Raw genomic sequence first — 72,089 nt, 5'->3', positions numbered from 1 at the left:
ATCATCCAATGATTATGACATCAACAAATGATTATGACATCAACAAAATGATTATGACATCATCCAATGATTATGACATCAACAAAATGATTATGGCATCATCAAATGATTATGACATCAACAAAATGATTATGGCATCATCAAATGATTATGACATCAACAAAATGATTATGACATCATCAAATGATTATGACATCATCCAATGATTATCACATCAAATGATTATGACATCATCAAATGATTATGACATCAACAAAATTATTATGACATCATCCAATGATTATGACATCATCCAATGATTATGACATCATCAAATCATTATGACATCAACAAAATGATTATGACATCAACAAAATGATTGACATCATCAAATGATTATGACATCAACAAAATGATTATGACATCATCCAATGATTATGACATCAAATGATTATGACATTATCAAATCAATATGACATCAACAAAATGATTATGACATCAACAAAATGATTATGACATCATCCAATGATTATGACATCAAATGATTATGACATCATCAAATGATTATGACATCAACAAAATGATTATGACATCATCAAATGATTATGACATCAACAAAATGATTATGACATCAACTAATGATTATGACATCATCAAATGATTATGACATCAACAAAATGATTATGACATGATCCAATGATTATGACATCATCCAATGATTATGACATCAAATGATTATGACATCATCAAATCATTATGACATCAACAAAATGATTATGATATCATAAAATGATTATGACATCAACAAAATGATTATGGCATCATCAAATGATTATGACATCAACAAAATGATTATGACATCATCCAATGAATATGACATCATCCAATGATTATGACATCATCAAATCATTGTGACATCAACAAAATGATTATGACATCAACAAAATGATTATGACATCATCAAATGATTATGACATCAACAAAATGATTATGACATCATCCAATGATTATGACATCAAATGATTATGACATCATCAAATGATTATGACATCAACAAAATGATTATGACATCATCCAATGATTATGATATCATCCAATGATTATGACATCATCAAATCATTATGACATCAACAAAATGATTATGACATCAACAAAATGATTATGACATCATCAAATGATTATGACATCAACAAAATGATTATGACATCATCAAATGATTATGACATCAACAAAATGATTATGACATCATCAAATGATTATGACATCATCCAATGATTATGACATCAAATGATTGTGACATCATCAAATGATTATGACATCAACAAAATGATTATGACATCATCCAATGATTATGACATCAAATGATTATGACATCATCAAATGATTATGCCATCAACAAAATGATTATGGCATCATCAAATGATTATGACATCAACAAAATGATTATGACATCATCCAATGATTTATGACATCAAAAAAATGATTATGACATCATCAAATGATTATGACATCAACAAAATGATTATGACATCATCTAATGATTATGACATCAACAAAATGATTATGACATCATCCAGTGATTATGACATCAAATGATTATGACATCATCAAATGATTATGACATCAACAAAATGAATATGACATCATCCAATGATTATGACATCATCAAATGATTATGACATCAACAAAATGATTATGACATCATCCAATGATTATGACATCAACAAAATGATTATGGCATCATCAAATGATTATGACATCAACAAAATGATTATGGCATCATCAAATGATTATGACATCAACAAAATGATTATGACATCATCAAATGATTATGACATCATCCAATGATTATCACATCAAATGATTATGACATCATCAAATGATTATGACATCAACAAAATTATTATGACATCATCCAATGATTATGACATCATCCAATGATTATGACATCATCAAATCATTATGACATCAACAAAATGATTATGACATCAACAAAATGATTGACATCATCAAATGATTATGACATCAACAAAATGATTATGCCATCATCCAATGATTATGACATCAAATGATTATGACATTATCAAATCAATATGACATCAACAAAATGATTATGACATCAACAAAATGATTATGACATCATCCAATGATTATGACATCAAATGATTATGACATCATCAAATGATTATGACATCAACAAAATGATTATGACATCATCAAATGATTATGACATCAACAAAATGATTATGACATCAACTAATGATTATGACATCATCAAATGATTATGACATCAACAAAATGATTATGACATGATCCAATGATTATGACATCATCCAATGATTATGACATCAAATGATTATGACATCATCAAATCATTATGACATCAACAAAATGATTATGACATCAACAAAATGATTATGATATCATAAAATGATTATGACATCAACAAAATGATTATGGCATCATCAAATGATTATGACATCAACAAAATGATTATGACATCATCCAATGAATATGACATCATCCAATGATTATGACATCAAATGATTATGACATCATCAAATGATTATGACATCAACAAAATGATTATGACATCATCCAATGATTATGACATCATCCAATCATTATGACATCAACAAAATGATTATGACATCAACAAAATGATTATGACATCATCAAATGATTATGACATCAACAAAATGATTATGACATCATCAAATGATTATGACATCAACAAAATGATTATGACATCATCAAATGATTATGACATCATCCAATGATTATGACATCAAATGATTATGACATTATCAAAATATTATGACATCAACAAAATGATGATGACATCATCCAATGATTATGACATCATCCAATGATTATGACATCATCAAATCATTATGACATCAACAAAATGATTATGACATCATCTAATGATTATGACATCATCAAATGATTATGACATCAACAAAATGATTATTACATCATCCAATGATTATGACATCAAATGATTATGACATCATCAAATGATTACGACATCAACAAAATGATTATGGCATCATCAAATGATTATGACATCAACAAAATGATTATGACATCATCCAGTGATTATGACATCAAATGATTATGACATCATCAAATCATTATGACATCAACAAAATGATTATGACATCATAAAATGATTATGACATAAACAAAATGATAATGGCATCATCAAATGATTATGACATCAACAAATTGATTATGACATCAACAAAATGATTATGACATCATCAAATGATTATGACATCAACAAAATGATTATGACATCATCCAATGATTATGATATCATCAAATCATTATGACATCAACAAAATGATTATGATATCATCTAATGATTATGACATCATCAAATGATTATGACATCAAATGATTATGACATCATCAAATGATTATGACATCACCAAAATGATTATGACATCATCAAATGATTATGACATCAACAAAATGATTATGACATCATCTAATGATTATGACATTATCAAATGATTATGACATCAACAAAATGATTATGACATCATCCAATGATTATGACATCACAAAATGATTATGACATCATCTAATGATTATGACATCATCAAATGATTATGACATCAACAAAATGATTATGACATCATCAAATGATTATGACATCAACAAAATGATTATGACATCATCCAATGATTATGACATCAAATGATTATGACTTCATCAAATGATTATGACATCAACAAAATGATTATGACATCATCTAATGATTATGATATCATCAAATGATTATGACATCAACAAAATGATTATGACATCATCCAATGATTATGACATCAAATGATTATGACATCAACAAAATGATTATGACATCATCCAATGATTTTGACATCATCAAATCATTATGACATCAACAAAATGATTATGACATCAACAAAATGATTATGACATCATCAAATGATTATGACATCAAATGATTATGACATCATCAAATGATTATGACATCAACAAAATGATTATGACATCATCCAATGATTATGACATCAAATGATTATGACATCATCAAATGATTATGACATCAACAAAATGATTATGACATCATCTAATGATTATGACATCAAAAAAATGATTATGACATCAATAAAATGTTTATGACATCATCTAATGATTATGACATTATCAAATGATTATGACATCAACAAAATGATTATGACATCATCCGATGATTATGACATCAAATGATTATGACATCATCAAATGATTATGACATCAACAAAATGATTATGACATCATCTAATGATTATGACATTATCAAATGATTATGACATCAACAAAATGATTATGACATCATCTAATGATTATGACATCATCAAATGATTATGACATCAACAAAATGATTATGACATCATCCAATGATTATGACATCAAATGATTATGACATCAACAAAATGATTATGACATCATCCAATGATTATGACATCAAATGTTTATGACATCATCAAATGATTATGACATCAACAAAATGATTATGACATCATCCAATGATTATGACATCAAATGATTATGACATCATCAAATGATTACGACATCAACAAAATGATTATGACATCATCTGATGATTATGACATCAACAAAATGATTATGACATCATCCAATGATTATGACATCATCCAATGATTATGACATCATCAAATCATTATGACATCAACAAAATGATTATGACATCAACAAAATGATTATGACATCATCAAATGATTATGACATCAACAAAATGATTATGACATCATCCAATGTTTATGACATCAAATGATTATGACATCATCAAATGATTATGACATCAACAAAATGATTATGACATCATCCAATGATTATGACATCATCCAATGATTATGACATCATCAAATCATTATGACATCAACAAAATGATTATGACATCAACAAAATGATTATGACATCATCAAATGATTATGACATCAAGAAAATGATTATGACATCATCAAATGATTATGACATCAACAAAATGATTATGACATCATCAAATGATTATGACATCATCCAATGATTATGACATCAAATGATTATGACATCCTCAAATGATTATGACATCAACAAAATGATTATGACATCATCTAATGATTATGACATCAAAAAAATGATTATGACATCAACAAAATGATTATGACATCATCCGATGATTATGACATCAAATGATTATGACATCATCAAATGATTATGACATCAACAAAATGATTATGACATCATCTAATGATTATTACATTATCAAATGATTGTGAAATCAACAAAATGATTATGACATCATCTAATGATTATGACATCATCAAATGATTATGACATCAACAAAATGATTATGACATCATCCAATGATTATGACATCAAATGATTATGACATCAACAAAATGATTACGACATCATCCAATGATTATGACATCAAATGTTTATGACATCATCAAATGATTATGACATCAACAAAATGATTATGACATCATCCAATGATTATGACATCAAATGATTATGACATCATCAAATCATTATGACATCATCAAAATGATTATGACATCATCTAATGATTATGACATCATCAAATGATTATGACATCAACAAAATGATTATGACATCATCCAATGATTATGACATCAAATGATTATGACATCATCAAATGATTACGACATCAATAAAATGATTATGACATCATCTGATGATTATGACATCAACAAAATGATTATGACATCATCCAATGATTATGACATCATCCAATGATTGTGACATCATCAAATCATTATGACATCAACAAAATGATTATGACATCAACAAAATGATTATGACATCATCAAATGATTATGACATCAACAAAATGATTATGACATCATCCAATGTTTATGACATCAAATGATTATGACATCATCACATGATTATGACATCAACAAAATGATTATGACATCATCCAATGATTATGACATCATCAAATGATTATGACATCATCAAATCATTATGACATCACAAAATGATTATGACATCAACAAAATGATTATGACATCATCAAATGATTATGACATCAACAAAATGATTATGACATCATCAAATGATTATGACATCAACAAAATGATTATGACATCATCAAATGATTATGACATCATCCAATGATTATGACATCAAATGATTATGACATCATCAAATGATTATGACATCAACAAAATGATTATGACGTCATCCAATGATTATGACATCATCCAATGATTATGACATCATCAAATCATTATGACATCAACAAAATGATTATGACATCAACAAAATGATTATGACATCATCAGATGATTATGACATCAACAAATCATTATGACATCAACAAAATGATTATGACATCAACAAATGATTATGACATCAACAAAATGATTATGACATCATCAAATGATTATGACATCATCCAATGATTTTGACATCAACAAAATGATTATGACATCAACAAAATGATTATGACATCATCCAATGATTATGACATCAAATGATTATGACATCATCAAATGATTATGACATCAACAAAATGATTAAGGCATCATCAAATGATTATGACATCAACAAAATGATTATGACATCATCCAATGATTATGACATCATCCAATGATATGACATCATCAAATCATTATGACATCAACAAAATGATTATGACATCAACAAAATGATTATGACATCATCAAATGATTATGACATCAACAAAATGATTATGACATCATCCAATGATTATGACATCATCAAATGATTATGACATCAACAAAATGATTATGACATCATCCAATGATTATGACATCATCCAATGACTATGACATCATCAAATCATTATGACATCAACAAAATGATTATGACATCAACAAAATGATTATGACATCATCAAATGATTATGACATCAACAAAATGATTATGACATCATCAAATGATTATGACATCAACAAAATGATTATGACATCATCAAATGATTATGACATCATCCAATGATTATGACATCAAATGATTATGACATCATCAAATGATTATGACATCAACAAAATGATTATGACATCATCCAATGATTATGACATCAAATGATTATGACATCATCAAATGATTATGACATCATCAAAATGATTTTGACATCATCCAATGATTATGACATCAACAAAATGATTATGACATCATCAAATGATTATGACATCAACAAAATGATTTTGACATCATCCAATGATTATGACATCAACAAAATGATTATGACATCATCAAATGATTATGACATCAACAAAATGATTATGACATCATCTAATGATTATGACATCATCTAATGATTATGACATCAACAAAATGATTATGACATCATCCAATGATTATGACATCAAATGATTATGACATCATCAAATGATTATGCCATCAAAAAAATGATTATGACATCATCCAATGATTATGACATCAAATGATTATGACATCATCAAATGATTATGACATCAACAAAATGATTATGACATCATCTAATGATTATGACATCATCAAATGATTATGACATCAAAAAATGGTTATGACATCATCCAATAATTATGACATCAAATGATTATGACATCATCTAATGATTATGACATCATCAAATGATTATGACATCAACAAAATGATTATGACATCAAATGATTATGACATCATCTAATGATTATGACATCATCAAATGATTATGACATCAACAAAATGATTATGACATCAAATGATTATGACATCATCTAATGATTATGACATCATCAAATGATTATGACATCAACAAAATGATTATGACATCATCAAATGATTATGACATCAACAAAATGATTATGACATCATCCAATGATTATGACATCAACAAAATGATTATGTCATCAACAAAATGATTATGGCATCATCAAATGATTATGACATCATCAAAATGATTATGACATCATCAAATGATTATGACATCATCCAATGATTATGACATCAAATGATTATGACATCATCAAATCATTATGACATCAACAAAATGATTATGGCATCATCAAATGATTATGACATCATCCAATGATTATGACATCAAATGATTATGACATCATCAAATCAATATGACATCAACAAAATGATTATGACATCATCCAATGATTATGACATCAAATGATTATGACATCATCAAATGATTATGACATCAACAAAATGATTATGACATCATCAAATGATTATGACATCAACAAAATGATTATGACATCATCTAATGATTATGACATCATCAAATGATTATGACATCAACAAAATGATTATGACATCATCCAATGATTATGACATCATCCAATGATTACGACATCAAAGATTATGACATCATCAAATCATTGTGACATCAACAAAATGATTATGACATCAACAAAATGATTATGACATCATAAAATGATTATGACATCAACAAAATGATTATGGCATCATCAAATGATTATGACATCAACAAAATCATTATGACATCATCAAATGATTATGACATCATCCAATGAATATGACATCATCCAATGATTATGACATCAAATGATTATGACATCATCAAATCATTATGACATCAACAAAATGATTATGACATCAACAAAATGATTATGACATCACAAAATGATTATGACATCAACAAAATGATTATAGCATCATCAAATGATTATGACATCAACAAAATGATTATGACATCATCCAATCATTTTGACATCAACAAAATGATTATTACATCAACAAAATGATTATGACATCATCAAATGATTATGACATTAACAAAATGATTATGACATCATCCAATGATTATGACATCAAATGAATATGACATCATCAAATGATTACGACATCAACAAAATGATGATGACATCATCCAATGATTATGACATCATCAAATCATTATGACATCAACAAAATGATTATGACATCATCTAATGATTATGACATCATCAAATGATTATGACATCAACAAAATGATTATGACAACATCCCATGATTATGACATCAAATGATTATGACATCATCAAATGATTATGACATCAACAAAATGATTATGACATCATCCAATCATTTTGACATCAACAAAATGATTATTACATCAACAAAATGATTATGACATCATCAAATGATTATGACATTAACAAAATGATTATGACATCATCCAATGATTATGACATCAAATGAATATGACATCATCAAATGATTACGACATCAACAAAATGATGATGACATCATCCAATGATTATGACATCATCAAATCATTATGACATCAACAAAATGATTATGACATCATCTAATGATTATGACATCATCAAATGATTATGACATCAACAAAATGATTATGACAACATCCCATGATTATGACATCAAATGATTATGACATCATCAAATGATTATGACATCAACAAAATGATTATGACATCATCAAATGATTATGACATCAACAAAATGATTATGACATCATCAAATGATTATGACATCAACAAAATGTTTATGGCATCATCCAATGATTATGACATCAAATGATTATGACATCATCAAATGATTATGACATCAACAAAATGATTATGACATCATCTAATGATTATGACATCATCAAATGATTATGACATCAACAAAATGATTATGACATCATCCAATTATTATGACATCATCAAATGATTATGACATCATCAAATGATTATGACATCAACAAAATGATGATGACATCATCCGATGATTATGACATCAACAAAATGATTATGGCATCATCAAATGATTATGACATCAACAAAATGATTATGGCATCATCAAATGATTATGACATCAACAAAATGATTATGACATCATCAAATGATTATGACATCATCCAATGATTATCACATCAAATGATTATGACATCAACAAAATTATTATGACATCATCCAATGATGATGACATCATCAAATCATTATGACATCAACAAAATTATTATGACATCAACAAAATGATTGACATCATCAAATGATTATGACATCAACAAAATGATTATGACATCATCCTAGGATTATGACATCAAATGATTATGACATCATCAAATCATTATGACATCAACAAAATGATTATGACATCAACAAAATGATTATGACATCATCTAATGATTATGACATCATCAAATGATTATGACATCAACAAAATGATTATGACATCATCCAATGATTATGACATCAAATGATTATGACATCATCAAATGATTATGACATCAACAAAATGATTATGACATCATCTAATGATTATTACATCATCAAATGATTATGACATCAACAAAATGATTATGACATCATCCAATGATTATGACATCATCCAATGATTATGACATCAAATGATTATGACATCATCAAAATGATTATGACATCAACAAAATGATTATGACATCATAAAATGATTATGACATCAACAAAATGATTATGGCATCATCAAATGATTATGACATCAACAAAATCATTATGACATCATCAAATGATTATGACATCATCCAATGATTATGACATCATCCAATGATTATGACATAAAATGATTATGACATCATCAAATCATTATGACATCAACAAAATGATTATGACATCAACAAAATGATTATGACATCATCAAATCATTATGACATCAACAAAATGATTATTACATCAACAAAATGATTATGACATCATCAAATGATTATGACATTAACAAAATGATTATGACATCATCCAATGTTTATGACATCAAATGATTATGACATCATCAAATGATTATGACATCATCAAATGATTACGACATCAATAAAATGATTATGACATCATCTGATGATTATGACATCAACAAAATGATTATGACATCATCCAATGATTATGACATCATCCAATGATTGTGACATCAACAAAATGATTATGACATCAACAAAATGATTATGACATCATCAAATGATTATGACATCAACAAAATGATTATGACATCATCCAATGTTTATGACATCAAATGATTATGACATCATCAAATGATTATGACATCAACAAAATGATTATGACATCATCCAATGATTATGACATCATCCAATGATTATGACATCATCAAATCATTATGACATCAACAAAATGATTATGAGATCAACAAAATGATTATGACATCATCAAATGATTATGACATCAACAAAATGATTATGACATCATCAAATGATTATGACATCAACAAAATGATTATGACATCATCAAATGATTATGACATCATCCAATGATTATGACATCAAATGATTATGACATCATCAAATGATTATGACATCAACAAAATGATTATGACATCATCCAATGATTATGACATCAAATGATTATGACATCATCAAATGATTATGACATCAACAAAATGATTTTGACATCATCCAATGATTATGACATCAACAAAATGATTATGACATCATCAAATGATTATGACATCAACAAAATGATTTTGACATCATCCAATGATTATGACATCAACAAAATGATTATGACATCATCAAATGATTATGACATCAACAAAATGATTATGACATCATCTAATGATTATGACATCATCTAATGATTATGACATCAACAAAATGATTATGACATCATCCAATGATTATGACATCAAATGATTATGACATCATCAAATGATTATGCCATCAAAAAAATGATTATGACATCATCCAATGATTATGACATCAAATGATTATGACATCATCAAATGATTATGACATCAACAAAATGATTATGACATCATCTAATGATTATGACATCATCAAATGATTATGACATCAAAAAATGGTTATGACATCATCCAATAATTATGACATCAAATGATTATGACATCATCTAATGATTATGACATCATCAAATGATTATGACATCAACAAAATGATTATGACATCAAATGATTATGACATCATCTAATGATTATGACATCATCAAATGATTATGACATCAACAAAATGATTATGACATCAAATGATTATGACATCATCTAATGATTATGACATCATCAAATGATTATGACATCAACAAAATGATTATGACATCATCAAATGATTATGACATCAACAAAATGATTATGACATCATCCAATGATTATGACATCAACAAAATGATTATGTCATCAACAAAATGATTATGGCATCATCAAATGATTATGACATCATCAAAATGATTATGACATCATCAAATGATTATGACATCATCCAATGATTATGACATCAAATGATTATGACATCATCAAATCATTATGACATCAACAAAATGATTATGGCATCATCAAATGATTATGACATCATCCAATGATTATGACATCAAATGATTATGACATCATCAAATCAATATGACATCAACAAAATGATTATGACATCATCCAATGATTATGACATCAAATGATTATGACATCATCAAATGATTATGACATCAACAAAATGATTATGACATCATCAAATGATTATGACATCAACAAAATGATTATGACATCATCTAATGATTATGACATCATCAAATGATTATGACATCAACAAAATGATTATGACATCATCCAATGATTATGACATCATCCAATGATTACGACATCAAAGATTATGACATCATCAAATCATTGTGACATCAACAAAATGATTATGACATCAACAAAATGATTATGACATCATAAAATGATTATGACATCAACAAAATGATTATGGCATCATCAAATGATTATGACATCAACAAAATCATTATGACATCATCAAATGATTATGACATCATCCAATGAATATGACATCATCCAATGATTATGACATCAAATGATTATGACATCATCAAATCATTATGACATCAACAAAATGATTATGACATCAACAAAATGATTATGACATCACAAAATGATTATGACATCAACAAAATGATTATAGCATCATCAAATGATTATGACATCAACAAAATGATTATGACATCATCCAATCATTTTGACATCAACAAAATGATTATTACATCAACAAAATGATTATGACATCATCAAATGATTATGACATTAACAAAATGATTATGACATCATCCAATGATTATGACATCAAATGAATATGACATCATCAAATGATTACGACATCAACAAAATGATGATGACATCATCCAATGATTATGACATCATCAAATCATTATGACATCAACAAAATGATTATGACATCATCTAATGATTATGACATCATCAAATGATTATGACATCAACAAAATGATTATGACAACATCCCATGATTATGACATCAAATGATTATGACATCATCAAATGATTATGACATCAACAAAATGATTATGACATCATCAAATGATTATGACATCAACAAAATGATTATGACATCATCAAATGATTATGACATCAACAAAATGTTTATGGCATCATCCAATGATTATGACATCAAATGATTATGACATCATCAAATGATTATGACATCAACAAAATGATTATGACATCATCTAATGATTATGACATCATCAAATGATTATGACATCAACAAAATGATTATGACATCATCCAATTATTATGACATCATCAAATGATTATGACATCATCAAATGATTATGACATCAACAAAATGATGATGACATCATCCAATGATTATGACATCAACAAAATGATTATGGCATCATCAAATGATTATGACATCAACAAAATGATTATGGCATCATCAAATGATTATGACATCAACAAAATGATTATGACATCATCAAATGATTATGACATCATCCAATGATTATCACATCAAATGATTATGACATCAACAAAATTATTATGACATCATCCAATGATGATGACATCATCAAATCATTATGACATCAACAAAATTATTATGACATCAACAAAATGATTGACATCATCAAATGATTATGACATCAACAAAATGATTATGACATCATCCTAGGATTATGACATCAAATGATTATGACATCATCAAATCATTATGACATCAACAAAATGATTATGACATCAACAAAATGATTATGACATCATCTAATGATTATGACATCATCAAATGATTATGACATCAACAAAATGATTATGACATCATCCAATGATTATGACATCAAATGATTATGACATCATCAAATGATTATGACATCAACAAAATGATTATGACATCATCTAATGATTATTACATCATCAAATGATTATGACATCAACAAAATGATTATGACATCATCCAATGATTATGACATCATCCAATGATTATGACATCAAATGATTATGACATCATCAAAATGATTATGACATCAACAAAATGATTATGACATCATAAAATGATTATGACATCAACAAAATGATTATGGCATCATCAAATGATTATGACATCAACAAAATCATTATGACATCATCAAATGATTATGACATCATCCAATGATTATGACATCATCCAATGATTATGACATAAAATGATTATGACATCATCAAATCATTATGACATCAACAAAATGATTATGACATCAACAAAATGATTATGACATCATCAAATCATTATGACATCAACAAAATGATTATTACATCAACAAAATGATTATGACATCATCCAATGATTATGACATCATCCAATGATTATGACATCAAATGATTATGACATCATCAAAATGATTATGACATCAACAAAATGATTATGACATCATAAAATGATTATGACATCAACAAAATGATTATGGCATCATCAAATGATTATGACATCAACAAAATCATTATGACATCATCAAATGATTATGACATCATCCAATGATTATGACATCATCCAATGATTATGACATAAAATGATTATGACATCATCAAATCATTATGACATCAACAAAATGATTATGACATCAACAAAATGATTATGACATCATCAAATCATTATGACATCAACAAAATGATTATTACATCAACAAAATGATTATGACATCATCAAATGATTATGACATTAACAAAATGATTATGACATCATCCAATGTTTATGACATCAAATGATTATGACATCATCAAATGATTATGACATCATCAAATGATTACAACATCAATAAAATGATTATGACATCATCTGATGATTATGACATCAACAAAATGATTATGACATCATCCAATGATTATGACATCATCAAATGATAATGACATTAACAAAATGATTATGACATCATCCAATGTTTATGACATCAAATGATTATGACATCATCAAATGATTATGACATCATCAAATGATTACGACATCAATAAAATGATTATGACATCATCTGATGATTATGACATCAACAAAATGATTATGACATCATCCAATGATTATGACATCATCCAATGACTGTGACATCATCAAATCATTATGACATCAACAAAATGATTATGACATCAACAAAATGATTATGACATCATCAAATGATTATGACATCAACAAAATGATTATGACATCATCCAATGTTTATGACATCAAATGATTATGACATCATCAAATGATTATGACATCAACAAAATGATTATGACATCATCCAATGATTATGACATCATCCAATGATTATGACATCATCAAATCATTATGACATCAACAAAATGATTATGAGATCAACAAAATGATTATGACATCATCAAATGATTATGACATCAACAAAATGATTATGACATCATCAAATGATTATGACATCAACAAAATGATTATGACATCATCAAATGATTATGACATCATCCAATGATTATGACATCAAATGATTATGACATCATCAAATGATTATGACATCAACAAAATGATTATGACGTCATCCAATGATTATGACATCATCCAATGATTATGACATCATCAAATCATTATGACATCAACAAAATGATTATGACATCAACAAAATGATTATGACATCATCAGATGATTATGACATCAACAAAATGATTATGACATCATCCAATGATTATGACATCAAATGATTTTGACATCATCAAATGATTATGACATCAACAAAATGATTATGACATCATCCAATGATTATGACATCAACAAATCATTATGACATCAACAAAATGATTATGACATCATCTAATGATTATGACATCATCAAATGATTATGACATCAACAAAATGATTATGACATCAAATGATTATGACATCATCTAATGATTATGACATCATCAAATGATTATGACATCAACAAAATGATTATGACATCATCAAATGATTATGACATCAACAAAATGATTATGACATCATCCAATGATTATGACATCAACAAAATGATTATGTCATCAACAAAATGATTATGGCATCATCAAATGATTATGACATCATCAAAATGATTATGACATCATCAAATGATTATGACATCATCCAATGATTATGACATCAAATGATTATGACATCATCAAATCATTATGACATCAACAAAATGATTATGGCATCATCAAATGATTATGACATCATCCAATGATTATGACATCAAATGATTATGACATCATCAAATCAATATGACATCAACAAAATGATTATGACATCATCCAATGATTATGACATCAAATGATTATGACATCATCAAATGATTATGACATCAACAAAATGATTATGACATCATCAAATGATTATGACATCAACAAAATGATTATGACATCATCTAATGATTATGACATCATCAAATGATTATGACATCAACAAAATGATTATGACATCATCCAATGATTATGACATCATCCAATGATTACGACATCAAAGATTATGACATCATCAAATCATTGTGACATCAACAAAATGATTATGACATCAACAAAATGATTATGACATCATAAAATGATTATGACATCAACAAAATGATTATGGCATCATCAAATGATTATGACATCAACAAAATCATTATGACATCATCAAATGATTATGACATCATCCAATGAATATGACATCATCCAATGATTATGACATCAAATGATTATGACATCATCAAATCATTATGACATCAACAAAATGATTATGACATCAACAAAATGATTATGACATCACAAAATGATTATGACATCAACAAAATGATTATAGCATCATCAAATGATTATGACATCAACAAAATGATTATGACATCATCCAATCATTTTGACATCAACAAAATGATTATTACATCAACAAAATGATTATGACATCATCAAATGATTATGACATTAACAAAATGATTATGACATCATCCAATGATTATGACATCAAATGAATATGACATCATCAAATGATTACGACATCAACAAAATGATGATGACATCATCCAATGATTATGACATCATCAAATCATTATGACATCAACAAAATGATTATGACATCATCTAATGATTATGACATCATCAAATGATTATGACATCAACAAAATGATTATGACAACATCCCATGATTATGACATCAAATGATTATGACATCATCAAATGATTATGACATCAACAAAATGATTATGACATCATCAAATGATTATGACATCAACAAAATGATTATGACATCATCAAATGATTATGACATCAACAAAATGTTTATGGCATCATCCAATGATTATGACATCAAATGATTATGAGATCATCAAATGATTATGACATCAACAAAATGATTATGACATCATCTAATGATTATGACATCATCAAATGATTATGACATCAACAAAATGATTATGACATCATCCAATTATTATGACATCATCAAATGATTATGACATCATCAAATGATTATGACATCAACAAAATGATGATGACATCATCCAATGATTATGACATCAACAAAATGATTATGGCATCATCAAATGATTATGACATCAACAAAATGATTATGGCATCATCAAATGATTATGACATCAACAAAATGATTATGACATCATCAAATGATTATGACATCATCCAATGATTATCACATCAAATGATTATGACATCAACAAAATTATTATGACATCATCCAATGATGATGACATCATCAAATCATTATGACATCAACAAAATTATTATGACATCAACAAAATGATTGACATCATCAAATGATTATGACATCAACAAAATGATTATGACATCATCCTAGGATTATGACATCAAATGATTATGACATCATCAAATCATTATGACATCAACAAAATGATTATGACATCAACAAAATGATTATGACATCATCTAATGATTATGACATCATCAAATGATTATGACATCAACAAAATGATTATGACATCATCCAATGATTATGACATCAAATGATTATGACATCATCAAATGATTATGACATCAACAAAATGATTATGACATCATCTAATGATTATTACATCATCAAATGATTATGACATCAACAAAATGATTATGACATCATCCAATGATTATGACATCATCCAATGATTATGACATCAAATGATTATGACATCATCAAAATGATTATGACATCAACAAAATGATTATGACATCATAAAATGATTATGACATCAACAAAATGATTATGGCATCATCAAATGATTATGACATCAACAAAATCATTATGACATCATCAAATGATTATGACATCATCCAATGATTATGACATCATCCAATGATTATGACATAAAATGATTATGACATCATCAAATCATTATGACATCAACAAAATGATTATGACATCAACAAAATGATTATGACATCATCAAATCATTATGACATCAACAAAATGATTATTACATCAACAAAATGATTATGACATCATCAAATGATTATGACATTAACAAAATGATTATGACATCATCCAATGTTTATGACATCAAATGATTATGACATCATCAAATGATTATGACATCATCAAATGATTACAACATCAATAAAATGATTATGACATCATCTGATGATTATGACATCAACAAAATGATTATGACATCATCCAATGATTATGACATCATCAAATGATAATGACATTAACAAAATGATTATGACATCATCCAATGTTTATGACATCAAATGATTATGACATCATCAAATGATTATGACATCATCAAATGATTACGACATCAATAAAATGATTATGACATCATCTGATGATTATGACATCAACAAAATGATTATGACATCATCCAATGATTATGACATCATCCAATGATTGTGACATCATCAAATCATTATGACATCAACAAAATGATTATGACATCAACAAAATGATTATGACATCATCAAATGATTATGACATCAACAAAATGATTATGACATCATCCAATGTTTATGACATCAAATGATTATGACATCATCAAATGATTATGACATCAACAAAATGATTATGACATCATCCAATGATTATGACATCATCCAATGATTATGACATCATCAAATCATTATGACATCAACAAAATGATTATGAGATCAACAAAATGATTATGACATCATCAAATGATTATGACATCAACAAAATGATTATGACATCATCAAATGATTATGACATCAACAAAATGATTATGACATCATCAAATGATTATGACATCATCCAATGATTATGACATCAAATGATTATGACATCATCAAATGATTATGACATCAACAAAATGATTATGACATCATCCAATGATTATGACATCAAATGATTATGACATCATCAAATGATTATGACATCAACAAAATGATTTTGACATCATCCAATGATTATGACATCAACAAAATGATTATGACATCATCAAATGATTATGACATCAACAAAATGATTTTGACATCATCCAATGATTATGACATCAACAAAATGATTATGACATCATCAAATGATTATGACATCAACAAAATGATTATGACATCATCTAATGATTATGACATCATCTAATGATTATGACATCAACAAAATGATTATGACATCATCCAATGATTATGACATCAAATGATTATGACATCATCAAATGATTATGCCATCAAAAAAATGATTATGACATCATCCAATGATTATGACATCAAATGATTATGACATCATCAAATGATTATGACATCAACAAAATGATTATGACATCATCTAATGATTATGACATCATCAAATGATTATGACATCAAAAAATGGTTATGACATCATCCAATAATTATGACATCAAATGATTATGACATCATCTAATGATTATGACATCATCAAATGATTATGACATCAACAAAATGATTATGACATCAAATGATTATGACATCATCTAATGATTATGACATCATCAAATGATTATGACATCAACAAAATGATTATGACATCAAATGATTATGACATCATCTAATGATTATGACATCATCAAATGATTATGACATCAACAAAATGATTATGACATCATCAAATGATTATGACATCAACAAAATGATTATGACATCATCCAATGATTATGACATCAACAAAATGATTATGTCATCAACAAAATGATTATGGCATCATCAAATGATTATGACATCATCAAAATGATTATGACATCATCAAATGATTATGACATCATCCAATGATTATGACATCAAATGATTATGACATCATCAAATCATTATGACATCAACAAAATGATTATGGCATCATCAAATGATTATGACATCATCCAATGATTATGACATCAAATGATTATGACATCATCAAATCAATATGACATCAACAAAATGATTATGACATCATCCAATGATTATGACATCAAATGATTATGACATCATCAAATGATTATGACATCAACAAAATGATTATGACATCATCAAATGATTATGACATCAACAAAATGATTATGACATCATCTAATGATTATGACATCATCAAATGATTATGACATCAACAAAATGATTATGACATCATCCAATGATTATGACATCATCCAATGATTACGACATCAAAGATTATGACATCATCAAATCATTGTGACATCAACAAAATGATTATGACATCAACAAAATGATTATGACATCATAAAATGATTATGACATCAACAAAATGATTATGGCATCATCAAATGATTATGACATCAACAAAATCATTATGACATCATCAAATGATTATGACATCATCCAATGAATATGACATCATCCAATGATTATGACATCAAATGATTATGACATCATCAAATCATTATGACATCAACAAAATGATTATGACATCAACAAAATGATTATGACATCACAAAATGATTATGACATCAACAAAATGATTATAGCATCATCAAATGATTATGACATCAACAAAATGATTATGACATCATCCAATCATTTTGACATCAACAAAATGATTATTACATCAACAAAATGATTATGACATCATCAAATGATTATGACATTAACAAAATGATTATGACATCATCCAATGATTATGACATCAAATGAATATGACATCATCAAATGATTACGACATCAACAAAATGATGATGACATCATCCAATGATTATGACATCATCAAATCATTATGACATCAACAAAATGATTATGACATCATCTAATGATTATGACATCATCAAATGATTATGACATCAACAAAATGATTATGACAACATCCCATGATTATGACATCAAATGATTATGACATCATCAAATGATTATGACATCAACAAAATGATTATGACATCATCAAATGATTATGACATCAACAAAATGATTATGACATCATCAAATGATTATGACATCAACAAAATGTTTATGGCATCATCCAATGATTATGACATCAAATGATTATGACATCATCAAATGATTATGACATCAACAAAATGATTATGACATCATCTAATGATTATGACATCATCAAATGATTATGACATCAACAAAATGATTATGACATCATCCAATTATTATGACATCATCAAATGATTATGACATCATCAAATGATTATGACATCAACAAAATGATGATGACATCATCCAATGATTATGACATCAACAAAATGATTATGGCATCATCAAATGATTATGACATCAACAAAATGATTATGGCATCATCAAATGATTATGACATCAACAAAATGATTATGACATCATCAAATGATTATGACATCATCCAATGATTATCACATCAAATGATTATGACATCAACAAAATTATTATGACATCATCCAATGATGATGACATCATCAAATCATTATGACATCAACAAAATTATTATGACATCAACAAAATGATTGACATCATCAAATGATTATGACATCAACAAAATGATTATGACATCATCCTAGGATTATGACATCAAATGATTATGACATCATCAAATCATTATGACATCAACAAAATGATTATGACATCAACAAAATGATTATGACATCATCTAATGATTATGACATCATCAAATGATTATGACATCAACAAAATGATTATGACATCATCCAATGATTATGACATCAAATGATTATGACATCATCAAATGATTATGACATCAACAAAATGATTATGACATCATCTAATGATTATTACATCATCAAATGATTATGACATCAACAAAATGATTATGACATCATCCAATGATTATGACATCATCCAATGATTATGACATCAAATGATTATGACATCATCAAAATGATTATGACATCAACAAAATGATTATGACATCATAAAATGATTATGACATCAACAAAATGATTATGGCATCATCAAATGATTATGACATCAACAAAATCATTATGACATCATCAAATGATTATGACATCATCCAATGATTATGACATCATCCAATGATTATGACATAAAATGATTATGACATCATCAAATCATTATGACATCAACAAAATGATTATGACATCAACAAAATGATTATGACATCATCAAATCATTATGACATCAACAAAATGATTATTACATCAACAAAATGATTATGACATCATCAAATGATTATGACATTAACAAAATGATTATGACATCATCCAATGTTTATGACATCAAATGATTATGACATCATCAAATGATTATGACATCATCAAATGATTACAACATCAATAAAATGATTATGACATCATCTGATGATTATGACATCAACAAAATGATTATGACATCATCCAATGATTATGACATCATCAAATGATAATGACATTAACAAAATGATTATGACATCATCCAATGTTTATGACATCAAATGATTATGACATCATCAAATGATTATGACATCATCAAATGATTACGACATCAATAAAATGATTATGACATCATCTGATGATTATGACATCAACAAAATGATTATGACATCATCCAATGATTATGACATCATCCAATGATTGTGACATCATCAAATCATTATGACATCAACAAAATGATTATGACATCAACAAAATGATTATGACATCATCAAATGATTATGACATCAACAAAATGATTATGACATCATCCAATGTTTATGACATCAAATGATTATGACATCATCAAATGATTATGACATCAACAAAATGATTATGACATCATCCAATGATTATGACATCATCCAATGATTATGACATCATCAAATCATTATGACATCAACAAAATGATTATGAGATCAACAAAATGATTATGACATCATCAAATGATTATGACATCAACAAAATGATTATGACATCATCAAATGATTATGACATCAACAAAATGATTATGACATCATCAAATGATTATGACATCATCCAATGATTATGACATCAAATGATTATGACATCATCAAATGATTATGACATCAACAAAATGATTATGACGTCATCCAATGATTATGACATCATCCAATGATTATGACATCATCAAATCATTATGACATCAACAAAATGATTATGACATCAACAAAATGATTATGACATCATCAGATGATTATGACATCAACAAAATGATTATGACATCATCCAATGATTATGACATCAAATGATTTTGACATCATCAAATGATTATGACATCAACAAAATGATTATGACATCATCCAATGATTATGACATCAACAAATCATTATGACATCAACAAAATGATTATGACATCATCTAATGATTATGACATCATCAAATGATTATGACATCAACAAAATGATTATGACAACATCCCATGATTATGACATCAAATGATTATGACATCATCAAATGATTATGACATCAACAAAATGATTATGACATCATCAAATGATTATGACATCAACAAAATGATTATGACATCATCAAATGATTATGACATCAACAAAATGTTTATGACATCATCCAATGATTATGACATCAAATGATTATGACATCATCAAATGATTATGACATCAACAAAATGATTATGACATCATCTAATGATTATGACATCATCTAATGATTATGACATCAACAAAATGATTATGACATCATCTAATGATTATGACATCATCAAATGATTATGACATCAACAAAATGATTATGACATCATCTAATGATTATGACATCATCAAATGATTATGACATCAACAAAATGATTATGACATCATCTAATGATTATGACATCATCAAATGATTATGACATCAACAAAATGATTATGACATCATCCAATGATTATGACATCATCCAATGATTATGACATCAATTGATTATGACATCATCAAAATGATTATGACATCAACAAAATGATTATGACATCATAAAATGATTATGACATCAACAAAATGATTATGGAATCATCAAATGATTATGACATCAACAAAATCATTATGACATCATCAAATGATTATGACATCATCCAATGATTATGACATCATCAAATCATTATGACATCAACAAAATGATTATGACATCAACAAAATGATTATGACATCATCAAATGATTATGACATCAACAAAATGATTATGACATCATCAAATGATTATGACATCAACAAAATGATTATGACATCATAAAATGATTATGACATCATCCAATGATTATGACATCAAATGATTGTGACATCATCAAATGATTATGACATCAACAAAATGATTATGACATCATCCAATGATTATGACATCAAATGATTATGACATCATCAAATGATTATGCCATCAACAAAATGATTATGGCATCATCAAATGATTATGACATCAACAAAATGATTATGACATCATCCAATGATTTATGACATCAAAAAAATGATTATGACATCATCAAATGATTATGACATCAACAAAATGATTATGACATCATCTAATGATTATGACATCATCTAATGATTATGACATCAACAAAATGATTATGACATCATCCAGTGATTATGACATCAAATGATTATGACATCATCAAATGATTATGACATCAACAAAATGATTAAGACATCATCCACTGATTATGACATCAAATGATTATGACATCATCAAATGATTATGACATCATCAAAATGACTATGACATCATCCAATGATTATGACATCATCAAATGTTTATGACATCAACAAAATGGTTATGACATCATCCAATGATTATGACATCAAATGATTATGACATCATCTAATGATTATGACATCATCAAATGATTATGACATCAACAAAATGATTATGACATCAAATGATTATGACATCATCTAATGATTATGACATCAACAAAATGAATATGACATCATCCAATGATTATGACATCATCAAATGATTATGACATCAACAAAATGATTATGACATCATCCAATGATTATGACATCAACAAAATGATTATGGCATCATCAAATGATTATGACATCAACAAAATGATTATGGCATCATCAAATGATTATGACATCAACAAAATGATTATGACATCATCAAATGATTATGACATCATCCAATGATTATCACATCAAATGATTATGACATCATCAAATGATTATGACATCAACAAAATTATTATGACATCATCCAATGATTATGACATCATCCAATGATTATGACATCATCAAATCATTATGACATCAACAAAATGATTATGACATCAACAAAATGATTGACATCATCAAATGATTATGACATCAACAAAATGATTATGACATCATCCAATGATTATGACATCAAATGATTATGACATTATCAAATCAATATGACATCAACAAAATGATTATGACATCAACAAAATGATTATGACATCATCCAATGATTATGACATCATCCAATGATTATGACATCATCAAATGATTATGACATCAACAAAATGATTATGACATCATCAAATGATTATGACATCAACAAAATGATTATGACATCAACTAATGATTATGACATCATCAAATGATTATGACATCAACAAAATGATTATGACATGATCCAATGATTATGACATCATCCAATGATTATGACATCAAATGATTATGACATCATCAAATCATTATGACATCAACAAAATGATTATGATATCATAAAATGATTATGACATCAACAAAATGATTATGGCATCATCAAATGATTATGACATCAACAAAATGATTATGACATCATCCAATGAATATGACATCATCCAATGATTATGACATCATCAAATCATTGTGACATCAACAAAATGATTATGACATCAACAAAATGATTATGACATCATCAAATGATTATGACATCAACAAAATGATTATGACATCATCCAATGATTATGACATCAAATGATTATGACATCATCAAATGATTATGACATCAACAAAATGATTATGACATCATCCAATGATTATGATATCATCCAATGATTATGACATCATCAAATCATTATGACATCAACAAAATGATTATGACATCAACAAAATGATTATGACATCATCAAATGATTATGACATCAACAAAATGATTATGACATCATCAAATGATTATGACATCAACAAAATGATTATGACATCATCAAATGATTATGACATCATCCAATGATTATGACATCAAATGATTGTGACATCATCAAATGATTATGACATCAACAAAATGATTATGACATCATCCAATGATTATGACATCAAATGATTATGACATCATCAAATGATTATGCCATCAACAAAATGATTATGGCATCATCAAATGATTATGACATCAACAAAATGATTATGACATCATCCAATGATTTATGACATCAAAAAAAATGATTATGACATCATCAAATGATTATGACATCAACAAAATGATTATGACATCAACAAAATGATTATGACATCATCAAATGATTATGACATCAACAAAATGATTATGACATCATCAAATGATTATGACATCAACAAAATGATTATGACATCATCAAATGATTATGACATCATCCAATGATTATGACATCAAATGATTGTGACATCATCAAATGATTATGACATCAACAAAATGATTATGACATCATCAAATGATTATGACATCAAATGATTATGACATTATCAAAATATTATGACATCAACAAAATGATGATGACATCATCCAATGATTATGACATCATCCAATGATTATGACATCATCAAATCATTATGACATCAACAAAATGATTATGACATCATCTAATGATTATGACATCATCAAATGATTATGACATCAACAAAATGATTATGACATCATCCAATGATTATGACATCAAATGATTATGACATCATCAAATGATTACGACATCAACAAAATGATTATGGCATCATCAAATGATTATGACATCAACAAAATGATTATGACATCATCCAGTGATTATGACATCAAATGATTATGACATCATCAAATCATTATGACATCAACAAAATGATTATGACATCATAAAATGATTATGACATCAACAAAATGATAATGGCATCATCAAATGATTATGACATCAACAAAATGATTATGACATCAACAAAATGATTATGACATCATCAAATGATTATGACATCAACAAAATGATTATGACATCATCCAATGATTATGATATCATCAAATCATTATGACATCAACAAAATGACTATGACATCATCTAATGATTATGACATCATCAAATGATTATGACTAGAGTTGAGCGATACCAGCCGATACTTGAAAATATCGGATCGGAATGGATCGGCCGATCTTAAAAAAAAGTATCGGTATCGCCGATTCCGATACCGGGAACCAATGCAAGTCAATGGGGCCAAAATATCGGAATTAAAAAAAAACCTTTCTTTCCTTGTAGGTTAATTCTACATGAAGAAAAACAACTAAGAATAATGTAGAATGTATTGTGGGAGGTGGAGGAGACATTAAAGCCATAGAGGTTTAGCCCAATCAAATGGAATAGCAGGAATTAAACTTTTTTTTTTAAAGATGTTAGGAGTTACAAAGATATTGACTATGTTAGCCTCATTTATATTTTGCCAGACATGTATGTCTTCTTCTTCTACTTCCTTTTTTTACATTCTTCTTCTTCTTCTACTTCCTTTTTTTACATTCTTCTTCTTCTACTTCCTTTTTTTACATTCTTCTTCTTATTCCTTTTTTTACATTCTTCTTCTTCTTCTTCTACTTCCTTTTTTTACATTCTTCTTCTTCTTCTTCTTCTTCTTCTTCTTCTTCTTCTTCTTCTTCTTCTTCCTTTTCTTACATTCTTCATATTCTTCTTATTCAACAATTATTATTCTACATATTCAGCTTCTTCATCTTCTTCCTATTCTTCTTCATCATATTCTTGTTTGTGTCAGGCATTCCTGTAGTTGTTATCTAGAAAAGTTAGAAGTTTACACCTTCCGTTCTGCCTGTCACAAAAGATTTACAACAGGATTTGTCCGCGTTCAGTTTGGCCTGCAGAAGCAGGCCTTTTCCAGGGGCACCACGAGGAGGAACGGACTCACCCCCATACACTGCTTAGTCTTCTTCTGCTTATAAATAAAATAATATCATTTGCTCAGAGTATTAGTCTTATGCTTAATGTTCTTCTGCTTTGTTTTTTTTATGCTTCTTTGTCTTCTCTCTCTTGTTGTTCTGCATCTTGGTGGTTGTCTTCCTGTTCTTTGTCCTCTTGAACCAGCTGACGGTACTGGCACCCGGAGGGGCAGCAGAAGGAACAAGAGCCAATGGCACTACCGAGGACCAGCTGACGGTGCTGGAACCCGGTTACTAAGCAGGAGGTACCTGTGCTACAAAGCACTACCAAGGACCAGCAGACGTTGCCGGAACTCGGATACCGAGATGGAGGCACCTAGGCCAAACGCTCTGACGAGAACCAGCTGACGGTGCTGGAACCCGGAGGGGTAGCATAAGCTGCAAGAGCAAATGGAAATAGCGAGGACCAGCTGACAGTGCTGGCACCCGGAGGGGCAGCAGAAGGAATAAGAGCCAATGGCACAACCGAGGACCAGCTGACGGTGCTGGAACCCGGTTACTAAGCAGGAGGTACCTGTGCTACAAAGCACTACCAAGGACCAGCAGACGTTGCCGGAACTCGGATACCGAGATGGAGGCACCTAGGCCAAAGGCTCTGACGAGAACCAGCTGACGGTGCTGGAACCCGGAGGGGTAGCATAAGCTGCAAGAGCAAATGGAAATAGCGAGGACCAGCTGACAGTGCTGGCACCCGGAGGGGCAGCAGAAGGAATAAGAGCCAATGGCACAACCGAGGACCAGCTGACGGTGCTGGAACCCGGTTACTAAGCAGGAGGTACCTGTGCTACAAAGCACTACCAAGGACCAGCAGACGTTGCTGGAACTCGGATACCGAGATGGAGGCACCTAGGCCAAAGGCTCTGATGAGAACCAGCTGACGGTGCTGGAACCCGGAGGGGTATCAGAAGTTACCCCTGAAAAGCAAAGTTGGCATGCCGCAAGCTGGCCGCAGTTACCGAATCACACAGTCCTACAGGGGGTGCTTGTCCTACTGGCACTATGGAACAAACCTTTCTTACCAGAACCCGCAGTCCACATAGGAAGCACCTAAACTGCTGGCACCCTAGCCTCGGCTAACCCAACCGCAACACGACATGGCAACTTGGGGTGGCAAACTGACATTGACACTTCCCGGAAACAGCAGGCAGGGCTGGAACCAAGCTGGGCAGGAGGGAGTACCCGTGCCAAAGTCAGTTATGAGCAGCAACTGGCGATGTTGGAGCCCAGGACAAGCACTTAGCAGGCTGAGGCCTGATGTGCTGTCAATTGGGAGGCAGCAGGACAGATTGCCATCAAAACAGCAGGGGAACAGCTGACGTTACTGAACCCCACAAACACAGGAGCTAGTGTTTTACTCTGTGAAGACGGCACTTCCGAGCAACAACTGGCTGTGTTGAAGCCCAGGGACAAGCACGGAGCAGGCTTAGGCTGCATTGAAGAAATTTTAAGATCGGTTGTAGACTACTAATTTGAACCAAGCTCCACTTAGGCCTGTGGATTCACTGATTTTCGTATTTCCCCTGTCCTCCAACCCCGCCAGTTACAGCTCCGAAGTGGCGTCTGCACAATCCACACTTGTTCCTGTGTTACAGGTGTTCAGTCCGGTCAGTTAATCCCCTGATGTGTGTCCGGCAATGTCGCCTGCTCTGTCCACATTCCGATAATGGGAATGTGGACAGAGCAGGCGACATTGCCGGACACACATCAGGGGATTAACTGATCGGACTGAACACCTGTAACACAGGAACAAGTGTGGATTGTGCAGACGCCACTTCGGAGCTGTAACTGGCAGGGTTGGAGGACAGGGGAAATACGAGAGACAGTGGAGCCACAGGCCTAATTGGAGCACGGTTAAAAATCAGTAGTGGTACGACTGTGTAGGCAGCAGGAGACTTTGCCATCCACACAGCAGGGGATCAGCTGACATTACTGAACCCCACTGAGACACGGGAGCAAGTATCTCTTTCCGTGTGGACGGCACTTCCGAACTACAACTGGCTGTGTTGAAGCCCAGGAAATAGGAGGGTGTAGGCAGAGGCCTACTGTATTTTGAATGAGTTTACAGCAGGAGAGACTGCCATCCACACAGCAGGGGATCAGCTGACGTTACTGAACCCCACTGAGACACGGGAGCAAGTATCTCTTTCCGTGTGGACGGCACTTCCGAACTACAACTGGCTGTGTTGAAGCCCAGGAAATAGGAGGGTGTAGGCAGAGGCCTACTGAATTTTGAATGAGGTGACAGCAGGAGAGACTGCCATCCACACAGCAGGGGATCAGCTGACGTTACTGAACCCCACTGAGACACGGGAGCAAGTATCTCTTTCCGTGTGGACGGCACTTCCGAACTACAACTGGCTGTGTTGAAGCCCAGGAAATAGGAGGGTGTAGGCAGAGGCCTACTGTATTTTGAATGAGTTTACAGCAGGAGAGACTGCCATCCACACAGCAGGGGATCAGCTGACGTTACTGAACCCCACTGAGACACGGGAGCAAGTATCTCTTTCCGTGTGGACGGCACTTCCGAACTACAACTGGCTGTGTTGAAGCCCAGGAAATAGGAGGGTGTAGGCAGAGGCCTACTGAATTTTGAATGAGGTGACAGCAGGAGAGACTGCCATCCACACAGCAGGGGATCAGCTGACGTTACTGAACCCCACTGAGACACGGGAGCAAGTGTCTCTTTCCGTGTGGACGGCACTTCCGAACTACAACTGGCTGTGTTGAAGCCCAGGAAATAGGAGGGTGTAGGCAGAGGCCTACTGTATTTTGAATGAGTTTACAGCAGGAGAGACTGCCATCCACACAGCAGGGGATCAGCTGACGTTACTGAACCCCACTGAGACACGGGAGCAAGTATCTCTTTCCGTGTGGACGGCACTTCCGAACTACAACTGGCTGTGTTGAAGCCCAGGAAATAGGAGGGTGTAGGCAGAGGCCTACTGTCTTTGTAATGCGGAGACAGCAGGAGAGACTGCCATCTCCACAGCAGGGGAACAGCTGGCAGTGCTGAACCCCACTAACACTTGAACGAATGTGTTTGGCTCTGTGGAGACGACACTTCTGAACACCAACTGACGCTGTTGGAGCCCAGGATTAGGCGAGGAGCAGGCTGGGGCCTACTGGATTTTGGCAGGTGAAGGCAGCAGGAGACTTGCCATCTCCACAGCAGGGGAACAGCTGGCAGTGCTGAACCCCACTAACACTTGAACGAATGTGTTTGGTTCTGTGGAGACGACACTTCTGAACACCAACTGACGCTGTTGGAGCCCAGGATTAGGCGAGGAGCAGGCTGGGGCCTACTGGATTTTGGCAGGTGAATGCAGCAGGAGACTTGCCATCTCCACAGCAGGGGAACAGCTGGCAGTGCTGAACCCCACTAACACTTGAACGAACGTGTTTGGCTCTGTGGAGACGACACTTCTGAACACCAACTGACGCTGTTGGAGCCCAGGATTAGGCGAGGAGCAGGCTGGGGCCTACTGGATTTGGGCAGGTGAAGGCAGCAGGAGACTTGCCATCTCCACAGCAGGGGAACAGCTGGCAGTGCTGAACCCCACTAACACTTGAACGAATGTGTTTGGCTCTGTGGAGACGACACTTCTGAACACCAACTGACGCTGTTGGAGCCCAGGATTAGGCGAGGAGCAGGCTGGGGCCTACTGGATTTTGGCAGGTGAAGGCAGCAGGAGACTTGCCATCTCCACAGCAGGGGAACAGCTGGCAGTGCTGAACCCCACTAACACTTGAACGAATGTGTTTGGCTCTGTGGAGACGACACTTCTGAACACCAACTGACGCTGTTGGAGCCCAGGATTAGGCGAGGAGCAGGCTGGGGCCTACTGGATTTTGGCAGGTGAAGGCAGCAGGAGACTTGCCATCTCCACAGCAGGGGAACAGCTGGCAGTGCTGAACCCCACTAACACTTGAACGAATGTGTTTGGTTCTGTGGAGACGACACTTCTGAACACCAACTGACGCTGTTGGAGCCCAGGATTAGGCGAGGAGCAGGCTGGGGCCTACTGGATTTTGGCAGGTGAAGGCAGCAGGAGACTTGCCATCTCCACAGCAGGGGAACAGCTGGCAGTGCTGAACCCCACTAACACTTGAACGAATGTGTTTGGCTCTGTGGAGACGACACTTCTGAACACCAACTGACGCTGTTGGAGCCCAGGATTAGGCGAGGAGCAGGCTGGGGCCTACTGGATTTTGGCAGGTGAAGGCAGCAGGAGACTTGCCATCTCCACAGCAGGGGAACAGCTGGCAGTGCTGAACCCCACTAACACTTGAACGAATGTGTTTGGCTCTGTGGAGACGACACTTCTGAACACCAACTGACGCTGTTGGAGCCCAGGATTAGGCGAGGAGCAGGCTGGGGCCTACTGGATTTTGGCAGGTGAAGGCAGCAGGAGACTTGCCATCTCCACAGCAGGGGAACAGCTGGCAGTGCTGAACCCCACTAACACTTGAACGAATGTGTTTGGCTCTGTGGAGACGACACTTCTGAACACCAACTGACGCTGTTGGAGCCCAGGATTAGGCGAGGAGCAGGCTGGGGCCTACTGGATTTTGGCAGGTGAAGGCAGCAGGAGACTTGCCATCTCCACAGCAGGGGAACAGCTGGCAGTGCTGAACCCCACTAACACTTGAACGAATGTGTTTGGTTCTGTGGAGACGACACTTCTGAACACCAACTGACGCTGTTGGAGCCCAGGATTAGGCGAGGAGCAGGCTGGGGCCTACTGGATTTTGGCAGGTGAAGGCAGCAGGAGACTTGCCATCTCCACAGCAGGGGAACAGCTGGCAGTGCTGAACCCCACTAACACTTGAACGAATGTGTTTGGCTCTGTGGAGACGACACTTCTGAACACCAACTGACGCTGTTGGAGCCCAGGATTAGGCGAGGAGCAGGCTGGGGCCTACTGGATTTTGGCAGGTGAATGCAGCAGGAGACTTGCCATCTCCACAGCAGGGGAACAGCTGGCAGTGCTGAACCCCACTAACACTTGAACGAATGTGTTTGGCTCTGTGGAGACGACACTTCTGAACACCAACTGACGCTGTTGGAGCCCAGGATTAGGCGAGGAGCAGGCTGGGGCCTACTGGATTTGGGCAGGTGAAGGCAGCAGGAGACTTGCCATCTCCACAGCAGGGGAACAGCTGGCAGTGCTGAACCCCACTAACACTTGAACGAATGTGTTTGGCTCTGTGGAGACGACACTTCTGAACACCAACTGACGCTGTTGGTGCCCAGGATTACGCATGCCGCATGCAGAGGCCAATGGGCAGCGGTTTTTATGGAGGTTGTGGACTACTACTGATTCTAACCATGCTCCACTTAGGCCTCTGGCTCCACTGTCTCTACTATTTACCCTGGCCTCCAACCCCGCCAGCTACATCTCTGAAGTGGCGTCAGCACAATCTACACTTGTTCCTGTGTTACTGGTGCTCAGTCCCATCAGTTGATCCCCTGATGTTTGTCCGGCAAGTTCGCCAGCTCTGTCCTCATTCCCACTACTGGTTATGGGAATGTGGACAGAGCAGGAGACCTTGCCGGACACACATCAGGGGATAAACTGATGGGACTGAGCCACAGGAACACAGGAACAAGTGTAGATTGTGCTGACGCCACTTCAGAGATGTAGATGGCGGGGTTGGAGGTCAGGGGAAATAGTAGAGACAGTGGAGCCAGAGACCTAAGTTGGGCACGGTTAAAAATCAGTAGTGGTTTGAATGTTGATGGAGCTGGTGACTCTGCCGTCCACACAGCAGGGGATCAGCTGGCATTACTGAACCCCAGTAACACAGGAGCTAGTGTGTTTCTCTGTGCAGACGACACATCTGAGCGACAACTGGCTGTGTTGAAGCACAGGGATTATAGTTCAGGTGGTAGAAAAATGAACACACCAGCAGACCTGGATACAGTTGCCAACCACTAATTTAGTCTGTAAGAGGAATGGCAAAGTCTTTGGAGATCCAGGCCTTGTTCATTTTCAGAAAAGTCAGCCGGTCAACATTATCGGAAGATAGTCGCGTGCGACGGTCTGTTAGTACACCACCTGCGGCACTAAAGACACGTTCCGATAATACACTGGCAGCAGGGCAAGCCAGCACCTCCAATGCATACTGGCTAAGCTCTGGCCATGTATCCAGCTTAGAGACCCAAAACTTGAAGGGGGAAGAGCCATCTGGGAGTACAGCGACAGGGCAAGACATGTAGTCTGACACCATCTGACGGAAGCGTTGCCTCCTGCTGACTCGAGGCGTCGCTGATGGTGTAGACAATTGTGGTGGACACACAAAACTTTGCCACATTTGGGCCATAGTGGTCTTGCCTTGTGCTGCGGCACTGCCTCTGCTCCCTCTTTGTGCAGAGTTTCCTCCACTGCCTCGACGCACAGAGCTGCTTTGTAAAGCACTTGCAACAATGCTGTCGGGTGGAATGGAAAACATTATGGACTGCACCAGTGACTCTTCGTACTCCCGCATTTTACGCTCCCGGTTCAACGTTGGTATGAGCCTTTGTACGCTGTCCCGGTAGCGAGGATCTAGGAGGGTGTACACCCAATAATCAGCCGAGACGAGAATGTGGGCGATGCGGCGGTCGTTTCTCAGGCACTGCAGCATGAAATCAACCATGTGCTGCAGACTCCCAACTGCCAAAGAACCGCTGTCCCCTGTTTGAGGCGTGACCTCGACCTGCTCTGCATCACCCCACCCTCGCTGTACATACTGAGTAGAGGTTTGTGTACCTCCCTCCTCTGGAGAGATGTCTTCCTCCTCCATCGACTCCTCCTCATCCTCCTCACAAAGTGTCCCCTGCCTAGGCCTTTGTGAGGAAACACGTAGCGCAGACTGTCCAGAAGCAGATGGCATTTGGGACTCCTCATCCTCCACCTCTTCTGAAACCTCATCCCTTAGTGCTTGCAGTGTTTGTTGAAGCAGGCAGATAAGGGGGACAGTCATGCTGACTAGTGCATCATCTGCACTCGCCATCCGCGTGGATTCATCGAAGGCACGCAAAACGAGGCAGATGTCCTTCATAGAGGCCCACTCAATGGTGCTGAAGTGTGAACGGCGCACAGTGCGACTTGTTTGCGCCTGATGCAGCTGGTACTCCATGACTGCTGCCTGCTGCTCACACAACCGCTCCAACATATGTAACGTTGAATTCCACCGGGTGGGTAGGTCACATATGATGCGATGTTCTGGAAGGCCAAATCGTCGCTGCAGAGCAGCGAGGCGCGATCTTGCCGTGCTGGAACGTCGCAAGTGAGCGCACTCTATGCGGACCTTGTGCAACAGTGCATCAAGATCCGGATAGTCCCTCAGAAAGCTCTGCACGACCAAGTTAAGAACATGTGCCAGACATGGGATGTGTGTGAGGTTGCCTAGGCCAAGAGCTGCCACCAGATTTCGGCCATTGTCACACACTACCAAGCCCGGCTGGAGATTCGCTGGCCCAAACCACACATCGCTCTCCAGCTTGATAGCATTCCAGAGCTCCTGCGCTGTGTGGCTTCGATTCCCCAAAGAAATTAATTTGAGTACAGCCTGTTGACGTTTGGCCACGGCTGTGCTCATATCGGTCGTAACAGGCTCCTGCTCTGCTGTTTCTGAGGAACTTGAGTAGGAGGAGGAGTCTATGTGTACAGACTGGAGTCCTGCAATCCGTGGCGTTGGAAGAACACGTACAGCGCCACTCTCCAGATCCGTACCCGGCTCCACAACATTGACCCAGTGGGCAGTGAGGGAAAGGTATCGTCCCTGTCCATGGTTACTGGTCCACGCATCGGTGGTCAGGTGGACCTTGCTACTAACGGCGTTTAGTAGCGCATGTTTTATTTTGCCCTCAACATGTTTCTGCAGGGCAGGGACGGCTCGCCTGCTGAAATAAAAGCGGCTGGGCACGTTGTATTGGGGGACTGCCAATGCCATTAAGTCCCGGAATGTGTCAGTGTCCACCAGCCTGAATGACAGCATTTCAACTGCCAGAAGTTTGGCAATGCCAGCATTCAGAGACTGTGCTCGGGGATGGTTTGCCGAGTAAGGGCGCCTTTTATCCCATGCCTGTGCTACCGATGGCTGTGATGGATGGGAACGTGCTGTTATGGGTGGAATCTGACAGGGTCTCCGGACAACAGTGGCAGAGGTTCTTCCTTGGCGATCCTGTGAGGAAGCCGAACCAGCAGTGTGTGAGCTGGAGGAAGAGGGCCCAACACGAACTGAAGAGGTGGTAGGTGGTGCTGTACGTTGGCCTACGTCTTGAGGGTGTCTATGCAACTCCAACTCGTGCTTGGTGCGCACATGTTTCCACATATTTGTGGTATTGAGGTTGCTGACATTTCTCCCTCTTTTGACTCTCTGATGACACAGCTTGCATTTGACAAAGCAAATGTCATCTGCAACTGTGTCAAAAAAGGACCACGCACTGCAACTCTTGTGAGCGCCCGGTTTGCCTTTGGAAGGAGGAATGCTCCTAACGGGTGCCGAAGTGGAGGGTACAGGCAACCAAGTCTTCCCCCTCCCTCTGCCTCCTGTTTTGGCCGGTAGGGGAATCTCTTCCTCCGAGCTGCTCCCACCACCTTCCTGTTGCTCACGCCATGATGGGTCAAGGACCTCATCATCTTCCCTCCCCTCTTCAAACAGCTGCTTCTCCGGGGTTGTCTCGCCAGCACCGTACGCACCAGAAAGTGGCAACTGAGTCTCGTCATCATCTGATGCGTACTGAGGTGTGCTGACCATAGGCACTGGCCCACTCGCCTCTTCAGATTCAGAGGGACAAAGAAGTTGCGCATCACTGCATACTCCCTCTTCTTCACATTCAGGAATGCTGCTTGGCTGGCCCCCTCTTTCCAAGCCAACAGATTCCGAGAACAGAAGTAGAGATTGTGATGGCTCCTGTCCATGTCTCTCTGACTGCCTGGGCACTTTGGCAGGTGGTGAAGAGACAGATGGTTGCTCTTCGGTGCTCTGACCCTGAGAGGATGCGGAAGTAATTGAAGTCGATGCGTTAGCTGCCATCCATCCGACAACGGCTTCAATTTGTTCCTCCCGCAGCAGTGGGGTACGTTGAGGTCCTACAAAGCTGCGCATAAAGGACTGTTGCCTGCTAAAACTGGGGGATGCTGATCCACTGGTGCCCGCAGCAGGCCCAGAATCCCCACGTCCTCTACCTGTAGAATCCCCACGTCCTCTCCCTGCAGAATCCCCACGTCCTCTCCCTGCTGAAACTCCACGCCCACGCCCACGCCCCCGCGCCTTACTCCCTGCCTTCTTCATCTTGCAAGACTGCTTAAGATAGGCAAAAAAGGACAAAGGGGGGCCTTAGTGTGCTTATTCCTGAACAGCTGGTTACAGGTACAAGAAACACTAATTTTATGAAGTGTGTGTGTGTGGACTAGACTTTAATAGGAGCTGATGTGGCCTACACAAGTTCAAAATGTAGTGTTTGGTGAACTTTTTATGTGGTTTCTTTGTTTGAAACAAACTCAAAGTATGAGAACAAAGAATTGAAACTGATAGTATCACCAACTTTTTGGAGCTATTACAATGCAGGCAGGTAACCTACAATGCAAAAGATGAGGCTCCAAAAAAATTGGGTAATACTAATCTGGCTGCGCCGGCAGGGCACAAGCCAGAAAAAAAGGCTCCTCTATCTACTCCTATATAGTGTTTGCAACCAACCAATGTTGATGGATACGGATGGATGCACACTAATAGGAGAAGAAAAAATGAGCTGCACTCAGAGACAAATATGTGTGAGGCAGTGACGCACGTTGAGCGTCCTACAACCAGACGTAGCTGCAGGACACTCTACTCAGCGTGAGCTGCACTCACACACAGTCAGAGACCTCTCAGACAGCCGTCAACAGTGCAGCTAAGTGGGCACTGGCACTGACAGGCTGCAGAAAGGCTCCGCTGTGTACTCCTATATAGTGTTTGCAACCACCGTAGATGGAGACGGATGGATGCACACTAATAGAAGAAAAAATGAGCTGCACTCAAATAAAAATATGTGTGAGGCAGTGACGCACGCTGAGCGTCCTACAGCCAGACGTAGCTGCAGGACACACTACTCAGCATGAGCTGCACTCACACACAGTCAGAGACCTCTCAGACAGCCGTGAACAGTGCAGCAAAGTGGACACTAGCACTGAAAGGCTGCAGAAAGGCTCCGCTGTCTACTACTAGTGTTTGCAACCAACGTATATGGATACGGATGGAAGCACACTAGATTGAAATTATTTAAAAAATGCAGCTCAAAAAATAAAAGATGTATGAGGCAGCAGTGATCACACTGGGTGGCCTACAGCCTGACGTGGCTGCAGGACCCACTCCACAGCGTGAGCTGCACTCACACAGCCCTTGCAGACAGCTGTGAAAACAGCGCTGCTAGGGAAAAGCAAGCTACAGTGGTGGTTTATGTAGCCTGGATAAAGCACAATATTGTTTTTAGAATCGCTATTTCTAACTGTTCCTCACAGTCTTCTACAGCAGCCTGTCCCTAACTGAATTCACAGCAGAGTGACCAGAAATGGCGGCTGCGGTGGCTTTTATAGTGCATCATGACATCATTTCGGCAGCCAATCACAGCCATGCCAATAGTTAACATGCCTACATGCCTAACAGGATGTGCCCACACTTCGGAGGATTCCCATTGGCTTAATCAAAGCAAGCAGGCTCATAGCATGATGGGAACTTCCTATTCCGATTCCGATCCCGGAATCCGATATGAAAAAAGTATCGGAATTAAGTATCGGAATTCCGATACCGCTGATATCGGCCGATACCCGATACTTGCGGTATCGGAATGCTCAACACTAATTATGACATCAACAAAATGATTATGACATCATCCATTGATTATGACATGAAATGATTATGACATCATCAAATGATTATGACATCAACAAAATGATTATGACACCATCTAATGATTATGACATCATCAAATGATTATGACATCAACAAAATGATTATGACATCATCTAATGATTATGACATCATCAAATGATTATGAAATCAATAAAATGATTATGACATCATCCAATGATTATGACATCATCAAATGATTATGACATCATCAAATGATTATGACATCAACAAAATGATTATGACATCATCTAATGATTATGACATCATCAAATGATTATGACATCAACAAAATGATTATGACATCATCCAATGATTATGACATCAAATGATTATGACATCATCAAATGATTATGACATCAACAAAATGATTATGACATCATCCAATGATTATGACATCAAATGATTATGACATCATCAAATCATTATGACATCAACAAAATGATTATGACATCATCAAATGATTATGACATCAACAAAATGATTATGACATCATCTAATGATTATGACATCATCAAATGATTATGACATCAACAAAATGATTATGATATCATCCAATGATTATGACATCAAATGATTATGACATCATCAAATGATTATGACATCAACAAAATGATTATGACAGCATCCAATGATTATGACATCAAATGATTATGACATCATCAAATGATTATGACATCAACAAAATGATTATTACATCATCTAATGATTATGACATCATCAAATGATTATAACATCAACAAAATGATTATGACATCATCCAATGATTATGACATCAAATGATTATGACATCGTCAAATGATTATGACATCAACAAAATGATTATGACATCATCAAATGACTATGACATCAACAAAATGATTATGACATCATCTAATGATTATGACATCATCAAATGATTATGACATCAACAAAATTATTATGACATCATCTAATGATTATGACATCATCAAATGATTATGACATCAACAAAATGATTATGACATCATTCAATGATTATGACATCAAATGATTATGACATCAACAAAATGATTATGACATCATTCAATGATTATGACATCAAATGATTATGACATCAACAAAATGATTATGACATCATCTAATGATTATGACATCAAATGATTATGACATCAACAAAATGATTATGACATCATCTAATGATTATGACATCATCAAATGATTATGACATCAACAAAATGATTATGACATCATTCAATGATTATGACATCAAATGATTATGACATCAACAAAATGATTATGACATCATCTAATGATTATGACATCAAATGATTATGACATCAACAAAATGATTATGACATCATCTAATGATTATGACATCAAACGATTATGACATCATCAAATGATTATGACATCAACAAAATGATTATGACATCATCAAATGATTATGACATCAACAAAATGATTATGACATCATCTAATGATTATGACATCATCAAATGATTATGACATCAACAAAATTATTATGACATCATCTAATGATTATGACATCATCAAATGATTATGACATCAACAAAATGATTATGACTTCATTCAATGATTATGACATCAAATGATTATGACATCAACAAAATGATTATGACATCAACAAAATGATTATGACATCATCTAATGATTATGACATCAACAAATTGATTATGACATCATAAAATGATTATGACACCAACAAAATGATTATGACATCATCAAATGATTATGACATCAACAAAATGATTATGACATCATCAAATGATTCTGACATCAACAAAATGATTATGACATCATCTAATGATTATGACATCATCAAATGATTATGACATCAACAAATGATTCTGACATCAACAAAATGATTATGACATCATCTAATGATTATGACATCATCAAATGATTATGACATCAACAAAATGATTATGACATCATCCAATGATTATGACATCAAATGATTATGACATCATCAAATCATTATGACATCAACAAAATGATTATGACATCAACAAAATGATTATGACATCATCAAATGATTATGACATGAACAAAATGATTATGACATCATCTAATGATTATGACATCATCAAATGATTATGACATCAACAAAATGATTATGACATCATCTAATGATTATGACATCAAATGATTATGACATCATCAAATAATTATGACATCAACAAAATGATTATGACATCATCAAATGATTATGACATCAGCAAAATGATTATGACATCATCTAATGATTATGACATCAGCAAATGATTATGACATCAACAAAATGACTATGACATCATCTAATGATTATGACATCATCAAATGATTATGACATCAACAAAATGATTATGACATCATCCATTGATTATGACATCAAATGATTATGACATCATCAAATGATTATGACATCAACAAAATGATTATGACACCATCTAATGATTATGACATCATCAAATGATTATGACATCAACAAAATGATTATGACATCATCTAATGATTATGACATCATCAAATGATTATGAAATCAATAAAATGATTATGACATCATCCAATGATTATGACATCAAATGATTATGACATCAACAAAATGATTATGACATCATCCAATGATTATGACATCAAATGATTATGACATCATCAAATGATTATGACATCAACAAAACGATTATGACATCAACAAAATGATTATGACATCATCAAATGATTATGACATCAACAAAATGATTATGACATCATCAAATGATTATGACATCAACAAAATGATTATGACATCATCTAATGATTATGACATCATCAAATGATTATGACATCAACAAAATGATTATGACATCATCCAATGATTATGACATCATCCAATGATTATGACATCAAATCATTATGACATCATCAAATCATTATGACATCAACAAAATGATTATGACATCAACGAAATGATTATGACATCATAAAATGATTATGACATCAACAAAATGATTATGGCATCATCAAATGATTATGACATCAACAAAATCATTATGACATCATCAAATGATTATGACATCAACAAAATGATTATGACATCATATAATGATTATGACATCAAATGATTATGACATCAACAAAATGATTATGACATCATCCAATGATTATGACATCAAATGATTATGACATCATCAAATCATTATGACATCAACAAAATGATTATGACATCAACAAAATGATAATGACATCATAAAATGATTATGACATCAACAAAATGATTATAGCATCATCAAATGATTATGACATCAACAAAATGATTATTACATCAACAAAATGATTATGACATCATAAAATGATTATGACATTAACAAAATGATTATGACATCATCCAATGATTATGACATCAAATGATTATGACATCATCAAATGATTATGACATCAACAAAATGATGATGACATCATCCAATGATTATGACATCATCTAATGATTATGACATCATCAAATCATTATGACATCAACAAAATGATTATGACATCATCTAATGATTATGACATCATCAAATGATTATGACATCAACAAAATGATTATGACAACATCCCATGATTATGACATCAAATGATTATGACATCATCAAATGATTATGACATCATCAAAATGATTATGACATCATCAAAAGATTATGACATCAACAAAATGATTATGACATCAACAAAATGATTATGACATCATCAAATGATTATGACATCAGCAAAATGATTATGACATCATCTAATGATTATGACATCAACAAAATGATTATGACATCATCAAATGATTCTGACATCAACAAAATGATTATGACATCAAATGATTATGACATCAAATGATTATGACATCATCAAATGATTATGACATCATCCAATGATTATGACATCAAATGATTATGACATCATCAAATCATTATGACATCAACAAAATGATTATGACATCAACAAAATGATTATGACATCATCAAATGATTATGACATCAACAAAATGATTATGACATCATCTAATGATTATGACATCAACAAAATGATTATGACATCATCAAATGATTCTGACATCAACAAAATGATTATGACATCAAATGATTATGACATCAAATGATTATGACATCATCAAATGATTATGACATCAACAAAATGATTATGACATCATCCAATGATTATGACATCAAATGATTATGACATCATCAAATGATTATGACATCAACAAAATGATTATGACATCATCTAATGATTATGACATCATCATATGATTATGACATCAACAAAATGATTATGACATCATCCAATGATTATGACATCAAATGATTATGACATCATCAAATGATTATGACATCAACAAAATGATTATGACATCATCAAATGACTATGACATCAACAAAATGATTATGACATCATCTAATGATTATGACATCAAATTATTATGACATCAACAAAATTATTATGACATCATCTAATGATTATGACATCAAACGATTATGACATCATCAAATGATTATGACATCAACAAAATGATTATGACATCATCAAATGATTATGACATCAACAAAATGATTATGACATCATCTAATGATTATGACATCATCAAATGATTATGACATCATCAAATCATTATGACATCAACAAAATGATTATGACATCATTCAATGATTATGACATCAAATGATTATGACATCAACAAAATGATTATGACATCAACAAAATGATTATGACATCATCTAATGATTATGACATCAACAAATTGATTATGACATCATAAAATGATTATGACACCAACAAAATGATTATGACATCATCAAATGATTATGACATCAACAAAATGATTATGACATCATCAAATGATTCTGACATCAACAAAATGATTATGACATCATCTAATGATTATGACATCATCAAATGATTATGACATCAACAAATGATTCTGACATCAACAAAATGATTATGACATCATCTAATGATTATGACATCATCAAATGATTATGACATCAACAAAATGATAATGACATCATCCAATGATTATGACATCAAATGATTATGACATCATCAAATCATTATGACATCAACAAAATGATTATGACATCAACAAAATGATTATGACATCATCAAATGATTATGACATGAACAAAATGATTATGACATCATCTAATGATCATGACATCATCAAATGATTATTACATCAACAAAATGATTATGACATCATCTAATGATTATGACATCAAATGATTATGACATCATCAAATAATTATGACATCAACAAAATGATTATGACATCATCAAATGATTATGACATCATCAAATGATTATGACATCATCTAATGATTATGACATCAGCAAATGATTATGACATCAACAAAATGACTATGACATCATCTAATGATTATGACATCATCAAATGATTATGACATCAACAAAATGATTATGACATCATCCATTGATTATGACATCAAATGATTATGACATCATCAAATGATTATGACATCAACAAAATGATTATGACACCATCTAATGATTATGACATCATCAAATGATTATGACATCAACAAAATGATTATGACATCATCTAATGATTATGACATCATCAAATGATTATGAAATCAATAAAATGATTATGACATCATCCAATGATTATGACATCAAATGATTATGACATCAACAAAATGATTATGACATCATCCAATGATTATGACATCAAATGATTATGACATCATCAAATGATTATGACATCAACAAAATGATTATGACATCATCCAATGATTATGACATCAAATGATTATGACATCATCAAATCATTATGACATCAACAAAATGATTATGACATCAACAAAATGATTATGACATCATCAAATGATTATGACATCAACAAAATGATTATGACATCATTTAATGATTATGACATCATCAAATGATTATGACATCAACAAAATGATTATGATATCATCCAATGATTATGACATCAAATGATTATGACATCATCAAATGATTATGACATCAACAAAATGATTATGACATCATCCAATGATTATGACATCAAATGATTATGACATCATCAAATGATTATGACATCAACAAAATGATTATGACATCATCTAATGATTATGACATCATCAAATGATTATGACATCAACAAAATGATTATGACATCATCCAATGATTATGACATCAAATGACTATGACATCATCAAATGATTATGACATCAACAAAATGATTATGACATCATCAAATGACTATGACATCAACAAAATGATTATGACATCATCTAATGATTATGACATCAAATGATTACGACATCAACAAAATGATTATGACATCATCTAATGATTATGACATCAAACGATTATGACATCATCAAATGATTATGACATCAACAAAATGATTATGACATCATCAAATGATTATGACATCAACAAAATGATTATGACATCATCTAATGATTATGACATCATCAAATGATTATGACATCAACAAAATTATTATGACATCATCTATTGATTATGACATCATCAAATGATTATGACATCAACAAAATGATTATGACATCATTCAATGATTATGACATCAAATGATTATGACATCAACAAAATGATTATGACATCAACAAAATGATTATGACATCATCTAATGATTATGACATCATCAAATGATTATGACATCAACAAAATGATTATGACATCATCCAATGATTATGACATCAAATGATTATGACATCATCAAATGATTATGACATCAACAAAATGATTATGTCATCATCCAAAGATTATGACATCAAATGATTATGACATCATCAAATGATTATGACATCAACAAAATGATTATGACATCATCCGATGATTATGACATCAAATGATTATGACATCATCAAATGATTATGACATCAACAAAATGAATATGACATCATCCAATGATTATGACATCAAATGACTATGATATCATCTAATGATTATGACATCATCAAATGATTATGACATCAACAAAATGATTATGACATCAAATGATTATGACATGATCTAATGATTATGACATCATCAAATGATTATGATATCAACAAAATGAATATGACATCATCCAATGATTATGACATCATCAAATGATTATGACATCAACAAAATGATTATGACATCATCCACTGATTATGACATCAACAAAATGATTATGGCATCATCAAATGATTATGACATCAACAAAATGATTATGACATCATCAAATGATTATGACATCATCCAATGATTATCACATCAAATGATTATGACATCATCAAATGATTATGACATCAACAAAATTATTATAACATCATTTAATGATTATGACATCATCAAATGATTATGACATCAACAAAATGATTATGATATCATCCAATGATTATGACATCAAATGATTATGACATCATCAAATGATTATGACATCAACAAAATGATTATGACATCATCCAATGATTATGACATCAAATGATTATGACATCATCAAATGATTATGACATCAACAAAATGATTATGTCATCATCCAAAGATTATGACATCAAATGATTATGACATCATCAAATGATTATGACATCAACAAAATGATTATGACATCATCCAATGATTATGACATCAAATGATTATGACGTCATCAAATGAGTATGACATCAACAAAATGTTTATGACATCATCCAATGATTATGACATCATCAAATGATTATGACATCAACAAAATGATTATGACATCATCCAATGATTATGACATCAACAAAATGATTATGGCATCATCAAATGATTATGACATCAACAAAATGATTATGGCATCATCAAATGATTATGACATCAACAAAATGATTATGACATCATCAAATGATTATGACATCATCCAATGATTATCACATCAAATGATTATGACATCATCAAATGATTATGACATCAACAAAATTATTATGACATCATCCAATGATTATGACATCATCCAATGATTATGACATCATCAAATCATTATGACATCAACAAAATGATTACGACATCAACAAAATGATTGACATCATCAAATGATTATGACATCAACAAAATGATTATGACATCATCTAATGATTATGACATCAAACGATTATGACATCATCAAATGATTATGACATCAACAAAATGATTATGACATCATCTAATGATTATGACATCATCAAATGATTATGACATCAACAAAATTATTATGACATCATCTAATGATTATGACATCATCAAATGATTATGACATCAACAAAATGATTATGACATCATTCAATGATTATGACATCAAATGATTATGACATCAACAAAATGATTATGACATCAACAAAATGATTATGACATCATCTAATGATTATGACATCAACAAATTGATTATGACATCATAAAATGATTATGACACCAACAAAATGATTATGACATCATCAAATGATTATGACATCAACAAAATGATTATGACATCATCAAATGATTCTGACATCAACAAAATGATTATGACATCATCTAATGATTATGACATCATCAAATGATTATGACATCAACAAATGATTCTGACATCAACAAAATGATTATGACATCATCTAATGATTATGACATCATCAAATGATTATGACATCATCCAATGATTATGACATCAAATGATTATGACATCATCAAATCATTATGACATCAACAAAATGATTATGACATCAACAAAATGATTATGACATCATCAAATGATTATGACATGAACAAAATGATTATGACATCATCTAATGATTATGACATCATCAAATGATTATGACATCAACAAAATGATTATGACATCATCTAATGATTATGACATCAAATGATTATGACATCATCAAATAATTATGACATCAACAAAATGATTATGATATCATCAAATGATTATGACATCAGCAAAATGATTATGACATCAACAAAATGACTATGACATCATCTAATGATTATGACATCATCAAATGATTATGACATCAACAAAATGATTATGACATCATCCATTGATTATGACATCAAATGATTATGACATCATCAAATGATTATGACATCAACAAAATGATTATGACACCATCTAATGATTATGACATCATCAAATGATTATGACATCAACAAAATGATTATGACATCATCTAATGATTATGACATCATCAAATGATTATGAAATCAATAAAATGATTATGACATCATCCAATGATTATGACATCAAATGATTATGACATCAACAAAATGATTATGACATCATCCAATGATTATGACATCAAATGATTATGACATCATCAAATGATTATGACATCAACAAAATGATTATGACATCAACAAAATGATTATGACATCATCAAATGATTATGACATCAACAAAATGATTATGACATCATTTAATGATTATGACATCATCAAATGATTATGACATCAACAAAATGATTATGATATCATCCAATGATTATGACATCAAATGATTATGACATCATCAAATGATTATGACATCAACAAAATGATTATGACATCATCCAATGATTATGACATCAAATGATTATGACATCAACAAAATGATTATGACATCATCTAATGATTGTGACATCATCAAATGATTATGACATCAACAAAATTATTATGACATCATCCAATGATTATGACATCAAATGACTATGACATCATCAAATGATTATGACATCAACAAAATGATTATGACATCATCAAATGACTATGACATCAACAAAATGATTATGACATCATCTAATGATTATGACATCAAATGATTATGACATCAACAAAATGATTATGACATCATCTAATGATTATGACATCAAACGATTATGACATCATCAAATGATTATGACATCAACAAAATGATTATGACATCATCAAATGATTATGACATCAACAAAATGATTATGACATCATCTAATGATTATGACATCAACAAAATTATTATGACATCATCTAATGATTATGACATCATCAAATGATTATGACATCAACAAAATGATTATGACATCATTCAATGATTATGACATCAAATGATTATGACATCAACAAAATGATTATGACATCAACAAAATGATTATGACATCAAATGATTATGACATCAAATGATTATGACATCATCAAATGATTATGACATCAACAAAATGATTATGACATCATCCAATGATTATGACATCAAATGATTATGACATCATCAAATGATTATGACATCAGCAAAATGATTATGACATCATCTAATGATTATGACATCATCATATGATTATGACATCAACAAAATGATTATGACATCATCCAATGATTATGACATCAAATGATTATGACATCATCAAATGATTATGACATCAACAAAATGATTATGACATCATCAAATGACTATGACATCAACAAAATGATTATGACATCATCTAATGATTATGACATCAAATTATTATGACATCAACAAAATTATTATGACATCATCTAATGATTATGACATCAAACGATTATGACATCATCAAATGATTATGACATCAACAAAATGATTATGACATCATCAAATGATTATGACATCAACAAAATGATTATGACATCATCTAATGATTATGACATCATCAAATGATTATGACATCATCAAATCATTATGACATCAACAAAATGATTATGTCATCATCCAAAGATTATGACATCAAATGATTATGACATCATCAAATGATTATGACATCAACAAAATGATTATGACATCATCCGATGATTATGACATCAAATGATTATGACATCATCAAATGATTATGACATCAACAAAATGAATATGACATCATCCAATGATTATGACATCAAATGACTATGATATCATCTAATGATTATGACATCATCAAATGATTATGACATCAACAAAATGATTATGACATCAAATGATTATGACATGATCTAATGATTATGACATCATCAAATGATTATGATATCAACAAAATGAATATGACATCATCCAATGATTATGACATCATCAAATGATTATGACATCAACAAAATGATTATGACATCATCCACTGATTATGACATCAACAAAATGATTATGGCATCATCAAATGATTATGACATCAACAAAATGATTATGACATCATCAAATGATTATGACATCATCCAATGATTATCACATCAAATGATTATGACATCATCAAATGATTATGACATCAACAAAATTATTATAACATCATTTAATGATTATGACATCATCAAATGATTATGACATCAACAAAATGATTATGATATCATCCAATGATTATGACATCAAATGATTATGACATCATCAAATGATTATGACATCAACAAAATGATTATGACATCATCCAATGATTATGACATCAAATGATTATGACATCATCAAATGATTATGACATCAACAAAATGATTATGTCATCATCCAAAGATTATGACATCAAATGATTATGACATCATCAAATGATTATGACATCAACAAAATGATTATGACATCATCCAATGATTATGACATCAAATGATTATGACGTCATCAAATGAGTATGACATCAACAAAATGTTTATGACATCATCCAATGATTATGACATCATCAAATGATTATGACATCAACAAAATGATTATGACATCATCCAATGATTATGACATCAACAAAATGATTATGGCATCATCAAATGATTATGACATCAACAAAATGATTATGGCATCATCAAATGATTATGACATCAACAAAATGATTATGACATCATCAAATGATTATGACATCATCCAATGATTATCACATCAAATGATTATGACATCATCAAATGATTATGACATCAACAAAATTATTATGACATCATCCAATGATTATGACATCATCCAATGATTATGACATCATCAAATCATTATGACATCAACAAAATGATTATGACATCAACAAAATGATTGACATCATCAAATGATTATGACATCAACAAAATGATTATGACATCATCTAATGATTATGACATCAAACGATTATGACATCATCAAATGATTATGACATCAACAAAATGATTATGACATCATCTAATGATTATGACATCATCAAATGATTATGACATCAACAAAATTATTATGACATCATCTAATGATTATGACATCATCAAATGATTATGACATCAACAAAATGATTATGACATCATTCAATGATTATGACATCAAATGATTATGACATCAACAAAATGATTATGACATCAACAAAATGATTATGACATCATCTAATGATTATGACATCAACAAATTGATTATGACATCATAAAATGATTATGACACCAACAAAATGATTATGACATCATCAAATGATTATGACATCAACAAAATGATTATGACATCATCAAATGATTCTGACATCAACAAAATGATTATGACATCATCTAATGATTATGACATCATCAAATGATTATGACATCAACAAATGATTCTGACATCAACAAAATGATTATGACATCATCTAATGATTATGACATCATCAAATGATTATGACATCATCCAATGATTATGACATCAAATGATTATGACATCATCAAATCATTATGACATCAACAAAATGATTATGACATCAACAAAATGATTATGACATCATCAAATGATTATGACATGAACAAAATGATTATGACATCATCTAATGATTATGACATCATCAAATGATTATGACATCAACAAAATGATTATGACATCATCTAATGATTATGACATCAAATGATTATGACATCATCAAATAATTATGACATCAACAAAATGATTATGATATCATCAAATGATTATGACATCAGCAAAATGATTATGACATCAACAAAATGACTATGACATCATCTAATGATTATGACATCATCAAATGATTATGACATCAACAAAATGATTATGACATCATCCATTGATTATGACATCAAATGATTATGACATCATCAAATGATTATGACATCAACAAAATGATTATGACACCATCTAATGATTATGACATCATCAAATGATTATGACATCAACAAAATGATTATGACATCATCTAATGATTATGACATCATCAAATGATTATGAAATCAATAAAATGATTATGACATCATCCAATGATTATGACATCAAATGATTATGACATCAACAAAATGATTATGACATCATCCAATGATTATGACATCAAATGATTATGACATCATCAAATGATTATGACATCAACAAAATGATTATGACATCAACAAAATGATTATGACATCATCAAATGATTATGACATCAACAAAATGATTATGACATCATTTAATGATTATGACATCATCAAATGATTATGACATCAACAAAATGATTATGATATCATCCAATGATTATGACATCAAATGATTATGACATCATCAAATGATTATGACATCAACAAAATGATTATGACATCATCCAATGATTATGACATCAAATGATTATGACATCAACAAAATGATTATGACATCATCTAATGATTGTGACATCATCAAATGATTATGACATCAACAAAATTATTATGACATCATCCAATGATTATGACATCAAATGACTATGACATCATCAAATGATTATGACATCAACAAAATGATTATGACATCATCAAATGACTATGACATCAACAAAATGATTATGACATCATCTAATGATTATGACATCAAATGATTATGACATCAACAAAATGATTATGACATCATCTAATGATTATGACATCAAACGATTATGACATCATCAAATGATTATGACATCAACAAAATGATTATGACATCATCAAATGATTATGACATCAACAAAATGATTATGACATCATCTAATGATTATGACATCAACAAAATTATTATGACATCATCTAATGATTATGACATCATCAAATGATTATGACATCAACAAAATGATTATGACATCATTCAATGATTATGACATCAAATGATTATGACATCAACAAAATGATTATGACATCAACAAAATGATTATGACATCATCTAATGATTATGACATCAAAAAATTGATTATGACATCATAAAATGATTATGACACCAACAAAATGATTATGACATCATCAAATGATTATGACATCAACAAAATGATTATGACATCATCAAATGATTCTGACATCAACAAAATGATTATGACATCATCTAATGATTATGACATCATCAAATGATTATGACATCAACAAATGATTCTGACATCAACAAAATGATTATGACATCATCTAATGATTATGACATCATCAAATGATTATGACATCAACAAAATGATTATGACATCATCCAATGATTATGACATCAAATGATTATGACATCATCAAATCATTATGACATCAACAAAATGATTATGACATCAACAAAATGATTATGACATCATCAAATGATTATGACATGAACAAAATGATTATGACATCATTCAATGATTATGACATCAAATGATTATGACATCAACAAAATGATTATGACATCAACAAAATGATTATGACATCATCTAATGATTATGACATCAACAAAATGATTATGACATCATCTAATGATTATGACATCATCAAATGATTATGAAATCAATAAAATGATTATGACATCATCCAATGATTATGACATCATCAAATGATTATGACATCATCAAATGATTATGACATCAACAAAATGATTATGACATCATCTAATGATTATGACATCATCAAATGATTATGACATCAACAAAATGATTATGACATCATCCAATGATTATGACATCAAATGATTATGACATCATCAAATGATTATGACATCAACAAAATGATTATGACATCATCCAATGATTATGACATCAAATGATTATGACATCATCAAATCATTATGACATCAACAAAATGATTATGACATCATCAAATGATTATGACATCAACAAAATGATTATGACATCATCTAATGATTATGACATCATCAAATGATTATGACATCAACAAAATGATTATGATATCATCCAATGATTATGACATCAAATGATTATGACATCATCAAATGATTATGACATCAACAAAATGATTATGACAGCATCCAATGATTATGACATCAAATGATTATGACATCATCAAATGATTATGACATCAACAAAATGATTATTACATCATCTAATGATTATGACATCATCAAATGATTATAACATCAACAAAATGATTATGACATCATCCAATGATTATGACATCAAATGATTATGACATCGTCAAATGATTATGACATCAACAAAATGATTATGACATCATCAAATGACTATGACATCAACAAAATGATTATGACATCATCTAATGATTATGACATCATCAAATGATTATGACATCAACAAAATTATTATGACATCATCTAATGATTATGACATCATCAAATGATTATGACATCAACAAAATGATTATGACATCATTCAATGATTATGACATCAAATGATTATGACATCAACAAAATGATTATGACATCATTCAATGATTATGACATCAAATGATTATGACATCAACAAAATGATTATGACATCATCTAATGATTATGACATCAAATGATTATGACATCAACAAAATGATTATGACATCATCTAATGATTATGACATCATCAAATGATTATGACATCAACAAAATGATTATGACATCATTCAATGATTATGACATCAAATGATTATGACATCAACAAAATGATTATGACATCATCTAATGATTATGACATCAAATGATTATGACATCAACAAAATGATTATGACATCATCTAATGATTATGACATCAAACGATTATGACATCATCAAATGATTATGACATCAACAAAATGATTATGACATCATCAAATGATTATGACATCAACAAAATGATTATGACATCATCTAATGATTATGACATCATCAAATGATTATGACATCAACAAAATTATTATGACATCATCTAATGATTATGACATCATCAAATGATTATGACATCAACAAAATGATTATGACTTCATTCAATGATTATGACATCAAATGATTATGACATCAACAAAATGATTATGACATCAACAAAATGATTATGACATCATCTAATGATTATGACATCAACAAATTGATTATGACATCATAAAATGATTATGACACCAACAAAATGATTATGACATCATCAAATGATTATGACATCAACAAAATGATTATGACATCATCAAATTATTCTGACATCAACAAAATGATTATGACATCATCTAATGATTATGACATCATCAAATGATTATGACATCAACAAATGATTCTGACATCAACAAAATGATTATGACATCATCTAATGATTATGACATCATCAAATGATTATGACATCAACAAAATGATTATGACATCATCCAATGATTATGACATCAAATGATTATGACATCATCAAATCATTATGACATCAACAAAATGATTATGACATCAACAAAATGATTATGACATCATCAAATGATTATGACATGAACAAAATGATTATGACATCATCTAATGATTATGACATCATCAAATGATTATGACATCAACAAAATGATTATGACATCATCTAATGATTATGACATCAAATGATTATGACATCATCAAATAATTATGACATCAACAAAATGATTATGACATCATCAAATGATTATGACATCAGCAAAATGATTATGACATCATCTAATGATTATGACATCAGCAAATGATTATGACATCAACAAAATGACTATGACATCATCTAATGATTATGACATCATCAAATGATTATGACATCAACAAAATGATTATGACATCATCCATTGATTATGACATCAAATGATTATGACATCATCAAATGATTATGACATCAACAAAATGATTATGACACCATCTAATGATTATGACATCATCAAATGATTATGACATCAACAAAATGATTATGACATCATCTAATGATTATGACGTCATCAAATGATTATGAAATCAATAAAATGATTATGACATCATCCAATGATTATGACATCAAATGATTATGACATCAACAAAATGATTATGACATCATCCAATGATTATGACATCAAATGATTATGACATCATCAAATGATTATGACATCAACAAAACGATTATGACATCAACAAAATGATTATGACATCATCAAATGATTATGACATCAACAAAATGATTATGACATCATCAAATGATTATGACATCAACAAAATGATTATGACATCATCTAATGATTATGACATCATCAAATGATTATGACATCAACAAAATGATTATGACATCATCCAATGATTATGACATCATCCAATGATTATGACATCAAATGATTATGACATCATCAAATCATTATGACATCAACAAAATGATTATGACATCAACGAAATGATTATGACATCATAAAATGATTATGACATCAACAAAATGATTATGGCATCATCAAATGATTATGACATCAACAAAATCATTATGACATCATCAAATGATTATGACATCAACAAAATGATTATGACATCATATAATGATTATGACATCAAATGATTATGACATCAACAAAATGATTATGACATCATCCAATGATTATGACATCAAATGATTATGACATCATCAAATCATTATGACATCAACAAAATGATTATGACATCAACAAAATGATTATTACATCAACAAAATGATTATGACATCATCAAATGATTATGACATTAACAAAATGATTATGACATCATCCAATGATTATGACATCAAATGATTATGACATCATCAAATGATTATGACATCAACAAAATGATGATGACATCATCCAATGATTATGACATCATCTAATGATTATGACATCATCAAATCATTATGACATCAACAAAATGATTATGACATCATCTAATGATTATGACATCATCAAATGATTATGACATCAACAAAATGATTATGACAACATCCCATGATTATGACATCAAATGATTATGACATCATCAAATGATTATGACATCATCAAAATGATTATGACATCATCAAATGATTATGACATCAACAAAATGATTATGACATCAACAAAATGATTATGACATCATCAAATGATTATGACATCAGCAAAATGATTATGACATCATCTAATGATTATGACATCAACAAAATGATTATGACATCATCAAATGATTCTGACATCAACAAAATGATTATGACATCAAATGATTATGACATCAAATGATTATGACATCATCAAATGATTATGACATCATCCAATGATTATGACATCAAATGATTATGACATCATCAAATCATTATGACATCAACAAAATGATTATGACATCAACAAAATGATTATGACATCATCAAATGATTATGACATCAACAAAATGATTATGACATCATTCAATGATTATGACATCAAATGATTATGACATCAACAAAATGATTCTGACATCAACAAAATGATTATGACATCATCTAATGATTATGACATCAAAAAATTGATTATGACATCATCAAATGATTATGACACCAACAAAATGATTATGACATCATCCAATGATTATGACATCAAATGATTATGACATCATCAAATGATTATGACATCAACAAAATGATTATGACATCATCTAATGATTATGACATCATCATATGATTATGACATCAACAAAATGATTATGACATCATCCAATGATTATGACATCAAATGATTATGACATCATCAAATGATTATGACATCAACAAAATGATTATGACATCATCAAATGACTATGACATCAACAAAATGATTATGACATCATCTAATGATTATGACATCAAATTATTATGACATCAACAAAATTATTATGACATCATCTAATGATTATGACATCAAACGATTATGACATCATCAAATGATTATGACATCAACAAAATGATTATGACATCATCAAATGATTATGACATCAACAAAATGATTATGACATCATCTAATGATTATGACATCATCAAATGATTATGACATCATCAAATCATTATGACATCAACAAAATGATTATGACATCATTCAATGATTATGACATCAAATGATTATGACATCAACAAAATGATTATGACATCAACAAAATGATTATGACATCATCTAATGATTATGACATCAACAAATTGATTATGACATCATAAAATGATTATGACACCAACAAAATGATTATGACATCATCAAATGATTATGACATCAACAAAATGATTATGACATCATCAAATGATTCTGACATCAACAAAATGATTATGACATCATCTAATGATTATGACATCATCAAATGATTATGACATCAACAAATGATTCTGACATCAACAAAATGATTATGACATCATCTAATGATTATGACATCATCAAATGATTATGACATCAACAAAATGATAATGACATCATCCAATGATTATGACATCAAATGATTATGACATCATCAAATCATTATGACATCAACAAAATGATTATGACATCAACAAAATGATTATGACATCATCAAATGATTATGACATGAACAAAATGATTATGACATCATCTAATGATCATGACATCATCAAATGATTATTACATCAACAAAATGATTATGACATCATCTAATGATTATGACATCAAATGATTATGACATCATCAAATAATTATGACATCAACAAAATGATTATGACATCATCAAATGATTATGACATCATCAAATGATTATGACATCATCTAATGATTATGACATCAGCAAATGATTATGACATCAACAAAATGACTATGACATCATCTAATGATTATGACATCATCAAATGATTATGACATCAACAAAATGATTATGACATCATCCATTGATTATGACATCAAATGATTATGACATCATCAAATGATTATGACATCAACAAAATGATTATGACACCATCTAATGATTATGACATCATCAAATGATTATGACATCAACAAAATGATTATGACATCATCTAATGATTATGACATCATCAAATGATTATGAAATCAATAAAATGATTATGACATCATCCAATGATTATGACATCAAATGATTATGACATCAACAAAATGATTATGACATCATCCAATGATTATGACATCAAATGATTATGACATCATCAAATGATTATGACATCAACAAAATGATTATGACATCATCCAATGATTATGACATCAAATGATTATGACATCATCAAATCATTATGACATCAACAAAATGATTATGACATCAACAAAATGATTATGACATCATCAAATGATTATGACATCAACAAAATGATTATGACATCATTTAATGATTATGACATCATCAAATGATTATGACATCAACAAAATGATTATGATATCATCCAATGATTATGACATCAAATGATTATGACATCATCAAATGATTATGACATCAACAAAATGATTATGACATCATCCAATGATTATGACATCAAATGATTATGACATCATCAAATGATTATGACATCAACAAAATGATTATGACATCATCTAATGATTATGACATCATCAAATGATTATGACATCAACAAAATGATTATGACATCATCCAATGATTATGACATCAAATGACTATGACATCATCAAATGATTATGACATCAACAAAATGATTATGACATCATCAAATGACTATGACATCAACAAAATGATTATGACATCATCTAATGATTATGACATCAAATGATTACGACATCAACAAAATGATTATGACATCATCTAATGATTATGACATCAAACGATTATGACATCATCAAATGATTATGACATCAACAAAATGATTATGACATCATCAAATGATTATGACATCAACAAAATGATTATGACATCATCTAATGATTATGACATCATCAAATGATTATGACATCAACAAAATTATTATGACATCATCTATTGATTATGACATCATCAAATGATTATGACATCAACAAAATGATTATGACATCATTCAATGATTATGACATCAAATGATTATGACATCAACAAAATGATTATGACATCAACAAAATGATTATGACATCATCTAATGATTATGACATCATCAAATGATTATGACATCAACAAAATGATTATGACATCATCCAATGATTATGACATCAAATGATTATGACATCATCAAATGATTATGACATCAACAAAATGATTATGTCATCATCCAAAGATTATGACATCAAATGATTATGACATCATCAAATGATTATGACATCAACAAAATGATTATGACATCATCCGATGATTATGACATCAAATGATTATGACATCATCAAATGATTATGACATCAACAAAATGAATATGACATCATCCAATGATTATGACATCAAATGACTATGATATCATCTAATGATTATGACATCATCAAATGATTATGACATCAACAAAATGATTATGACATCAAATGATTATGACATGATCTAATGATTATGACATCATCAAATGATTATGATATCAACAAAATGAATATGACATCATCCAATGATTATGACATCATCAAATGATTATGACATCAACAAAATGATTATGACATCATCCACTGATTATGACATCAACAAAATGATTATGGCATCATCAAATGATTATGACATCAACAAAATGATTATGACATCATCAAATGATTATGACATCATCCAATGATTATCACATCAAATGATTATGACATCATCAAATGATTATGACATCAACAAAATTATTATAACATCATTTAATGATTATGACATCATCAAATGATTATGACATCAACAAAATGATTATGATATCATCCAATGATTATGACATCAAATGATTATGACATCATCAAATGATTATGACATCAACAAAATGATTATGACATCATCCAATGATTATGACATCAAATGATTATGACATCATCAAATGATTATGACATCAACAAAATGATTATGTCATCATCCAAAGATTATGACATCAAATGATTATGACATCATCAAATGATTATGACATCAACAAAATGATTATGACATCATCCAATGATTATGACATCAAATGATTATGACGTCATCAAATGAGTATGACATCAACAAAATGTTTATGACATCATCCAATGATTATGACATCATCAAATGATTATGACATCAACAAAATGATTATGACATCATCCAATGATTATGACATCAACAAAATGATTATGGCATCATCAAATGATTATGACATCAACAAAATGATTATGGCATCATCAAATGATTATGACATCAACAAAATGATTATTACATCATCAAATGATTATGACATCATCCAATGATTATCACATCAAATGATTATGACATCATCAAATGATTATGACATCAACAAAATTATTATGACATCATCCAATGATTATGACATCATCCAATGATTATGACATCATCAAATCATTATGACATCAACAAAATGATTATGACATCAACAAAATGATTGACATCATCAAATGATTATGACATCAACAAAATGATTATGACATCATCTAATGATTATGACATCAAACGATTATGACATCATCAAATGATTATGACATCAACAAAATGATTATGACATCATCTAATGATTATGACATCATCAAATGATTATGACATCAACAAAATTATTATGACATCATCTAATGATTATGACATCATCAAATGATTATGACATCAACAAAATGATTATGACATCATTCAATGATTATGACATCAAATGATTATGACATCAACAAAATGATTATGACATCAACAAAATGATTATGACATCATCTAATGATTATGACATCAACAAATTGATTATGACATCATAAAATGATTATGACACCAACAAAATGATTATGACATCATCAAATGATTATGACATCAACAAAATGATTATGACATCATCAAATGATTCTGACATCAACAAAATGATTATGACATCATCTAATGATTATGACATCATCAAATGATTATGACATCAACAAATGATTCTGACATCAACAAAATGATTATGACATCATCTAATGATTATGACATCATCAAATGATTATGACATCATCCAATGATTATGACATCAAATGATTATGACATCATCAAATCATTATGACATCAACAAAATGATTATGACATCAACAAAATGATTATGACATCATCAAATGATTATGACATGAACAAAATGATTATGACATCATCTAATGATTATGACATCATCAAATGATTATGACATCAACAAAATGATTATGACATCATCTAATGATTATGACATCAAATGATTATGACATCATCAAATAATTATGACATCAACAAAATGATTATGATATCATCAAATGATTATGACATCAGCAAAATGATTATGACATCAACAAAATGACTATGACATCATCTAATGATTATGACATCATCAAATGATTATGACATCAACAAAATGATTATGACATCATCCATTGATTATGACATCAAATGATTATGACACCATCTAATGATTATGACATCATCAAATGATTATGACATCAACAAAATGATTATGACATCATCTAATGATTATGACATCATCAAATGATTATGAAATCAATAAAATGATTATGACATCATCCAATGATTATGACATCAAATGATTATGACATCAACAAAATGATTATGACATCATCCAATGATTATGACATCAAATGATTATGACATCATCAAATGATTATGACATCAACAAAATGATTATGACATCAACAAAATGATTATGACATCATCAAATGATTATGACATCAACAAAATGATTATGACATCATTTAATGATTATGACATCATCAAATGATTATGACATCAACAAAATGATTATGATATCATCCAATGATTATGACATCAAATGATTATGACATCATCAAATGATTATGACATCAACAAAATGATTATGACATCATCCAATGATTATGACATCAAATGATTATGACATCAACAAAATGATTATGACATCATCTAATGATTGTGACATCATCAAATGATTATGACATCAACAAAATTATTATGACATCATCCAATGATTATGACATCAAATGACTATGACATCATCAAATGATTATGACATCAACAAAATGATTATGACATCATCAAATGACTATGACATCAACAAAATGATTATGACATCATCTAATGATTATGACATCAAATGATTATGACATCAACAAAATGATTATGACATCATCTAATGATTATGACATCAAACGATTATGACATCATCAAATGATTATGACATCAACAAAATGATTATGACATCATCAAATGATTATGACATCAACAAAATGATTATGACATCATCTAATGATTATGACATCAACAAAATTATTATGACATCATCTAATGATTATGACATCATCAAATGATTATGACATCAACAAAATGATTATGACATCATTCAATGATTATGACATCAAATGATTATGACATCAACAAAATGATTATGACATCAACAAAATGATTATGACATCATCTAATGATTATGACATCAAAAAATTGATTATGACATCATAAAATGATTATGACACCAACAAAATGATTATGACATCATCAAATGATTATGACATCAACAAAATGATTATGACATCATCAAATGATTCTGACATCAACAAAATGATTATGACATCATCTAATGATTATGACATCATCAAATGATTATGACATCAACAAATGATTCTGACATCAACAAAATGATTATGACATCATCTAATGATTATGACATCATCAAATGATTATGACATCAACAAAATGATTATGACATCATCCAATGATTATGACATCAAATGATTATGACATCATCAAATCATTATGACATCAACAAAATGATTATGACATCATCAAATGATTATGACATGAACAAAATGATTATGACATCATCTAATGATTATGACATCATCAAATGATTATGACATCAACAAAATGATTATGACATCATCAAATGATTATGACATCAACAAAATGATTATGACATCATCAAATGATTATGACATCATCCAATGATTATCACATCAACAAAATTATTATGACATCATCCAATGATTATGACATCATCCAATGATTATGACATCATCAAATCATTATGACATCAACAAAATGATTATGACATCAACAAAATGATTGACATCATCAAATGATTATGACATCAACAAAATGATTATGACATCATCCAATGATTATGACATCAAATGATTATGACATCATCAAATCAATATGACATCAACAAAATGATTATGACATCACCAAAATGATTATGACATCATCTAATGATTATGACATCATCAAATGATTATGACATCAACAAAATGATTATGACATCAACAAAACGATTATGACATCAACAAAATGATTATGACATCATCAAATGATTATGACATCAACAAAATGATTATGACATCATCAAATGATTATGACATCAACAAAATGATTATGACATCAGTTAATGATGATGACATCATCAAATGATTATGACATCAATAAAATGATTATGACATCATCCAATGATTATGACATCATCCAATGATTATGACATCAAATGATTATGACATCATCAAATCATTATGACATCAACAAAATGATTATGACATCATCAAATTATTATGACATTAACAAAATGATTATGACATCATCCAATGATTATGACATCAAATGATTATGACATCATCAAATGATTATGACATCAACAAAATGATGATGACATCATCCAATGATTATGACATCATCTAATGATTATGACATCATCAAATCATTATGACATCAACAAAATGATTATGACATCATCTAATGATTATGACATCATCAAATGATTATGACATCAACAAAATGATTATGACAACATCCCATGATTATGACATCAAATGATTATGACATCATCAAATGATTATGACATCATCAAAATGATTATGACATCATCAAATGATTATGACATCAACAAAATGATTATGACATCAACAAAATGATTATGACATCATCAAATGATTATGACATCAGCAAAATGATTATGACATCATCTAATGATTATGACATCAGCAACTGATTATGACATCAACAAAATGATTATGACATCATCTAATGATTATGACATCAAATGATTATGACATCAACAAAATGATTATGACATCATCTAATGATTATGACATCAAACGATTATGACATCATCAAATGATTATGAAATCAACAAAATGATTATGACATCATCAAATGATTATGACATCAACAAAATGATTATGACATCATCTAATGATTATGACATCATCAAATGATTATGACATCAACAAAATTATTATGACATCATCTAATGATTATGACATCATCAAATGATTATGACATCAACAAAATGATTATGACATCATTCAATGATTATGACATCAAATGATTATGACATCAACAAAATGATTATGACATCAACAAAATGATTATGACATCATCTAATGATTATGACATCAACAAATTGATTATGACATCATAAAATGATTATGACACCAACAAAATGATTATGACATCATCAAATGATTATGACATCAACAAAATGATTATGACATCATCAAATGATTCTGACATCAACAAAATGATTATGACATCATCTAATGATTATGACATCATCAAATGATTATGACATCAACAAATGATTCTGACATCAACAAAATGATTATGACATCATCTAATGATTATGACATCATCAAATGATTATGACATCAACAAAATGATTATGACATCATCCAATGATTATGACATCAAATGATTATGACATCATCAAATCATTATGACATCAACAAAATGATTATGACATCAACAAAATGATTATGACATCATCAAATGATTATGACATGAACAAAATGATTATGACATCATCTAATGATTATGACATCATCAAATGATTATGACATCAACAAAATGATTATGACATCATCTAATGATTATGACATCAAATGATTATGACATCATCAAATAATTATGACATCAACAAAATGATTATGACATCATCAAATGATTATGACATCAGCAAAATGATTATGACATCATCTAATGATTATGACATCAGCAAATGATTATGACATCAACAAAATGACTATGACATCATCTAATGATTATGACATCAAATGATTATGACGTCATCAAATGATTATGACATCAACAAAATGATTATGACACCATCTAATGATTATGACATCATCAAATGATTATGACATCAACAAAATGATTATGACATCATCTAATGATTATGACATCATCAAATGATTATGAAATCAATAAAATGATTATGACATCATCCAATGATTATGACATCAAATGATTATGACATCATCAAAATGATTATGACATCATCCAATGATTATGACATCAAATGATTATGACATCATCAAATGATTATGACATCAACAAAATGATTATGACATCATCCAATGATTATGACATCAAATGATTATGACATCATCAAATCATTATGACATCAACAAAATGATTATGACATCAACAAAATGATTATGACATCATCAAATGATTATGACATCAACAAAATGATTATGACATCATCTAATGATTATGACTTCATCAAATGATTATGACATCAACAAAATGATTATGACATTATCCAATGATTATGACATCAAATGATTATGACATCATCAAATGATTATGACATCAACAAAATGATTATGACATCATCAAATGACTATGACATCAACAAAATGATTATGACATCATCTAATGATTATGACATCAAATGATTATGACATCAACAAAATGATTATGACATCATCTAATGATTATGACATCAAACGATTATGACATCATCAAATGATTATGACATCAACAAAATGATTATGACATCATCAAATGATTATGACATCAACAAAATGATTATGACATCATCTAATGATTATGACATCATCAAATGATTATGACATCAACAAAATGATTATGACATCATTCAATGATTATGACATCAAATGATTATGACATCAACAAAATGATTATGACATCAACAAAATGATTATGACATCATCTAATGATTATGACATCAACAAATTGATTATGACATCATAAAATGATTATGACACCAACAAAATGATTATGACATCATCAAATGATTATGACATCAACAAAATGATTATGACATCATCAAATGATTCTGACATCAACAAAATGATTATGACATCATCCAATGATTCTGACATCAAATGATTATGACATCATCAAATGATTATGACATCAACAAAATGATTATGACATCATCTAATGATTATGACTTCATCAAATGATTATGACATCAACAAAATGATTATGACATTATCCAATGATTATGACATCAAATGATTATGACATCATCAAATGATTATGACATCAACAAAATGATTATGACATCATCAAATGACTATGACATCAACAAAATGATTATGACATCAAATGATTATGACATCAACAAAATGATTATGACATCATCTAATGATTATGACATCAAACGATTATGACATCATCAAATGATTATGACATCAACAAAATGATTATGACATCATCAAATGATTATGACATCAACAAAATGATTATGACATCATCTAATGATTATGACATCATCAAATGATTATGACATCAACAAAATGATTATGACATCATCTAATGATTATGACATCATCAAATGATTATGTCATCAACAAAATGATTATGACATCATCAAATGATTATGACATCAACAAAATGATTATGACATCATCAAATGATTATGACATCATCCAATGATTATCACATCAAATGATTATGACATCATCAAATGATTATGACATCAACAAAATTATTATGACATCATCCAATGATTATGACATCATCCAATGATTATGACATCATCAAATCATTATGACATCAACAAAATGATTATGACATCAACAAAATGATTGACATCATCAAATGATTATGACATCAACAAAATGATTATGACATCATCCAATGATTATGACATCAAATGATTATGACATCATCAAATCAATATGACATCAACAAAATGATTATGACATCACCAAAATGATTATGACATCATCTAATGATTATGACATCATCAAATGATTATGACATCAACAAAATGATTATGACATCAACAAAACGATTATGACATCAACAAAATGATTATGACATCATCAAATGATTATGACATCAACAAAATGATTATGACATCATCAAATGATTATGACATCAACAAAATGATTATGACATCATCTAATGATGATGACATCATCAAATGATTATGACATCAACAAAATGATTATGACATCATCCAATGATTATGACATCATCCAATGATTATGACATCAAATGATTATGACATCATCAAATCATTATGACATCAACAAAATGATTATGACATCAACGAAATGATTATGACATCATAAAATGATTATGACATCAACAAAATGATTATGGCATCATCAAATGATTATGACATCAACAAAATCATTATGACATCATCAAATGATTATGACATCAACAAAATGATTATGACATCATCCAATGATTATGATATCAAATGATTATGACATCATCAAATCATTATGACATCAACAAAATGATTATGACATCAACAAAATGATAATGACATCATAAAATGATTATGACATCAACAAAATGATTATAGCATCATCAAATGATTATGACATCAACAAAATGATTATTACATCAACAAAATGATTATGACATCATCAAATGATTATGACATTAACAAAATGATTATGACATCATCCAATGATTATGACATCAAATGATTATGACATCATCAAATGATTATGACATCAACAAAATGATGATGACATCATCCAATGATTATGACATCATGTAATGATTATGACATCATCAAATCATTATGACATCAACAAAATGATTATGACATCATCTAATGATTGTGACATCATCAAATGATTATGACATCAACAAAATGATTATGACAACATCCCATGATTATGACATCAAATGATTATGACATCATCAAATGATTATGACATCATCAAAATGATTATGACATCATCAAATGATTATGACATCAACAAAATGATTATGACATCAACAAAATGATTATGACATCATCAAATGATTATGACATCAGCAAAATGATTATGACATCATCTAATAATTATGACATCAGCAACTGATTATGACATCAACAAAATGACTATGACATCATCTAATGATTATGACATCATCAAATGATTATGCCATCAACAAAATGATTATGACATCATCCATTGATTATGACATCAAATGATTATGACATCATCAAATGATTATGACATCAACAAAATGATTATGACACCATCTAATGATTATGACATCATCAAATGATTATGACATCAACAAAATGATTATGACATCATCTAATGATTATGACATCATCAAATGATTATGAAATCAATAAAATGATTATGACATCATCCAATGATTATGACATCAAATGATTATGACATCATCAAATGATTATGACATCAACAAAATGATTATGACATCATCTAATGATTATGACATCATCAAATGATTATGACATCAAATGATTATGACATCATCAAATGATTATGACATCATCCAATGATTATGACATTAAATTATTATGACATCATCAAATGATTATGACATCAACAAAATGATTATGACATCATCCAATGATTATGACATCAAATGATTATGACATCATCAAATCATTATGACATCAACAAAATGATTATGACATCAACAAAATGATTATGACATCATCAAATGATTATGACATCAACAAAATGATTATGACATCATCTAATGATTATGACATCATCAAATGATTATGACATCAACAAAATGATTATGATATCATCCAATGATTATGACATCAAATGATTATGACATCATCAAATGATTATGACATCAACAAAATGATTATGACATCATCCAATGATTATGACATCAAATGATTATGACATCATCAAATGATTATGACATCAACAAAATGATTATGACATCATCTAATGATTATGACTTCATCAAATGATTATGACATCAACAAAATGATTATGACATTATCCAATGAATATGACATCAAATGATTATGACATCATCAAATGATTATGACATCAACAAAATTATTATGACATCATCAAATGACTATGACATCAACAAAATGATTATGACATCATCTAATGATTATGACATCAAATGATTATGACATCAACAAAATGATTATGACATCATCTAATGATTATGACATCAAACGATTATGACATCATCAAATGATTATGACATCAACAAAATGATTATGACATCATCAAATGATTATGACATCAACAAAATGATTATGACATCATCTAATGATTATGACATCATCAAATGATTATGACATCAACAAAATTATTATGACATCATCTAATGATTATGACATCATCAAATGATTATGACATCAACAAAATGATTATGACATCATTCAATGATTATGACATCAAATGATTATGACATCAACAAAATGATTATGACATCAACAAAATGATTATGACATCATCTAATGATTATGACATCAACAAATTGATTATGACATCATAAAATGATTATGACACCAACAAGATGATTATGACATCATCAAATGATTATGACATCAACAAAATGATTATGACATCATCAAATGATTCTGACATCAACAAAATGATTATGACATCATCTAATGATTATGACATCATCAAATGATTATGACATCAACAAATGATTCTGACATCAACAAAATGATTATGACATCATCTAATGATTATGACATCATCAAATGATTCTGACATCATCAAATCATTATGACATCAACAAAATGATTATGACATCAACAAAATGATTATGACATCATCAAATGATTATGACATGAACAAAATGATTATGACATCATCTAATGATTATGACATCATCAAATGATTATGACATCAACAAAATGATTATGACATCATCTAATGATTATGACATCAAATGATTATGACATCATCAAATAATTATGACATCAACAAAATGATTATGACATCATCAAATGATTATGACATCAGCAAAATGATTATGACATCATCTAATGATTATGACATCAGCAAATGATTATGACATCAACAAAATGACTATGACATCATCTAATGATTATGACATCATCAAATGATTATGACATCAACAAAATGATTATGACATCATCCATTGATTATGACATCAAATGATTATGACATCATCAAATGATTATGACATCAACAAAATGATTATGACACCATCTAATGATTATGACATCATCAAATGATTATGACATCAACAAAATGATTATGACATCATCTAATGATTATGACATCATCAAATGATTATGAAATAAATAAAATGATTATGACATCATCCAATGATTATGACATCAAATGATTATGACATCAACAAAATGATTATGACATCATCCAATGATTATGACATCAAATGATTATGACATCATCAAATGATTATGACATCAACAAAATGATTATGACATCATCCAATGATTATGACATCAAATGATTATGACATCATCAAATCATTATGACATCAACAAAATGATTATGACATCAACAAAATGATTATGACATCATCAAATGATTATGACATCAACAAAATGATTATGACATCATCTAATGATTATGACTTCATCAAATGATTATGACATCAACAAAATGATTATGACATTATCCAATGATTATGACATCAAATGATTATGACATCATCAAATGATTATGACATCAACAAAATGATTATGACATCATCAAATGACTATGACATCAACAAAATGATTATGACATCATCTAATGATTATGACATCAAATGATTATGACATCAACAAAATGATTATGACATCATCTAATGATTATGACATCAAACGATTATGACATCATCAAATGATTATGACATCAACAAAATGATTATGACATCATCAAATGATTATGACATCAACAAAATGATTATGACATCATCTAATGATTATGACATCATCAAATGATTATGACATCAACAAAAT

The sequence above is a fragment of the Dendrobates tinctorius genome, unplaced genomic scaffold (genome assembly GCF_039654945.1).
Source record: "Dendrobates tinctorius isolate UK_male_01 unplaced genomic scaffold, ASM3965494v1 ptg000019l, whole genome shotgun sequence".
NCBI lineage: Eukaryota > Metazoa > Chordata > Amphibia > Anura > Dendrobatidae > Dendrobates > Dendrobates tinctorius.
Note: the sequence above shows the minus strand (reverse complement) of the source record.